Source organism: Spinacia oleracea, chromosome 3, assembly GCF_020520425.1.
Source record: "Spinacia oleracea cultivar Varoflay chromosome 3, BTI_SOV_V1, whole genome shotgun sequence".
Taxonomy (NCBI): Eukaryota; Viridiplantae; Streptophyta; class Magnoliopsida; order Caryophyllales; family Amaranthaceae; genus Spinacia; species Spinacia oleracea.
The window spans coordinates 22,707,727-22,779,815 of record NC_079489.1 but is presented as its reverse complement, the minus strand read 5'-3'; the positions used below and the strand labels follow the sequence as shown (position 1 = coordinate 22,779,815).

General features: G+C 35.3%; 2 protein-coding genes and 1 pseudogene across 2 annotated transcripts; 2 read left to right on the top strand and 1 right to left on the bottom strand.

Annotated features, from left to right (window-relative positions):
* Positions 1 to 8,223: 8,223 nt before the first annotated feature.
* Positions 8,224 to 11,082, bottom strand: LOC110775140 (transcription factor MYB108). Its single transcript, XM_056841241.1, has 3 exons — positions 10,777 to 11,082; positions 9,673 to 9,802; positions 8,224 to 9,173 (listed from the first exon to the last, which is right to left on the bottom strand). Exons 1-3 carry the CDS (start codon positions 10,937 to 10,939, stop codon positions 8,537 to 8,539), a joined length of 930 nt encoding a protein of 309 aa, XP_056697219.1. The 5' UTR covers positions 10,940 to 11,082; the 3' UTR covers positions 8,224 to 8,536.
* Positions 11,083 to 31,312: 20,230 nt separating this feature from the next.
* LOC110775143 (uncharacterized) lies at positions 31,313 to 32,011 on the top strand. The gene has a single exon (XM_021979746.2). The coding sequence runs from the start codon at positions 31,313 to 31,315 to the stop codon at positions 32,009 to 32,011; it is 699 nt and encodes a 232-aa protein (XP_021835438.2).
* Positions 32,012 to 32,335: 324 nt separating this feature from the next.
* Positions 32,336 to 41,611, top strand: LOC110775144 (pathogenesis-related 5 protein Cup a 3-like; annotated as a pseudogene).
* The last annotated feature ends 30,478 nt before the right edge of the window (positions 41,612 to 72,089 follow it).

Sequence of the window (72,089 nt, the reverse complement as noted above, 5' to 3'; positions counted from 1 at the left end):
TTGGAAGCCCAAACATATAGTATTAGATGTTTCACGTAGATCACTTGATCTTACATTAACTTACTATGTAATTAATCTGGACCACTTTTATTAAGCTAATGCATTATTCCTTCTTAGTAATGCTGATCTAAGAGCAATGAAAGTAATGGGCTTGGTTAATGCAGGTACGGTGCCGAAAGGCCCGAAATGGAGTATTTTTTTGTCATTTCACAAATAATTGGGCCAGAAACCATGCCAACCCCTGTTATGGCTCTATGGGGTGATTTGCTGCGAGCTCACGAATACACCATCAAATCATCAATCCATCTTCCTCCGTTCTTTTTCAGATGGCATAATTTGATTTTTAACACTATTTATATAAATTATAATAGTGAGGTCTTGCTATAATTGTCTCATTATATGAATTTATAATATCATTTTTTTATAATTTTTAATTAAAGATATTAATTATTGAAATATTACATTGACAAAAACTGTTAAAAAAAAAGTGTCATCTGAAAAAGAAAGAAAGGAGGAAGTGTAAGATTATTCTCGTTGAGAATAATTACACAATTAACCCCGTTGTGAAAAATTACACAATTATCCAAATAAAATTAGTCCAAACTGAATATGGTTTTACGTCTAGCATTTCCTTTGCTTAATGATAACAATTTCTCTATTATATAAGTTAACTTAATGATTATCATTTCTCTATTATATAAGTTAACTCTGAATAAATTTGATATCTATTTAAATATCAAAAAATGCTAAAAATGCTCTTGTTATTTTTATAATCCTCTAAAATAATTATTTTTATAAAATTATATAATCACATGATTTCTGCAATAACACGCATCGCATACACATGCATATAGATCCAGTAGTCTAGTACACATAAAAAGAAAGAGAAGTGCAACTAAGTTAAAATTCTAGCACATGTAAGATGTAAGGCAAGTCATTTTTGTAAATGAGTGACCTATCCCAAAGAATTTTGAATAGTGACGAAAAGGGTAAGTGTCACTAATTAAATATTTGGTGATTTGGACAAATATCAATTAAGATGATCGAACATGTGTAAATTTCCAAGATGGGAAAATGTAAGATGGAAAAATACCCAAAAATGTTGCGGAGGCGTAACATCAAATGAACATATTAAGTAACAACCTAAGATGGTTAGTAATTAAAGTAGATCATCTTATTAACAAAGTTGATCTTTTTAATTAACTTGTGGTGCTCAAGTTTTGAAAATATTGATGTGATTATATCATTCAACCATATGGTTTCTTTTTGCGTCCCTTTCAATACAAAGCTTCACGCAAGTGAAATTTTTGAGAGTGAAATAACATCCATGACATCAATATTAATTTCATTTAACACAAACTTTTTAAATAATTGTGTTTAGATTCAAAAATTCTTATTTATAAGTGGTGTACAATAAATATTGTATATTTTAGTAAAAGTTAACTTAAAATGTTTTTAAGTTATCATTATATATGTAAATTTTATCTATTTTTAGTGATACAATTTTTTATTTTAATAAAAAATATCTCTTCAAAATCACTAATAATTTATAAAATTAATCATTTAACCCTTTAAAATGTTTGTATATCAACTTTTTCTTAATTATAATATAAAAGTTAACCAAAACATATTAAAAGTTATAAAATAAAAAACTAAGTAAAAATTTTAAAAAACTGAATAAAAGTTAATCAAAACATATAAAGACTATGGTCAATGATAGAGGCGACTCTGATTAACTATAAAAATGATCATACTTATGGATAAATTAAAGTAATCCTGACCAATAACGATCGATAAAATTAAAGTAACCATACTGAAAGTCCTAACCGAGGATAAACGTCATTAAAGTGACCTTATTCAACAGAAAATATGACATGGCCCAAAGAAAAAAATGGCATTAAAAGGGAAAAAGTGACCAAATTACTAACTGGACAAACTCATTTAAGTGGTCATTAATAAGTTAATAATTAATCAAAAGGTCTTGCACACACAAGATGATGTACAATAAATTTATTATACAGCACGATAACTTTAAAGAAAATAAATATCAGACGTAAAATGCCTGATATACAATAACGGGTGATTAAACAGGTGAAATAGGAAAAATGAAAATGCATGATGTTATTTGATCTTATCATGTGGTCTACAAGGTTCTATATTCTTGGAATAATAGTGTCATAATAACTCATAAGTCTCGTTAAATGTCATCTCCAAGGGAAAAAAAGAAGTGTCATGACATGTGACGTGGGTATTCTTTCAATCATAGATTCATAGGTTCTTTAATTTTTGTTGGGTCTTTTATCGAAGTATTTTGATATGAATAGAATAATTTGGTATTCCATGGTTATTATTTTAGAAGTAAAATGTGAAATACTCCCTCCGTCCCTCAATATTCGCACCGATTTGATCGGTGCGGAGTTTAAGATATTTGAATTGACTTATTAACTTAATGGGTGTTAGTTGAAATACTCCCTCCGTCCCTTAATATTCCCACCCAAAGCGCCCACATGCTACCAATGAAGTAAAGTAACCCCTTTGTCCTGACTTACCATCTGAGCTCAAAAAAAGTCGGACATAGTAAAGAACCCAATCTTGAATAGATAAGTTCTCATTAAAAATTTGAGAGGATACCCAAAGTTCCTCCCATCCAAACATGTTGTGCAAGTGTGCACATACAGAACACGTGATGCATATCTTCATCTTCCACGTTACAAGTTTGACAAGTAGTATCCACTTGTAACCCTCGAGATCATAAATTTTCTTTTACTGCCAGACCTCCCGTCCTTATTTTTCATACAAAAAGCTTCCACTTTGGAAGAATAGCAAGAGACCAAAGTGTTTTAGAGAAACCTTCTAAAAGACACAAATTATTTATTGAGTCCAAATCTTGATCTAAATCTTGAAGATACGCATATCCAGACTTGACTGAAAAGTTACCTGTTCGATGATGAGGCCAAAATAGAAAGTCCTCTTGGGGGAAATCCGACAACTCAATGGACAAAACTCAACGTGCACCATTGATCTCAAAACACTCCCAAACCTTCGTTGCATCCCATTCTCTATCATTAAGCTACAAAAAAGCAGACACCTTCCAGGTTTGAGCATCCGAAAGACGCACACTTGAAGAGAAAACATGATTCCGACCATCAACCCATATATCCTTCCCTGCAGTTATTCTGGTCCCCGAACCTATCTTCGAAGAGCAAGCATCAAGAAGTGAGTATTCCTCTTTCTGAATACATCTAAACCCCCAAGAGATATTCCCAGTACTCCTAATATGTATTCCTACTTTCAACGAGGATTCTGCCTTTGCTCGATAAAGTTTGGAGAAGAGTAGATGAGAATTAGTATGAATTCTCTAAGCTTGCTTCATTAAGTATGCTTTCCTAAAATAAGACAAATTTCTTATCCCAAGACCTCCCATACCTCGAGGCTTGTGAACAACATCTTTCTTAACCCAATGCATACTTGAGACCCCCTGTTTAGCCCATAGAAAACTTGCAATTAATGAGTCAATTTATTTTCCACTCCTACTGGAATTTCCAAACAATTCAGGACATGTGACACCGTTGTGATTATCACAGTGTTGATAAGAACCAATTTCTGCTGCTGGCTCAAAAGAATACCATTCCAGGTAGAGCTGGCAATTTCAACCAAATCCGATGGATATCCATCCACCCGATCCAGATTATACGGATGAAAACCCGAAAATAAACGGATGATTGACGGACGATGGATGGATCGGATGACGGGTGGGTCGGATATGGATGAAGGTGCATCCAACCCACCACCCGATCCAACACCCGGTCCATCAACCTGTTACATTAGTTGTATTCTTTAATTTATCATAATTTACTTTCATAATATATTTATTATTGTAAATAAAACTATACTAGATATAAGTGTAACAAAAAATATTGCGTTCCCTTACTAGGATAACACAAAGATAAATCTAAAGCTTTGTAAAAGTTACGCAATGGTTTTTCAAAAAGAAAAATAGTCATGTGGACTATATGTGGACTAATTATTCCTAATTGTAATATGTGTCACTTTAAGTTGTTTTTATATATCTTCAAATTTATTTCACCCGATTCTCACCCGACCCACCCGAATCACCCGTGGATGATGGATGGGTCGGATGTGGATGAATAATTTTACGGATGATGGATGGGTTGGATGACGGATGAAATGTGATGGATGGATGCGGATTGAGATTCACCCGATCTAAACCCGATCCATTGCCACCCCTAATTCCAGGATGTAATCAAGTTTGAAACTTTATCAATCATAAATTGGATATGGGAGGATTTTTTTCCCATTATATCTATTGGAACCCCTAAACGAGGTTGGAACATTACCACTTGAGGCATATGGAGAATAGTTTTCATCCTTGCTTGATCACTTAACAAAGTGTTCGGGCTGAATTTGACAAAAGATTTATGCAAATTGAGCTACTGGCCTGAAATATTGCAAAAACGAGAGAGAATTGACACTAAATTTCCATATCATATGTCCGAAGCTTTGAAGAAAATCATGACATCATCTGCAAAAAAAATAGGTGTGAAATATTCGGTCCTCGCCGCACTGTTCTAATTCCATGGAACAGCTTAATTTCTCTCCCTAATGTCAACATTCTCCCCATAATGGCCATACAAAACAAAAATAAGTACGGAGAGAGGAGATCCTCTTGCCCCAGTCCACACCTGGGTTGGAACTTTGGACTTACTCTTCCATTCATAAGAACCTTGAAAGACGTAGTTGAAAGACATTGATGTGTTATACTAATCCAGTGTTGTGGAAAACCATGTGCATGGAGTATGTTAATGAAGAAAGTCCAGTGCACACGGTCACAGGCTTTACTCATGTCGATCTTGATTGCTGCTAGACTTGAGCCTTCGATATTTCTACCATTGATAAGTGTTAACAACTCATGACTTATAAGGACATTATCCGACATATATCTTCCTAGAATGAAAGCATGTTGCTCATCCTGAATAAGATCTGGAAGTAAAAGCTTAAGCCTATTTGTCAAACATTTCGAGGCACATTTGTACACCGTGTTGCAAAGACTTATTGGTCTCAACTAGGCCACCTCTTCTGGCATTGAAACTTTAGAAATCATGACCAGTAAAGTTTGATTTCACTCCTTAAGCATACAACCTGTCGGAAAAAAATGTTGAATGCTTTTAACAACTAAGTAGCCAACCGTCTCCCAATGTCTTTTAAAAAACTCTACAGACATGCTAACAGGGCCAGGAGACTTCAACCCTTTCATTGAAAACACTGTCGTTCGAATCTCAAAAGGAGAAAGAGGTAAAAGAATGTTTTGAGCTTGAGAGGACGTCAAACGGGGTAGTTTAGTTAAGTAAGACGTATTAATCAGACCTAATAAAAAGAATCTCTGTTATATAAGTGAAGAGGTGAGGTTAATTATTTTAGTAAATCCACTTTTGGTGTCTCCTTGGATTACTAAAATACCCTCCACACTTATAGAATAGATAATATAATGACAACCTACTCAATAGGAAAAATCCAAAGAAGTATTTTAATCAATATAGCCCCTTAAATAAATTCTTACCATTTTAATCAATCTGTTTATATGCTTCGGCTCTATCTAACTTATATGTTTCTTATATTCGCACACATCGCATTTATATTATATTTTTTACATGTTATGTCAGGTTTAAATGTAATAACACAAATCTGATTCTTATAGCACGCATCGCGTACATATAAGGCTAGTTAGATTAGAATAGAACATATCAAATAATACTCTGTTTCTTTTTGTTCTTTATGTTTGACCTTTTGCACGTTTATTAACGATTAATTAATGTGCATTGAGATTCCTCTATTTTTTTTTATTTAAATAAGGAAAATTATATTTAATTATAATGTTTACACTTTAATCAAAATTATGATATTGGAAAAATGAGAAAAATTTAATGTCCCTATAGAAAATTGGGAGAGATTAAATGACCCAATAAATTTAATTGGTTAAAATAATCATTTGACACAAATTTTGATAGAATATTAAAACATTTATGTAATAATATGAAAGGAAATGTAAAGAACATTTTGAAACAACAAAAAGAAAAACGTAAAGAACAAAAAGAAGCGGGAGTAAAATAACTAGGAGGATTAAGGTGTAACCATTTACGGATTTAGCCTCAAGGACCTTTGTCCGTACGGTAATAAACATGATCCAATAAAGGATTCATACGAGAGAATGTTTATTGCATTCCATTATTATCACATCCTTTTTAATGGAGTATTTTACTATTTTTATTTCTATGCTTTCATATACCAAAAATACCCTCCATTCCTACGCTCACGTGCATGTTTTGAACCCACATCCATCAACCTAAGATAAGACCAATATTTAAAGCCTTATTTGGAGTTCCCAAAGCTGACTTCCAAGTCTTCCCACTCAATAATCATATGCCAATTGTCAATAACAAAACAGACTTTTCTCCTTTTCTTTTTTCTTTTCTTTTTTTTTTCCCAAATTTTAACAATTTACAAAAGAAAATTAAAAGGGTCCCCTTTAGTCTTGGTTCATACCCCATAGACTATGTTCCAAAGAAATTCCATAAATCATTACAAATTAATAGTGTTCTTCTATTTAATAATGACATTACAAACATTGGTGGTGGAACCAATTATGCTTCTTAATCAAAGTTACTATTATAATATCACATTAATTAAACCCAAGCTAATTTAAGTATGGTTCTTCTTACATCAAATTAATGTATGTTTGTGTCTGTGTGTGAAAATGTTATCAAAAGTAACACACTATCTAGAAGCATGTTTTTGAAAATAATAAATAAACTAACTTTCCAAATTGATTTAAAATACTTCTTATATTAGAAAGAAAGGGAAAAAAAAAGCCAATATCTATATACTACTACGTATTACTCCCTCCATTCCATATTTTTTAAGTCATGTTTTTCTAAATGCGTATTATAGTCTTGTTTCTACTTTTGGCCATTTAATTCTTCACATTTATATAATTATATGATCTATATTAGTTAAAAATGCATTGAAAACACAACAAAATAAAAATATGTGTTGCATTTCATTTTCCATGTACTATATTACACCTTCTCATAAAAACCAATTACTAATTAATGCACTATATTCCACTTTCCACGTACTCCGTACTTTATTATAATTTTCTTAAAACTCATGTTATTGGTCAAATGAGACTATACATATGGCACGGGGGATTATCTATACTATATATTAAAAGGCGTCTAAAAGAAAGTATATATACATGCATGCCATGGACACTCTGTTTATGAGTTGTTCGTTCCATGCAATCTTCATATACTCCATCCATCCCTTAATACTCGGCCTGTTTTGACCGGACACGCTTGCCAATGCACAACTTTGACCACCAATTTCTTTAACAACATATTACAAAAACTTATAAAAATATTAATAATTTGAAAATATATATTAAGATGAAGCCAACAATATATTATATATTAACATTTGTTTTCATATACTAGGTCAAAGTGAATTATGTGAATAGTGCAAAAAGTCAAACTGGGTTGAGTATTAAGGGACAGATGAAGTACATTAAAAAAAATGTCAAACATGATTTGCGTAAGGTTTAAACCCCTAACCTTGAGTTTAAAGAATAAAGCTTTTACCATTAAGCTGTTACATGTGTCATGTTATCATTACAAAAAATTATGTATATATGTAAATGTGAATGTTATTAATGTGCGTAGTAACCTGGGACATCACCCAAGGCCTAAATACTAGTTAGTTATTATAGTTTGGATGGGTTGAGTTTGAGAAGGTCAAATTTAAAGTACTATCTATAATGCGGAGTACGTAGTATTTTGATTTCCTTAAAAGTTGCGCTATTTGACTTTTCACGGTTTCTAAAACATGACTTAAAACGTAAATATCTCTAATTTTACACATGTTAAAATTATAAAAAATTTATATGGAAAAAAAACATTGAAACGAATCTAACAAGACCCCACATGACTATAGTATTTCTTATAGGCTAATGAGAATTCATAGTCATAGTTTTTAAAGTTTGACCTAACAAATTGCAATGGGACAATCTTGTACGGACGGAGGGAGTATTATGTTCATTAATGAGCCCGTAAGCTTAAGATATGTATGGTATATGCTATGCAAGAATATCGAGAACATTATTTAATACTTCAATTCGTAAACATAAACGATAGACTAAAAATGATCAGATCATTATAAAGAATTAAGATCAAAGTTTTAAATCCCAGTTACAAATTTACCCCCAACCTAAAAATGCTGGAAAAAAATTACAAATTATCACGATCCACAAAATACAGTTGAAAGATTACCCCCTCATGGTCTTTTTTTTCCATAAATCCCATATGTATGATCCTAATTAAGATTACATGTATTGTAACTATCAAAACAAAAAAAAGAAAAAAAAGATTACATGTTGTGTATAGTTATGACACAAATATCAGGAGTTCCAATTGGGAGACTCTATATATTTGGCTCCTAAATAAGGAGCAAATTAATATTTCACTCACATATTGTTAAATTGTTGTTGTAAGACATAAATGTCCTCAACATTCCACAAATTGTCCGTTGTATCCTCAAGACCAAACGACCAATTTTGATGGCTATTTTGCTCCATGTAATTATCAACACCTTGGAAATCCATCCCTTGGTTATTTAGATAATTACAATTAGGACTTGTTAATGAGTTATCACCTCCATAATTCACTTGATTACCTTGGTAATATTCCTGACTAACACTTTGATTATTAACCGGGATCCCGTAATAATCCCCGAAATCTGAAACATGGGTCGTGCCAAAGGACTCGGAAGAATTACCCGAGTTTTCGGGGGTAAAATTAGAATTAACGGGTGCATGGATAAAGTTATCGGTGAAGCCCATGGTTGGCCCGCCGTTGACCGTGGTGGTGCTTGATCCCCCGGATGTAGTAGCGGTGGCGGTGGTGTGGGGCTCGGTTGTTGTGGCGGCTGCTTGGATTCTCTCAACTAGCCTAGGCATCCAAAGATAACGCATGGTGTCCTTAAATTGCTTGCTGTTCACGTCACATTTAAGTTGCTTAGCATGCTTTTGTACACGAGTTCTCCAATAATTCTTAATCTCATTGTCTGTTCTTCCCGGTAAATATTGAGCTATTTTCGACCACCTACAAAAATACATACCAAGTATAAATTCATTTATTATTAAGAGTTTCTATTTAAATTAGGAAATTACACTACAAGAATTTGTATTTTTAATGACAACTTATTAACGACGGGTTAAAATCCCGTCGTAAAAGTCTTTTTCGACAGAGCTAACAACCAAACAAAGACGGGAACAACCGTCGCAAATGTCTTTTATGACGGGTTTACGACGAGATTTTCCATTAATGACGACCCCTTTTATGACGGGTTCGCGATAGGACCCGTCGTTAATCAACGATTATTGGCCTTTAGCGCGGGATTTTCCGTCGTTAATGGTACAATTTCTTGTAGAGTAACCTCCAAAACAGCACTAGAAAACCTCATTTTCTAAATTGCTTAAACTATCTTAATTAGCATTATGGATAAATTTTTTGCATAATTAGTTGATAGCATGCGAAAGGGAATTATTAGTATCACTTATTTGTAATTAATTTGTTTATCAAATAGAATAGAGGTAATTACCGGTTGCCCCAACGAGAATGGAGTTCCAAGATCAATAGTTGTTCTTCAAGAGTGATGTTTCCTCGTCGAACATCTGGACGTAAATAGTTTAGCCATCTCAATCTACAACTCTTTCCGGTTCGCTTAAGGCCTGTTATGACATACATTCATGTAAGTTAGTTGATATGATGATGATTATCCGAAAGTGCGAAAAAATAAAGAGATTTGGGAAAAAGAAGAATGATATGATATACTCCGTACGAGTAGCTTGTTCAATTCATATTAGATTATAAAGATAGTGCATAATAACATAAGCACAAACGTAACATAAGCAAGAACCAATAATTAAGGGCAATATTATGATATCCTACGAAATGCCTTGCGCACTAAAGAGATGTGCATGAGTTCACATAATGACACAAAGGTGAACTATTCTTTTTCTTTTCTTTTTCTTAATTAAAATAAAAAGATTTGGAGAAGATGAAGTGTACCAAGGTATCACTAACTTGAAAAAGTTTTTTTTTTTTTTTTGTGATGACAAGTTGACAACTCAGCCAAATCTTCATGGAAACTCCTATTATATCATCATAAACCTATATGTTGCGTCATCCTTTTCTCGATATATATACGAATAAATAGTCTCTTATTAGACCGTGTAACACTTATTTAACTGTTAAATATAATGATACTTGTTTGTATACAAGTTGAGTTAAAAGGGGTTGACATGACATAGAACTTTATGAAAATGGAAATTTGAAAAAGATTACTTTCTATATATATAAATGTCGATAGAGATCATGCAAATACAATAACTAAGGTGTTGTAAAAAAAGAATAGTTAAGACAACCATATATTTGGCCTAACGCATAAGTTTTGGTATGTAGTTGCACAAAAACGGTGGTGAAAGAAATTGATGGTACACAAAAGTCGTTTTTGAACAATACCCATTTCGAAAAACCCAATCATGTTCAAATTATTCGATACGGACAAAACATGATTCCTACTCGCGGGGTTGGTTTTTTTTTTTTTTTTTTTTTTTTTTTTGCGCGAATGAGCCACAAGGGCAATATAAATGACACTTGCAGGGTTGTTAATTATGGTCGTACGTGGTGAATATATAGTTACCTGCACAACGAGCGAGGGAGTTCCAACGGCCTTCGCCGTGAGTAGCAATGTAATTGATGAGAGCAAGATCTTCCTCGACGGTCCATGGACCTCTTCGGAGGTCTAATTCATCTTCACTGCTTAGAGAACTCGTGGACTTACCAGTATTAATGTTAACGTCCATAACTTGATTGATTTCTTTCAAGATCGATGTTATTCTTATTTTGTTTTTGATAGAGAGAGAGAGAGAGGAGAAGAGAGAGAAATAGGATTAGAAGTTAAGGAAGATAGAGAAGGTGAGAAGGGGTTATATAGATGGAAAAAAAAGAAAGAGATTGGACTAAGGCTAAGGGGGTTTGAAATTGGTGATGAAAAAAGATGACCCATGTGGTACAAACTCGCCGCAATACGGACTTTATTAATATGGGGTTAGAATTTTATAATTGTGGTTAGTCTATTTTATTATTTTATTTATAATTGTAAGAGATTGAAAAACATCATCAAGTTGGTAGTAAACTATACTCAGTAGTGGTAGAAGTGAATTAATCGTACAAATTATATGATTAAAGTAAAGGGTTAAAAGTTGACTGTTTGACATTTTTAGCATAAATCTAAGATCTTGAAGCGCGTAGTTTTCTGGGGGTTAAAATTTGAAAAGTAGTATTTTGCTTCTTGTAGATGTTCGTTTGTTGGTTCTGACCAAAGTTTGTACTTTTAAATTGGTCCCTATGGTACAATTAAGTAAATAGTGATTTTGTGGTCGATAATTAGTCCGTTTATGTGTACTCAACTTCATTCTCTCGCTCTCGGATCCCTTCTTTTCTTGCTCCGATCCCGCCCTCCGACATGCTATATCGACCCATCAACTCGATCATGTGGCCTGATCAACACCGTTGTTAACATGGTTGGCTCAACGCTCGACCCATGAAGCAACCAGATAAGTGCCAAAAATATACTAGGGCGGATGAAAAACGGGATTTCAATAAAATTAGAAAGCTAATAAAAAAAGTTTTAGCTTTTATAATGCTATATTGTAATAAAAGAATGTATAATTTAAATGTTAGTTGGTGCCTAAGACAAAATGTCATATTCTAATAAAGTAACGTGTTTTATAGTGGTTGGTATCTGAATTTGCTGAGTATGTCATTTTAGTTTTGTTTTACTGTATTTATCTAGCTTAAAATACGCTTATAAGAATTATAATATTAAGGTACTTTATGATTTATGGTTAGTTGATCATATCTTTAATTATGTGTCATTTCCATCATCTATTTTATTGATTACGCGTGTAAGTTGAATATGAATAAGCTAGTTAGTTTATATCTTATTGTTAATTTAATTTCCATATTTCTTTGTTTATATGATGTTTTATATCGAGTTTTATATTGTTGACCATGTCTAAACAATAGAAATGTATTTTTCATCTAATGTACTCCGTAGTCATTTTATACATGCTTTTGTTCTCTCAATTTTTTTTTTGCCTCCTACAAATTTTTGCTTTTTCCTTGAAACTAAACGTGAAAGTAGATTCTTCTTCTTCTTAAAGTTGGAGCAAAAAAAATGGTAATTAGTGATTTTTATGTGAATCATGTACTTACTCTGTTCCATAACATTACTCATGTTTCATACGGTCAAAGTATAAAAACTTGACCGCAATTAGTAGTATAAATAATAGAAAAAATATTAACTTGTGGGATCTCATTACATTTCTTTCAATGTAAATTTTTTAAATATCCAATTTTTATAATTTTTACTAATGCAAAATTTAAATTATTAATGGTCAAAGTATTGTATTAGAGACCGTGTGTAATTGAGAACATTATGAAACAGATTGAGTAATATTAAAAGACGAAAGAGGCGTTTGTTTAAGGTTTTCGAAAAAGTAAGGGAATCCAGTAGGAACATTAAAGAAACAATCGAGTTGCGTATATTATAGAATGGAAATTTTAATGGTTACTTGTTACGCTTTGTTTTATTTTTTTTATTTTATTTTCCTTCTTTATTTGTATTATTATTCAAATTGACTAAAGTACTTTCATTTTTTATTAGTATTTTTCCCCTCATATTGATAAATTAAATTTATGTTTTGGTAGTTTCCTTATTGGTTCACCTCAATTTAAAGAAATTAAGGATGATGATGTGGAGTAGTTGTGTGTTGAGAATTGGAAGTTTGAAGGTCTCTCATTCCTCACCACTCCTCTTTAATAATATAGATAGATTACTCCGTAGTATAGATGTGAGAGTTTGACTCATTATTGTAGAAACGAATTCTAAAGGTAAGAAACATAAAAGTTTAGAATTGAGTATTTGAGTGGACAACAAGTTAAGGTCACTTAAGATAAACTCATTATGGGTCTGAATTAAGCTCCAACTAAGTTAGAATTAAGTGTGTATATATAACTTTAGACCAATTCAATTTTGGATTGTTGTTTGCCATTCTCTATTTGTTAGTCGTTAATACCGGCCTATATAGTTACCCATGAGGTAAACACCAATTTAGTAGTAATGTCGATGATTATGGTGATACAATTAAAACTTCAATTCTCTCCAAAAATATACATATCTTTTCTATTTTGTTTGATTAACAATAGTATAAGAAGACGAGTTATCAAATGATGACAATGGGTAGAGCCTGGGTAGGGTCTAGCTATATTCGGACCCGGACTTTAATTTTTGACCCATCCATTTTTTACTCTTACCCTATAAGGTCTAAAATTACAAGACCCTTTCCTGGACTTTATAGGTCCAGTAGGGTATGTCTATGATTTAGAGTCTGGAGCGGGTCCATGTTGCCTACTTCTTCTATAACTTTTATCGATTTTTTATATATCCAATCATACGTAAATGCGCAAAAAAAAAAAACAATACAAATCAAACTAAATATTTTAAAACAATAAATCCTAATACCCAAAATCATCCTTGTCTTTCGTTAAACACATTACAATTTAAAGTACTAAGGTCACAAATTAAAGAATCTCAAGTTCTCAATTACACAACGTCAATGTTAGTGGTTTCTTTAACTTAATGAGTGGTATTATTGGATAATTGTTACAGGAGTAGATGTGATTTTTAAGATTGCTTTAGATCAAGTTTTGTGTTAGTTTTATATTCTATATATTTTTTCAATAAAATTTGAGTGGGTTTAGTTTAGGGTCTTAGTAGGGTTCGGGCCTGAAAAAATTGGACCCTTATCCCACCTGATACATCATATACCCATACGTATCCTATCCGGCCTTACCCTATAGGGTCATAAAAGTTAAAACCCATACCTAATTTTAGAGTAGGGTCTTGGACCCGCTACCATCCCTAGTTATCACGCAAACCACAAAACAAGTTAATCCTTGAAAAAAGTTAGTTCGTTTAATTTTTTTAAAATGGTTTTTACCGGATTTCTCTAACTCACTAAGGTTTTAAACAATTCACCAAATATCTTCATGTTTAAAAGACTTGATTTTTATTGTTAACACGGTAAGCTCTTCTACTAAGCATCATGATGAATTGCAATCTAGCCAAATAGCCAAATTGGAACATTTATGTACCCGCTCTCTACGAGCTGCTAATTAGAATAGCTTATTAAACATTAATCAAACTTAACTCTTAATCCACCAAGAATTAAACCAATCTCATCAACAACTTTCATAATTAACCTAAGAATATTCACAAATAAAACTACTACAACCTTATTCAATTCATACAATCCAGCTAGCACATCTCTTTCCCCCGTTCACGATCCTTGATTTTACTTTGGCATTTACTAAACCTGCAAAATCATTACATAAGAAATTGCCCTCACCAGGACAGGTTCAAAGAACAAAGTCAGGGAAACTGAGTACACACTGTCCAACCTGAAACTCATTTTGGTGGCTTAAAACATGATATTGTGATTTATTTATTGGTAAGGTAAAATTGATTTGATACGATCAAAAATCATATTACAAATCAAGCTCAATGAACAAATTGCATGAACTTAAATAATTTCACATAAATTCTTTAAGTCATAACTGTAATATTCATAATTGATTAAATAAATTAAGCAAAGACTTCAGACTCAAACACCAGGTGTGCAAAAGATGTTCATATCATAAGAAGTCTTCAAATCCCCTATTCAACATGATCAAACTTTAACATACACTTTGAAAAGTATCCATCATGGATTCACAATTCGTCTCTCATGATTTTAGTTATATATGAACCTAAGCTAAGTACAAACACATCTCGAACCTTAATAGCCACTAATGATTCCTCATACTGAATCTCTCATACCAATACACATATGTATTCCTTCAAAAACATTGAAACTCCAATTCGTATCGATCTGGATTATTTTTGAAATAATATCATAAGACTAGTATAGCCTTATCAAAAGAGTAACTATAAGTTATTGATACTCCAAAACTATAATTTTTCCAAAAATACTTCTTACAAATGATAATTAACGTATCAAAATCACACTTCGAATTTTTCAAACAATATATGTTTGATATTTCAAAATAAACACACTAATTCTTTCACAATATTTGCTTATTCTAGCAAATTCGAACACATTTTGCCTTTAAAACTTATAAACTAACTAGGGGAAGAGAACACGAATAGAGACGGGTTAAATAACCACTGTCTCCAACTTTTAGGGGTCGTCACCCACCTTTTCACACATGCTTGCAAGACTTTTAGGACATGTCCCCACACAGATGTACAAATGTACATTTACACTGATGCACAAAAGTGCATTTACACAGATCACACGCAAATACACAAGTGTTGCTCATGGCCGTTGTTAATTAACGGCTTCTTCCCCACTAAAATCACAGTAAAAAAAACATATCTTAAAGATTAAAGAAATCCATAACACATAATTATTCACAGTCTCATTTCGCAAACAAATCTTATACAAATATCTTCAATACACACTGAAATGTTGTAACAAGATTATGATAATTATGTACGTCCAAAATATCGTTTTAAAAAAATAACAAAATATTCACATATTTTCATAAACTTTGTATACGTGAATCTTGAAAAACGTATTAAGTTTAGTGCACACATATATATAATTCAATTTTCTTGAAAGCCCTCAAGTACAAGTGTATCCCAAGACATATCTGAGGTTCATAACTTATCTCAAACTATATACTCACGACTCTAAGTATTGTAAAAACTCAATCTTAGTTCCCCAAAATCCTTAACTTTAAAACGCACAATTGTAATTCCATTCCAATTCGGTTTGTAACCCAAATATCACACTTTCCAGCCATTCCAACTCATAGTCACAAATCACAATAGTATAATGCTTAATATAGTAAGCTTAAAAAACTCAATTATAACATACAACCTCCATAGCTTCAAGTATTGATCATATGAATCTCACTTATGGATAATACCAGATGCATATGAGTTATACTAAATTAGCCCAATAGTTCAAATTAAACAAGTCAACTTGATTTAATTCCCTGTTCCATCGCATATAGTTATAAACTCAAGTTAAATAATATATTTCTCTTAAGTTTTTAATTATCAAAAAATCGAAAATTCTTATCAAGCATAAGATACATAGAACTATAAATATAACTCCCTCAATCGAATCTTCAAAGTATAAATAGCTTTTATTATATCATACTTACTCAAATAAGAATAATAATCCTTCAAATTCGAAAGTACCCTTTAAAAAATCACATTAAGATCTCAAATTGATATATCATCTTAATCAAATGTTTTAAAAAAATATTAAATATCATATCATAATTAGTTAAGCAAAGAATAATTTGGTAAATACATACTATAGTGTATAATTGGAAAATCGGTTAATTAATTAAAACAACATAATATGTTGGAATACTCAAAACATATTTTTAAAATATCACATATATTATTTCTATAGTTCCAAACCTATCAAATCGAATAAAAGAAGCTCATTTCGGGTATACTCGTATATACTACTAACACGAATTAAAAAATCATATAATAACTAGTAGTACTTCAAAAACTAAGTATCGTTTAACGATAATTCATAATTCTCTAGTCCATAATACCATAAGCAAAGAGAAGAATAATTAATCCATAGAGATAAATTATAAACTTTTCAAATACAAGATTAGATTCACGATTCCATGGTAAATAATTAAAAATATAATCAAAGTCCCTAACCTTGTAATATATCATATCGTAACTAGTAGTCCTTACCAAAAATAATTCAAATAGAACTAATTCAAAATTTTCATACTCATTCGTATGATCTGGCTAGAAAAAAAATGCATAGTTGTTAGAGATACATCTCATGATCTCTTATAAAGATAAAGTTTTGATATCGCTCCTACAAATGAGATCAATAGATTCTAACTCAAGTCCATAACACAATACGAACTTCCTTTTGACAGAAATCCTATATATATCTCACAACATAAACCCTATATATAACACACACACAGACCTTATATGTCTTACATATAATCAAGTCAAGCATAGCTCTTAGTGATAGAATATGGTAAATAATCATTATTTACAGGATATTACCATATTCTATCACTTAGTATTGGAGCACTCATTTTTAGGTTCAGTAAACTTTTATAACTTTCAACCAACTTATTTTGCAAAATCTCCAGAAATATATAATCATATTAGTTCATAAAACACAATTCGTAAGTACCAATTCTTTGATATAAAACACAATTTTAAAAGAAATGAAGTAAACACCAATCTTTGACTTAGAAGGTGGAAGGACAATGTGTACCTTCAATCGTCACACCTAACCTCCAAGAATCTCATTTCTCGATCACCATCGATCGCTTTGATCCGAATTCAATCTCCCAGAATACATCTCATACTTTAATCTCCATTGATAACTCATAATCTGGACCACCAATTTTATCTTGAATTTCATAAATTAATCACCGACAATTTACCTCACAACCAATAACACGAAATCAATAACTTGACTCACAAAAATAAAATTAAAAAAATCTCATAGTCAAATACTATTTTAATTCCTAACTAAATTTGAATTTCAAGGATTTTAAAACCCAACTAACGAAATAAAGTATAAGACAATAATGGTACCTTGTCTTTAGAAGCCAACAACACAACTAAGAAGTTGGGGAAGTGAGAAGTAACAAGAAAGAGGGGCAACAATAACAACACGTTGGTAGCAGCAACTATCAGCTTCGGAATACCGTATCTCCTAGCTCAGTGTTCCTATTTTAGTAATTCTTGAGCCTAAGTTCATCAGGTCGAATAGATATACAATTCTTCTCCAGAGAATAGAATCTCAAAATGATCATAAGATTGTTGAAATAAGAGAAGAAAAATCTGGTGCAGACATCACCACAACAGCAGCAACACTTAGATTCGGAAGGGATTATCTCCTAGAATACAGCTCCGAATTGAGTGATTCTTTAGCCTAAACTGATTAAATTTTTAAGGGCTACAACTTTTATGAAGGAACTATGATTAAATCCGTAACGTATGTTAAAGATATATGAGCAAGAAGAACGGCATGAACATAGAGAAGATATAAATTGGGGTTTTTGTTATTTTGTGATATTGGCTAGATTGGATAAAATTAAATCCTTCATTGATAAAAAATTCTTACAGGAGGAGGACAAAAGGAAGCTTGAATAAGTGACAAAAAATCTAGAAAATATTGTGTGGCTTTCACCTCCAATTGACACTAGGAGAGAGAAATTAAAAATGGGATACTACCCTTTGAGGAGAAAATAAGAGCAATATGGTTATTTCCGATCATGCTCAAAAAAAAATATACGGAGTAAAAAGGCAAAAACCAAATTTTGTTTAATACACCTAACTCATTTTATTAACAGAAAATTAAAATAGTACAGAGTAATTAAGCTAATAAAATATAATTACCGTTTAATTAAAAGGGCCATAAAACATGGCTATTACAATTTAATTGCATGAGATCGAGGAGGTTGAAACGGGGAAATGATTGAATTAAATTGGTACACTCCAACGTTTGGGGTTACTAGGTGGAGCTCTCATTTTAATTTAATTTGTAGTTTGTTAAGAATGTTCAACGTAACTTGCTCAGTCCTTGAGAAAATAGCCATTGATCAATAGCCAACAATCATATGCTCAACGCGGAGATTCTAAATCTGCTCTTATAAAGTTGTTCTCATTTAATTTTGTGTTTATTTTACATTTGATGAAAGATATTATGGGGTTTACCGATGGACTTTGTCGGGATTTGCAACATAAATCACAAGACATTTTAAATGTTATGTATTTAGTTGTTGGTACAAAGTCCCTGATTCAAAAGCTTAGAGATGATGGTTGTAAATTTCTATTACAAAAAGTTCATTCTTTTTGCAATAAACATGGCACTGCAATCATAGATATGCAGGTTTCTTATGCTGAAATTGTAATACCCCGAATTTTTAGAACTCGATTAATTATGCTTAATTATTTTTGTTTAGCTTAAAATCGTTTTAAATCCTAATTTTTGAACTTTATTTTGATTAACGAAGTTTTATTTTACTTGAACTTTTAATATTGTTACACGATTTATTATTTTTCATATTTTTATAATTTAATTCATATTTACGAGATTAACTATATTTTAAATCTTATTTCGCCATTTATACAATAATTTAACGTTTTTATTAAACGACATATTTTATCCGAAAACTAAAATTTATTTACAATGATGATATTTTATAAAGAAGTATTTCAAAACTTTGTTTTAATTAAACATTTCTATTCCAATTAATTTCCTAAAAATAGCACCAATTTTCAGAAATTTGCCTAACTAGGTAAATGACCAAAATGCCCCTAAGAGCAAAATTGGCATATTCCTTCCTCTTCCTTTGTCCCTCGCGTAAATCCTTCCTCCCTCTCTTCCCTTAAATCAGTCAATGATCATGCCTTGTTCTCCAAGGACTTCATCCTTCATCTTCACTCCACTTAACACTATAAACAAGCCACAAATTGTCTCAAAATTTCCAACCAAATCAGTTATCAAAACTAAACACCATCATCACTATCAAACCACCAATAACCACCACCATTGCCGCCCTCTTTCTCCCCTTCTCTGCACCACCGTCCCACGCCCCCATTCCCAGCCACCCTCACCACCATCTCCGACGACAAAACCCGACCCAACACCCCCCTTATTTCCTTCTCCTCCCCTCAACCACTTACTCCCTTGTTCCTCCTTTCTTTTCTTCCCTTGCGGCACCACCAGAGCCGCACCACCATTCCCAGCCACCCTCACCACCTCGTAAATACCCATCATCGCCTCCATCTTCGGCAAGAACCGACCCGAAACACTCCCCCCAAACTCCCCTGCTTCCCGATTTCCCCCCCTCCCCTGCCTTTATTCTCCTCCGCGCCAAGCCGCCGGCACCGCCGTGCCACCGCGCTCCACCCTTCCTCTCCTCTGCGCAACCACCGCACCTCCTCGAACCGCCCAAGCTACCCCCCAAAAAATCCCCTGCTCCCTCTCTTCTTTTCGCATACTCCCTCCCTCCTTTCGGTTTTTGTGACGCCATTCAACCACCATCACCGTTGCCTTACCAGTGCGGTTCCGCGTCTCTACGCCGCCTAAGCCCAAGCCCAAGCCCAGGCTCCGACCACTTCCTTCCCCTCTCCTCTCTCTCCTCCTCTTAACTGCTTCCCCTGTTCCTTCGTGCCCTGCTTGCTGCTTTGCTTCCCCACGTTCCAAGAACAAAGTTCCACTTGGGAACTTTTATTCTCTTTTTCAAGTCAGCCCAACACCAAAAGTCCATCCCAATATTTATTTTAGAAATCGGACTCGAAGCTCAAGAAACCGAACCAAGGAAAAGGCCTAGAAAATCGTGAAATTGAGATAACGACTATTGCTAGCACCCACAATCCCTTCAAAATGAATTTATGCACAAATGATGTTATGATTGATGTTTTATTATGTTGTTTTATGATTTGGGGGGATTACAAGTGTGATTTGATTGAATTGTTTTATGCTATTTATTTTTATGGAAAAATATTGATTTAAGGAAATATTATTCCTAAAAGAAATGATCTAATGAAATAATGAAATATTATTGTTTTACTGAAGTACCCTGAACGAATGTGATTTTCCTGATTAATGTTTTATTAAAAGAAATGTAAACATGATAAATGAAAGTGTAACAACTAGTCAATCTTCCTGATATGGAGCCCAAGGTCCCCCTGATATGAATCACTGGCTTCGCCTGATATGCAACCCAGGTTCCCCCTGATATGGAGCACTGGCTCCCTCTGATATGAAGCAATAGCTTTTCCTGTTTTGGAGCACTGACTCCCCCTGATACGAAGCACTGGCTTCCCTGTTATGGAGCAATGGCTCCTCCTGTTATGTAGCACTGGCTTCCCCTGTTAAGTCCTGACGACCAAAATAATACTGTTAAAAGGAAAAAGGTTAAAGTAAATGATGTTTCTGAAATTATGCTTCTAAAGTGATGTTTTATCAAATACTCCCTCCGTATTTATTTAAGAGATACACTTGGCCGGGCACGTGTATTAAGAAAAAGAATTGAATGAAATAAATTAATAAAACAAGTGGGGTTGAGTAGATATTTTAATAAGAAAAACAAGTGGGGACAATGTCATTTTAGGTAGTGGAGGTGGGGTTGAGGTGTAGATAAATTATTTAATTAGATGGTGGGGTAGATAAGTTACTAAAAATGGCAAGTGTATCTCTTAAATAAATACGGCCGGAAAAGGCAAGTGCATCCCTTAAATAAATACAGAGGGAGTATTTTACTATATTTTATTCTCCCTATTTATTAAATAAAATGAATTGAAATGATGTTACGATGCTAGAGTAGCCCGTTACTGAGTTTTCAGCTCACCGTTTTGTTTTCTGTTTAGGTACCGCTGGAGACAACGGAAACGAGTAGGGGCGAGGATTGCACTTTAGCAATGTTAACCTAAGTTAATTTTAAGTTTTAATAGTCTAAGTAAAGGCTTTTTAGTAAGTTACGTACTTTTGTTATGGAAATAAAAAGGATTATTATGTTAATTTGGGGATTTAATAGATTATATTATGATGTTTTCCTTGTAATTCCCAAGAGGGAGTTACGGCAGTAATATCCCGTCCGAATTAGGTAAATTTCGCTGCTTAATTACTTGAATTAGAGGTCGGGGTGTTACAGAAATAATTTGATCATGTTGCAACAAAGACACTATGACAGTGGAGCATCATTACCGGGTCAACGTCTTTTCTGCTACCATACATCAACAGTTGCGAGAGCTAAATAGCCGTTCCAGTGAGCAAACAACAGAGTTACTTACTTTAAGTACATCTTTGAGTCCTATAGATGGATACAAGCACTTTGATGTGGAAAATATTTGTCGCCTTGTAGAGAAGTACTATCCGCGGGACTTTTCAGAATATGAGATATCACATTTGATGTATCAACTTGAACTCTTTTATTGTGATGTTCCTAAGCAGCCAGATATGAAGAACTTGGCCATAACTTCTTTTTGTAGAAGTTTGGTGGATAATAGGAAATCAGATGTCTATCCTTTAGTAGATAGATTGATTCGACTTATTTTGACCCTTCCTGTTTGTTGAGTAGTGAGGTTTTGATTATTATAAACAAATGATGATTATCTAATTACATGTGTGCTAAGATGTGCATAGGAAGAACAAGCTATGATTAAACCAAGAGACAAGGGACATGAGCAATGATAAGCTATTGTTGACGAGAGCGGAGATGGCTACGTTATACATGTTGTTTATATGTAAATTAACATTTACATTGGTAAACTTCATGTGGTAAATAAAGTGACAAAGGAGGAACGAAATGATACTTTATATGGTCCAGCAGGAACAACAAGAAAGAGATCAGAAACAGTTTAACAGAGTTCCTAGTTGTCTGACTGTTCCTGTTCCCAGTCACCTGTACGAGATACGCATGCGTGCATCAATAGAGTTTAGGAGTGCATATAGTTCTTTCATATTTGCATCCTAATATGTTCGTTATATGCATGTGTAATTAAGAGTCCATATTGGGATAAGTTGTTTATTAGACTTAGGACTTTGCATTAGTTTAGGTCTCTTATAATATCCTATCATAGTACATATAGTTGTGTGTGATTAGGATTCTTCATATAGTTATATATGCATTAGGAGTCTTCTAGGAATGCATATCATAGCTGGTCTCATTTATCATATATTATGGTGCATTGTAGACGATGTAGGAGTCTAAGAGTTTTAGTTTGCATAAGCATGTTAGGAAAGATTAAATGTTTAGAGTTTAAGCTTTTATAATTAATATTATGCAAAATATAGGACTGTCTAGATTCAATATTTTTAGGTGTTTGAGTCACATAATACTTGCCGTAAATATTAAGTTCATATTAGGAAAGGAATAGTATTTATCCACTAGTATATTATATTCCATATTATCCTATGTGTATTTTAGTTAAGCAAATATTATAATATATGATTTATGCATATTTATCATACTTGACTCAATATCTAACGTGGTTTATTATGCATGCAAATAAATGATAAATGACGTGTGTAGGTAAGACTTTGAAGAAGACCCAAAGACTTACAGGAAGAACGAGGATTCAAGAGTTAGAGAATCCAAGAGACGAGGAACTTGGACTCGAGGAGAATTAAGAGTACAAGTACAGAGAAAGAGAAGAGAAGAAAATCTAGTAGCATTAGTGTGCTTAATAGATTTGTTTTAGAAACTGAAAGTTCGGAGCTGGTGGAACAACGTACGTGGAACAGTGTCAATGACGAGGGTACTGGTCCTAGTCTGCACGTAGTATATAGGATTGCATGAGTATAGTATTTAGATCACGTTACCTTAGAGTTTGTGTCCTAATAGAAGTCTAAACATAATAATACTAAGTCATGTACTAAGGAGTTTTAGTATAGTTAGGATTATGTGTTTGATAGTAATTAGGATTGCATTAGTTAATGGTTAAATAATGTTTATCTTATTTAAGAGTCATGATAGGAAAGGAGTGTCGTTTAGATAGAGTTTTCATTAATATATCTACTGCATAAAGAGTTCTTATTCGATCATATGTTTGTTAGAGTCTTAGGATAAAAGTCTATCATGATAGAGTTCTATTAGGTCTAGGATTCCTAAATAAAAGATAAACATAAAATATATCTTCTAGGGTTAATAGGTAACATGCATCACTATATATACTGCATTCATAAGTCTAGGAAAATTGTCTGACTTAGTGGTGTTACGTGCTTAAGTTAAATCTACATTATAACCCACGTCAGTACCGTCAGTTCCTGTTCCACATACGTAGTTCCTGCTCCAGCAGAATTTCAGATTCTATTTGTTATTCTATCTTTTATACTTGAGAGTTGGGAAGGGTTTGAGTGAACCTTGTAATTGAGAGAATCAGCTTGAGTCGAGCTGAAGAGTTGAGAGAGAAGATCTCTAGAGAGATCATTGAGAAGGAACGGTTGAGGGACTGTTCCTAAGGGAGTTGAGTTTAGGGAACTGTGATTTTCCTAATTAGTAAAAGGGTTTAAGTCCCTACGGGGCCGTGGTTTTTCCTCTCTATTAGGGTAGAGAGGTTTCCACGCTAAAATCTCTCTTGCAATCTCTTAATGTTTTTAATTCCGCGAAAAAGTAGATCCAACATCTACAAACACTAATTCACCCCCCCTCTTGTGTTGTTCATCTAAACTAACACTGTTAACACAACAACTTCGGAGAGAGCTTTCTCGACAATGAAAATTGTGAAGACTAGTCCTCGCAACAAGATGGAAGATGATTTTCTTTTGGATTACTTGCTAGTATATATAGAGAAAGAGATTGTTGGAAAGTTCGAAATTAAGTCAATCATAAATTACTTTTATTCTATGAAACCCAGGAGAACTCGAGTTAAATGATTGTGATAAATTATTTGTATTAATAATTTTATTAGGCATATTTATTTAGTGTTGATCTTTATTACTACTTGGAAACTACGTATACATGGTGGCTGATGCTATGAGTAATGAGAATTGATGCCTTTAGGCTTTATTCAAAAAAAAAAGAAACTACGTATACATAAATGATTTGTCATAGGTACTATTTTTCTAAGTAGTTCAGGCCCTCCCAAGAAAATTTTCTGGTTACTACCCCGTGGTATGTTCATTCGTGGCTTTGCAGCTAACTTTGGGATAAGTACAACTTACAAGGAAGAAGTGGAAACAACTAAAATTGGCCTCCCTATGGATAAAAACATGGGCATATAGAGGTTAATTTTACAGATGGACAACAAAGCTTGTATTGAGGTTTTAAACAATAAAGACTATTAAGGAGGAGTATGCTATCACATGTTTCAGAAAGACTATTAAGGAGTATACTATCTCATTATTAGGATCTAATATTCGTATTTTGCATTGTTATCATGAAGGAAATAAAGTAGCCAATAGACTTGCTAATATAGAGATCGTCCAAGAAGAGAGAGTAGTATATTTTGATGTGCCACCGCACGAAATTACTAGCCTCATCCATGACAATATTTGTAGTTTAATTTATATTTGTATGGGGTTGTCCCCTGTTTCGCATAAAAAAAAAGCACAATCTTGAATTTCTAATAGCTTAGTATCCACACATGCGATACCTTAACTATATACTATTTGATACATCGTTTTCAATATATCAAGAGAATGTGTATCTCTAATATACTATACCATATCTAATTATTCCAAATTCCCCTAAATGATTACATAAAATTATAAAATATACAGTGCCTCCAATTATGTGATGGATTTGATAATTAGATCATACTTTATTATGATAAATAAATAATCCACATACGTGTACACCTCAATAGCATCTAATTTAAGGCGCATCTTGCGGTGTATAGCCTAGGACCTAATCAAAATTAACCTACCAAACACTTGTTTGGTAGTATAATAAAAACAAAAAAAATAAAAAGTGGCAATAGCTCTTGCGTCTCCTGATTTACAATAATATTACTACTGTATGTCGCAGTTAAGGCATAGAGTTAAAAAAATTCATTATGTTCACAAAAAATACTTTTATTCTCTATAAAAATTACCCTAAAATTATAAATGTTTCCCTTATAAAAATATAAATTTTATTATTCTCTACGATTCCTACAAAGTTCGAGTTTGATTTTCCTCATTATGTTACCGTCGCTACTACAGTAGAAATTCAGGTCCTGATTGATATAGCAGGGTTGGAATGAAGGGGTGGGAGCAGGCCCGGCCCTAAGGGGTAGGCGAGGGGTGCGACCGCCTAGGGCCCAAGGCGGAAAGGGGCCCAAAATAATTGTCTATCCAGTAATTTAGTACTAGTAATAAACAACGCATTAAATACATATGTTATTTCCTTGTCTCATTGGTAGAAAGTACGTCCTAAAGTTTTGATATCTACTAGAGGTCTAGGGTTCGACTCCCCTTACTAACTCTTTTCTTTTTTAAACTTTGTCAATATTTTTATTTTTGTGTTTTACGTTGAGTTTTTGTACGTAGTATTTGACTTTTAGTACTCAGTTCTAATTGATATAACTATATGTGAGCAAAAAAATGCTTATTTGATGGACTATGGGTTTATAAGTTTTGAAATAGATAAGCATTTTAATGAATACAAAATTAACTGATATTTTTATATGCTCAAAATGAACCTTTATTTTCAAAAAATATCTCTTTACGCATATTAATTATCTTGTAATTAAGTAAGTATTTATTTTATTGAAATATTTCAAGAAATCGACTAGAGCCGGATTTTGAAATTCTAGGATCCTGCAAAGGAGATATAGTAAGTTTTTATTGATTTGAATTCAACAATATAATGGTTTTCACACAAAAAAAAAATTATTTCAGTTAAAGACGTATTATTTTGAAAGGGGCCCAAATCCCTTATTTCGCCTAGGGCCCTCAAAATGTCAGGACCGGCCTTGGGTGGGAGGTGGGAGTTATAATAGAGGCAGGGGCGGTTTTGGGATGGCACGAGGTGAGCGACGAAACAAGGCCCCAAATTTAAGATATAGTATTATTAGTTTCCCAAACATAAACAAAAACAAAGTTGAAATAGTACGTGACCGTTTCAGGTGTTAGTTGTGTATTACCCAGAGTTTTAGGTTCAATTCCTAACAAGTCCTAATTTTTGCACTAATTCAATAAATTAATGTTGAAACGTTTGTGAAAAAATGGGAAAATATTGTTTTTTTATAACAAATACTACATTCGTTTCATAAAGATCTTCACAGTTACTATTTGTACACATATTAAGACAAAAATACAAAAGTAGGTTGAATATAATAAAATATGGATAAAGTAAGAGAAAAATGTAAAAAATTGGGCCCTGTGTAAGAAAAAAATGAATAAAGTAAAATTAAATGGGTGGGAAATTGTAATTATTGTAGGGGTAAGAAGCATAAAGTAGTAACTTTACATGTTCAAAAATAGAATAAAACAAAAACATTATGAAACAAAATGAAACAGAAATTGTAAAGATAATTTTAAAACGGAGGTAGTAGCAACATATTTTACATCTTTACGCTTCGTCATGGCATATGTACTGTGGGTATGTATATGATACAGTAATATACTTTTGTATATTTTGGACTTTTGGTAATTACAAGAGTTTATTAATTTAGATTTGGATAGCTCCAAGCAATTAGGTGTTTATTATATACACATACACTTAATTTGTACTTAGGTCGTTACTATGGGAGGATAATCACGTGTTTTTAATCTTATTATACTATTTTTTAGTAGCATTGTGGTGACAACACGTATGTTCTCATTCTAATTATGTATTAAATATTAATTAATTACATAACTTATTATTTTGCTTTACTCTCATTTCATTTTGTTTTTGAAACAAAGCTCTACTTGATAGGGTCTTTCGGTTGTGCTTTGGTGATACCATATTCGATTCCACCATCACAAGAATAACCACAGGAGTTCATAATTAATAGGTACTCCACACTCTACTGATGCGAGAATCCGAACATTGTTGCGATTGTCTTTGAGGATAAAGCTTTAGTAGAATAAGACCCATCTAATCTTTCCCGTTAAAAAAGAAAAAAAGAAGCGAGAATCTCTATTCTATAAGGAAATATTTGAGGTTATTTTAATAAATACATTTTTATTGTTCCCTACAGAAAAGACTAATATGCCACTACTAACTATAAATTATATACTTCGTATTAACTATAAGTATTAAATACAGTAAAAGCGAAAAAAAATCATTCAATAGCCACAATAAATAGCGTCATAAAGGGAAAAACTCAAAAATAAATAAGGAAAACTACAACAAATAACTTAATCACAATAAAGATAACGTAGGCTCACCACAAGAATTTGTATCTTTAATGACAACCTAATTACGACGGGTCAAAAATTCCGTCGCAAAAGCCTTTTGCGATGGGGCTAACAACCTAACAAAGACGGGAATAACCGTTGTAAATGTCTTTTACGACGGGATTTTCTATTAACGACGGCCCCCTTTTATGACGGGTCCGCGACAGGAAATCCCGTCGTTAATCAACAATTATTGGCCTTTTGCGACGGAATTTCCCGTCGTTAATAGTATAATTTCTTATAGTGGCTCAACCATAAATTACGCCACTAATGAAACAACAAATAACAACTGACAAAAAAGTAAAAATTGAAAAATGCATTTTTTTTTCCAAATACTAAATTGCAGCTAACTTAACCCACCAAAATCATGGCTAGAACTAAAAAAAGATTTTTTTTATCAAATACTTAATTACAGCAAATTAACTCACCGTAATGACACGAAAATAATAAAAGAAATTAAAAAAGTCAAAAATTTAATCAATTAACCCTTAATTTTCTCCTCCATAATGTATGTTTGTTAATGTTAAATTGCTAATAACTTGGGAAAAGATGACAAAATCCCTTATTTTTCTCTGTTTTAATTCATAACCCCTTAATTCTCTCCATTTTTAATTTATAAATCCTTAATTTTCTCCATTTTAATTCATAAAAAAATGCTGCAATTCAAATGGTGGTGGAACGTCGCTCAATGCTGCAGTCTAAATAATCCACTCAACGACATTATTTCTCTATTCGCTATCAAAACCTAATTTCCGAAATACTCTTTTCCAATTTCTCTAAGAAAAAGTCAATCAATTTTCGAAATTATTTTTTCCAATTTCTCTAAGAAACACACTATTTATATGTTAATTTTCTTTACTTTAATACTATAATTTAGATTTTTCGTCATATAATATTTTCTCAATTTTTTTTTTAATTGCACCATCTGAGATTTCACCTTTGCCAATGCACTATTTTAACCAATAATATCTCTCATTATATAAAATTTTGATAATTTGAAAGTATATTTCGAGACGAATCTAACAAGATCCCACATGGATATATTTTTCATCACATATAAATCACAAAAACTAACTATATAAGAGAATGAGAATAGTCCTACAATCCAAAATCCTAGATGGTGCAATTATTAAAAAATAGAGGAAATATGTGTATTACATTGTTTAACTATGTAAATACTTTCAACTAGAGATTATATCTAATATTTTCTTCATATGAACTTTTGAATAATTTTTCTAGCATATTATTTATTGTGATTAGTTGTTATAACGCATTTTTTAGTTTTTATATAATCTTACACGCGTAGCGTACATATAAAACTACTATATGTACAGGGCCGGTCCTGACATTTTAGGGGCCCAGGGCGAATCACGATAAGGGGGTCTCAAGGGGGCCCTTATATATGGTGCAAGGTCTTAAAATATCCACCGTATGTACATATTACATATGGCATTTCGAGTATATTTATTTCTCCTTTAAATATTTGAACCATATTTAACAACACACATGAATATACAATGCCATATTTTACGTATTTCTTAATGACACAATGTTTAAAAATTTACACGTACTACGTATTTCTTAATGACACAATGTTTTATAAAATTTGCACATAAATATTTTGTTTATAGAACCCATAAAAATAAGTCCATTTAAAGAAGAAGAGGATTAATATCAAAATAAACAGAGAAAATCAAAACGTCCAAAAAATGTTAACAAAATTTCAGCTATTGGGTTTCGTATCCCTGTTGTTTGGAAGACTTTAATATGATTCAACCAACTAGCCACTATCATTCTATGATTAATATTTGTGTTTATAATCTATTCAACATATAACACATTTGTATATTTTGGGGCCCTTTGTCCTCGGGGGCCCTGAGCGGCCGCCCCTCAATTCAACCCCCAGGGCCGGGCCTGTATATGTACAACATTGCGGAACCACGATCATAAGCCAAGTTAGTCTAGTGATAACTGGTAAGGTTGGACATTCCAATTTCAAGGTTGGGGTTTAACAAAAGGGTGGACATTTCTTGTCGTTCCCTACTCTTTTAAATGGTCTAATTCACTAATTAATATAGTACTGATGGATCGGGTTGTGCAGAGTTCGATCTGGTTCCCCTAGGCCAGTTCTTTTAATAAACTCACCTAACCTAAAACATTACAATATGTATGAATAATTCAATGCAACGAAAGTAAATTATACAAGAGTCATATTCATAAATAGTGAGAATCAACAAGCCTACGGTTCTAGCTCTTGTAGAAACTCACGTTAGTGGAGACACGACGCAACGTGTTTGTGACCGTATTGGCTTTTCTGGCTAATTTCGAGTAGATGCACAAGGTTTTAGGGGAGGTGTTAATTGGCTTTTTTGGAGAAAAGAATTAATCACAGTGAATATGTTAGATTCTCACTCCCTACATATCACTGTGGAAATCTCAAAACAAGGGGAAACGCCTTGGGCCTTCTCTGCTATCTACGCTAGTCCGGATTCGACCATGAGAAACGGCCTGTGGGAAGCTCTTGAGGAAGCAAAAAATAGGTTTTCTGGTACTTGGCTCCTTGGAGGAGACTTCAATGATACGACATCTATGGGGGAACGAGTTGGTGTTGGAGGCTCGGAGATGCAACGTCGATGTAGAAACTTTGCAAATTGGATAGAGTCAAATAACCTGATCGACCTAATGTTTGCAGGGCCCAAATTCACTTGGGCTAGAGGGGATACAGAAGCTACATACAAAGCTGCTTAGTTAGACCGGTTTGTGTGCAATGAATAGTGGCGACTTAAGTTTGAACATGAAGCAGTTCGACACCTCCCAAAGAGAAACTCAGACCATTGCCCAATTGTAGTGAGTTATGGGGGGTTTGCACCTATACCAACCTTGATTAACCCGTTTAGATTCCAGGATGCTTGGTTGAATCATGCTAAATTCAATAACTTCATTGAGTCAAATTGGGATACATCAGCCCCCATAATACCTTTCCAAGTTGAGTTTGCTTTTAAACTTAAGAAATGGAACTGAGAAGTATTTCACAATATTTTTGGGAAGAAATCGGAGTTATGGACAAGAATAGAGGGAGTTCAAAACAGATTGGCGATCCAGTGGGATAGAAAATAGATAAAACTGGAAGCAAAGTTGAGGAGAGAGCTGGATGAGACATTACAGAAAGAAGAGCTGATGTGGTTTCAAAAATGAAGACTAAAAGCTATAAAAGATGGGGATCGAAATATACGATTTTTCCACCTTGCTACGGTCATTTGAAGGCACATAAATAGAGTGGACATGATGCGATCCGATGATGGAAGTTGGGCGTCAAATCCCGATGAAATCAAATCTATGGTGGTACAATATTGGTACACATTGTTCACAGAAGAGCATCCCAACTATAGTGTGAGTAATTTCTCGGTGGGGGACTTCCCAATGATGTCTGCAAGGGAGCATGAATCTTTATGTCACCCTTATGCTCAATGTGAAGTAGTGAGGGATATCAAGAGTATGCAAGCTTTCAAATCACCTAGACCAGACGACTTTCAACTATTAATTTACCTACGATACTGGGATATAATGCAACCTAATGTCACGAAACTAGTCCTGGATGTGGTGAGTGGTAGGGAATTTCCTGATGATTTTAATCGTGCGTTCCTAGTGTTAAATCCAAAAGTGGAAAGTCCTGAAATGGTTACACAATTCCGTCCTATCGGATTATGCAACATAGTGTACAAGATAGCCACTAAGATAATTGTGAATAGACTCAAACAGGTCCTCCCTTCTTTGATATCCCCAACACAATGTAGTTTTGTCCCACATCGTCAAATCATAGATAATGAGATTATAGTTCATGAAATGCTCCACACCATGAGGAAAAAACAAGGCTCGATGGGTTACATGGCACTCAAGATCGATTTTGAAAAAGCCTATGATAGGCTAAGATGGAGCTTTTTAGGAATTCACTCATGGAACTTCGATTACCTCAGAGTATGATAGAGGTCATTATGCAATGTGTTGGCTCAACTAGTCTCCAAATTTTGTGGAATGGGGAACCAACAGATAGCTTTGTACCAACAAGAGGCATTCGACAAGGCGATCCGCTATTTTCATATATTTATGTTATTTGTATGGAGTGTTTGGCACATTTGATTAACAAGGATGTTTTTGCATTTGACTTGTACATAACTATCAGTTATTCATTTATGACTTTTCTTCACCTATTTTGCCTATATAAACCCAAACTAACCTCAACTCTTAAAACACACAACTCAACAATTAATCCAAAACCCAAACACTTTATTCAACCCTTAATTCCAAGATGAGCTCCTTGAAATCCCACACCATTTTCTACTTGTTAATCCTAGCTTCCCTAATCTCCACACCTATCCATGCAACCACCTTTACAGTTAAAAACAACTGCCAACAAACTGTTTGGGGTGCTGCTATACCTAGTGGTGGCAATGCAATGAGCCCCGGTGCCACATGGACTTTCGATGTTCCATCCAACACCAACGCGACTCGCATTTGGGGTCGTACGGGTTGCACATCCAACGGGCCCAATGGGCTGACATGCACCACAGGAGACTATGGTGGGGTACTCAACTGCGTTAACTCAGGTGCAACACCAACCACCTTAGCTGAGTACACCTTAACAGGGTCAAATAACATGGACACCATTGACATCTCATTGGTTGATGGGTTCAATTTACCCATGAGTTACAAGCCCGCCGGTGGGTGCAGCAACGACCCGTCTTGTGCTGCCAACATCAACGACCCGTCTTGTGCTGCCAACATCAACGACTCGTGCCTGTCTGACCTTAAGGTTAATCAAGTGTGTCTGAGTGCCTGTGAAAAGTTCAATACTGATCAGTACTGCTGTAGGAATCAATTTGTAGAGAACTGCCACCATCAACATACTCCATGTTTTTTAAGAGTCAGATATTAAAAGGTCTAGGGAATAGGTTCACCAATGAACAACAATCCATGATGATAAACATTCGATAATAATCAATAAAGCAGTTAATTAGACTAGCATGCTCTTTCGAATCGATACTAATCATACACTTAGAATTAACAGGCTCTCGCTACGTATTAATCCCAATTCTACCTATTGAAACAAGCCTAAACATCAAATTGCATCTCTCGAATCTTAATTTGATATTTCTAGACTAATACAATTAGACCTGCGCAAATCCAATCGCAAAGTAAATAGAATCAATCAATAGGAATTAACAGCTAATGCCAATAATCGACAATCATCCCTTCATATTCGTTCATGGATTTCCAAAACCCTAGAATGGAACTACTCACACATGATTGAAATAACTAAGACAATATTAATTAATGAAAACATAATTAGAACAAAATAATAAAGCAAACTAAGAAATAATACATAAGAAATTGAACAATGAATAATGAAAGTTTGAATTTTTGATTGAAAATAAAACTAAGTCTTTTGCAACAATTGAGAGAATAAACTAAGTAGTGAGAATAAACTAAGTGTTTAAAACAAGAAATTAAGATGTCAACTAAAACATATGGGCTTAGTATTTATAGTTTTCCCAAAATACAAACCAAAAACGGAAATAAAAACAAGCGAAATAAATCGCAGGATTGTCGTCGCCCGGTCGGGCAGACATCCGCCCGCCGGGCGAGAAGCTCGAAACCTGCCCGTCGGGCCCAGGTCTGCCTGCCAAGCCAAATTAGACGTTCCTCTTCAACTTCTGCCCGCCAGGCCGATGTTCGCCCGTCGGGCGAGCAAAGGTACTTGTTTTTTCAGCTGGTTGTTTGCCCGGTGGTCACCGGGCGAAGGGCGCCCGGTCGGGCGCGTGTAGAAAGCTTAAATCAGCTTCTTGCTCGCCTGGTTGGTCTCCTTTCGCCCACCCTTCAACGGGCGATTATCTAAAAGCACCATTCTTCGCCCATAACACCGAGTCTAACTCTCGGGGCTCAACCATAAACATCCAAGGCTTCCAAAAGTCGACGATAGTCGTCCCGAACTTCCTCGGGAACATGTAGTGGCTCATATCACCATGAAACGAGCCTGAAAAGGCCAATTTCTCTCTAAGTAATCCTGAAACTCAAGGTACACTCAATAACACAAATTAGTACTCAAAATGGCTGCTAAGAGCTCATTTAACGTATAAAATTACTAAGGGACGGGGGTAAAAATTCTATATAAAACATACATATCAACTTCACCGGCCGAGGAAAGTAGATAATTTTTTCGAGCAAGGATGGACTTCACCGGTGGTTTTCGAGCAGGGGTGGTAGTTTTTCGAGCAGGGGACCACCAGTGAGGAGGCTAGGAGGCGAGGAAATAGACTGAAGAAGGAGTACCACCGGCGACGGCGACGGGCGAGACCGAGCGGCGCGGCGACGACGACTGGCAAGGAAAGCTGGGGGTAGAAGAAGGAGTGAATTCGGGATTTTGGATTTCGAATTTGCTTGAGGTTTGAAACGAAATGTTGGTCTGAATATTGAATTACCTATCTTTGCAGCGAAAAAAATTTACAAAAAGCTATTGCATGGGGCTTTTACCATGTACGCTGCAAAATGAAAGGTCTATTGCAGGGGCTTTTACTATGTACGCTGCAACAAACTCTTTTGCAGGGGGAAATTAATTTGTACGATGCAACAAGCGTTTAAAGGGTTTGACCCGCGTTGACCTACATGTTGTTGAAGCGTATTAATACATGTACGCTGCAACAAGGGGCTGCAACAGGGTTTTTTTTTTTTCTACTAGTGTCCTTAGATTTCGTCCATCAAATATAATCTTCGTTATTTGAATTAATGGATAAAGGAGTGGCTAGAATATCCGTAATCACATTATGTGGAATGAAGTGTTTAACTCGATCCACATTCCATTTACCATGACGAATAATATCACTAACAAATCAATGAGCAACAGAATCTGGAACTTCCCGGTTCATAAGTTTATAAATAGGAGCATTACTAATCCAATGATGATACCATAACGAAGTGGACTTATCGTCTCTGGTTCCCACAATTAAACCTTTTTCAAAAAGGGAACGACCCTTTAAAATGTCTCTCCATGTAGGGGATTGAGTAGGACGAGAATAACAATGAAAGAAAGATGAATTTTTTAAATATTTTCGCTGAAAATACGGACCCATAACTTACCCGGACTCGTTAACATTTTTCATCCACTCCCGTAGTTTTCTAATCCCCAACCCCCCTTTCCCCATAGGACTAGTAACCTTTTTCCAAGAAATTCTAGCTAGGTACCTAGTTCTGTCAACCCTATTCCACAAAAACTTCCTGCAAGCCTTATCAATTCTATCACTGACTGCCGCCAGCAATAAAGTTGCTTGCAATAAAGAGGATATGTGTTTAAGACAGATTTAATATATAAGAGTACAACGTTCTGCCATATTTAAAAGTTTTGCTTGCCAACCCTTTATTCAATCCATAGTTTTACCCAGCAGGCCTAAATAATTACCAACTTTCAATTTGTTAGGCCTAATATCCACCTCTAAATACTTACCAAAACAAGAAGAGGTACGCAGATCATAAGAAGAAGCTATTGTCTTGTGGACCGAATGACTCATTTTGTTGGGAAAAATAATGGAAGATTTTTTTAATATTTACTTTCAATCCTGACATTAAACTGAACTGAGATATAGTGTTCATACTCACTTTCATATTTAAACTAGAAGCGTTACCAAATTAGAAAACATCATCTGCATAAAAAACAGGCTTGAACCTTAGCAAATACAAAAGCCCACAAGAGCAAATGAGATGTCGGCAAATTTTTTATTTGTAATATTTCCTCAATCTCAAAATAATATGGTATTGGATATTTGAAGTAGTCTCACAACAATAATCCACTTTCTATAAATAGTAACCACTTCCTATAAATAGTAGACATTTTCGTTACCACATCCAATAGTACAGTACGGAGTATAAAGCAAGGTAATGGATTCTCAGTTCTGACAATTGAGAGAGGAGAATGTAGGGCACTCGGGCACCTTGATTTATTGCATTATTCGATCATATACCTTATTCATCAGTAAATACTAAATTTGCTCGAAATTAAATTCAGATCACACGATTATTAATATCAGTTTGCTGAAAATGATGTATCAATAACATTATAAATTTATATTAATATTTAACAGAAAGTTCAGCTTCAGACTATTCAAGATTTTGATATTCAATATTAGTTTCCAAAGTGTACATCTACCCACGTTATTGGAATATAATCCGTCCGCCCTAATTAAAGGGCCATTCTCTTCACCTTAATAAATTAGAAATTTAGTGTGTGGTCCAGGCATTGCCACGGGTTTTACTTTTAGTGGAGTTTACTTTTTGTAAACATGTGTCCATAGAAGTGGTGTCGTTAACGGATTGTCGTGGTGACGCAAACAACCTTCAAATCTAAGCCCCATATCCGGGAAAAAAAAAAGGTGTTTCCTCTTCTTCGTGATTATTATACCTACGTCAATGTTTCTCTCTTCTGTATTCATAATTACACTCCATTTTCCCAAGTTTTTTTTTAAGCTTAAGATGGAAAGGGGAAAATCGAACATTTATAAGTTCAGTAAATTATTCCCTTTTATTTTTATGCATTCATTTTTATTTAATTAACACTATTTATTAAAAAGATTATATTTTGTATTTACATGTAAATATATAACATATATTGTATCTAGCTAAGTTGGTTAAAAGTGTAACTTTTATTTCATGAGGTTCAGTGTTCGATCCTTGCATACATGGCACATATACATTCTTATAAACGTGTTTTAATATATTAACTACTCAGTCCGTCTCTTTTTGTTCTTTACGTTTTTCTTTTTGGATATTTCAAAATGTTCTTTATATTTCCTTTTATATTATCACATAAATGACTTAGTAGTCTATCAAATTTGTGTCCAATGATTATTTTAATCAATTAAGTTCATTGGGTCATTTAATCTCTCACACTTTTTCATTGGGACATTAAATTTTTCCCATTTCCCAATATCAGAATTTTGATAAAAGTGAAAACATTATAAATAAACGTAAGTTATCTTGTTTAAATAAAAAAATTGAGGAATCTCGATGCAAATTAGTTAATCGTTAAAACGCGTGAAAAATACTAAACGTAAAGCACAAAAAGAGACGGAGGGAGTAGTTTTTAGGCTCGGGTGATGTTTCAATTTACTACATTATATTAATAACATTTACTTATATATATTTTTTTACAATAACAACATGAAACATGTAATAACTTAATAGTAAAAGCTTTATTGTTTAATTTCAAGGTCAGAGGTTCAAACATTATGCAAAACATGTTTGACATTTTTTTTCTAATGTATATGAAGATTACATGGAGCAAACGATCCATAAGCAGCGCACCACGTGTCATGTATACTTTCTTATAGACGTCTTTTAATATATAGTATAGATTAATATAGATATGTTTCAAATCAAATAAGTTCAGATAAATTTCAATTAGGTTTAATGAGTTTCCTCTTTTGTAATTAGATTTTATCAGGCCCACCATGTCAATCAAACCTAATCTGTTCATATGTCATTTGATGGACATTGCTACATCTACTAATTGGGTGAATAACTCACCACTAATAGAACATCAAATAATTAATAAAGTCCATATAGATTTCACTATCACTACTCTCTATTAGTGGTGGCTTCGGTAGTTCGGCGGACATTTTTTTAATTTCTTCTAAACTGCAATATCTTGTAAAAGTGAACTTTCCAAACTAAACATAAATATGTTGTCCATGGAAATAAGATAAAAGTCAAAACTAAACCGTTATTTACATTCCACAAATGTCCTAACTTAAAATCATTAATATTAATGAGGAACGTACCTTAGTGAGTACCATTCTTTCCTTAGTGATCGACTAGTACAAGAGATAGGAAGAAAATTTTATTAATTTTGTTTTTTGAAAAAATAGGACGAAATTATTGCATTGGAAAGTAAGAATTAGAATAAATAAGCAATGTTCTAGAAGTATTCCAAGAATAAAAATTATTATATAATTAATAATAATGAGAGAGAACAAGTTTCCTACTACCCGAAAGGGAACTAGAAGTGGAAAAGTCGAAGAAATAGAATTTGAAAATTGCTAAATTGACACATGTGCTTGACCAATCACAATATTTTCTTCCTAAACCCAAACACCATCACCTTAATTATATGTTGTCATTTCCTTTCCTTTCATTAGTCACCCCCACAGCCCCACTACAAGCCACACCAAAATCTTTGATTTATTTTTTTTCATGGTCCAACTTTCTACAATTTCCTTTGATATTCAATATAGTTCTATTGCTTTCCAATCATGTTTAGAGTTGGACAATTCATATGCAAATCCATTTTCGACTAAGAGACAAACTAACTATGGGAAATTTTACCATTAACGACGGGAAGTTCCGTAGTTAAAGGCTAACAATCGTTGATTAACGACGTGATCTCCTGTCGTGAACGCGTCATAAAAGGAGACACCGTTAATAGAAAATCCCGTCGTAAAAGACATTTGCGACAGTTGTTCCCGTCTTTGTTTGGTTGTTAGCCCCGTGGCAAAAGGCTTTTACGACGGAATTTTTGACCCGTCGTTATTAGGTTGTCGTTAAAGATACAAATTCTTGTAATATATCGATGGACTGTTTTGAGTATTAGGTTTTAGACTAGAGGTGTCAAAAGAATTGTCCTATCAGTCTGGATTCATGTACATGTCAATTCATCCAAGGTTAGCCACTTAGCGGGCACACCCTATTAGGAATTGATCAAACTCCAACCTTCGGATTAATTAGAAGTTATAATTCTTACCACTTGGTTGAGTTTAACTTGGTACATTTTTATGTTATTACTAATGAATAGTACGTACTACGTATATGACAATAGCCTTATTTTTAAGTTTAGAAATAGCCTTATTTTTAAGTTTAGAAACTCAAAAGTATTTTCGTCTTTTTACACAGGATTAGGATGACAATGTATAGGAAGATATTTCAAATTTGTATTATGTATCCCAACAAAAAAATGATGATACACCTTATTGTAGAAGTTAAAACACAAATCGCAGACATTTGTGATAGCAACAAGACTGAATAGGGTTAGTGTAAAATGAAAATAAGTGGATAGGATTAGTGTAGCAGACTATAGGAAAATGACACTAAAAAAACAGTTAAGAACAGTAGTTTAATTATGCGTATTTTAATTAGAAAGCACAAAAATGTCAAAAGTTAAGGCCGGGAATTCTGGGTTGCACTGCACTCCCACTGACCTTTTCAACTCTAACACCCTCAGCTTTCACTTGTAATCTTGTACTTCCTCCATTTTTTTTTAATTGCACCATCTTAGATTTCACGCTTGTCAATGCACTATTTTAACCATTAATATCTCTCATTATACAATTGAAAAAATTATAAAAATTTGATAATTTGAAAAGTATATCTCGAGACGAATCTAACAAGATCCCACATGAATATATTTTTCTTTACATATAAATCACAAAAAATAACTATATAAGAATATGTGAATAGTGTCAAAACCTAAGATGGTGCAATTATAAAAAAATGGAGGAAGTATACAATTAAACATGTCTTTGTACGCTGTTTTTTGTATACAAACCGGCCTTCTTTTATTTCTATGACCATCAGTTGTATCTATATATATTACGTGTTTGACCTGATTTTCTACCCAGTCGTCTCATAATTCTTCACTGTTACATAATTACATTAAGTTATAGAAATTTTAGTACGTAGTATATATGAGACTCTGTAATGACTTATGTGAAAGGATCACGGAATTTGTTTCTCATTTTTTGCTGTAAATTGATCGCAAACAGTCTTGCCTACAACTTAATTCATTAGATTTGTGAAATACGCGATGGTACATTGAAGAAGAATGATCGAGATGATCAAAATAAATTAAGTCATAACTAGCTATTACATTAGATAAGTTCTACAAATTGTTAGAGTAATTTTGTATATGGTGAGTTTTGTTGTTGAGAATTATCCCACATTGATAGAATGGAGATGGAATGAGTTGTTTAAATTAGTAGACCCACCTTTTATGTTTAAATTGTGCTTGTGGTAATCAAGATGGGTTATTGCTTTGTTACAATTAATCTCAGTTTAGGGAAATCTTGGAAGTATCTTAGCCGGTATTAGTATTAGGGATGTCAAGACCCGCCCCAAGTAGGCGGTGATGGAGGTAGGTTTGGAGGTATAAATCCCTGTCAGCCCCGCCCCATCCCCACTTCACACCCGTCATGGGTGATATATGGGGTGAGTTTGGATTTATTTGCATGTTTAGGTGAGATTTTTAAGTTTTTTGTTTGAATTTTTTTTGCTATGACGGGTATTTTTCTGATTATATATATATGTTACTTTAGTCATAAGGTTTTTTTTCTAAAGTTAACTTTCATTACTCTGTATATACGGAAAATGTTTGCTAAATAAGAAAAATGAGGTGGGTATTGGCGCGGGTATGGGACGGGGATGGATACCCAGTTGGGTGGTGGGACGGAGATACATTCTAGTTTATACCCGTTGGGGCTGGGATGAGAATGAATTTTGTACCCGCCATGGGTGATGGAGCGGGAATGGGGATGAAATTTTTAGGTGGGGATGGGGATAGAGGGACCTACATCCGCATCCGCCCCGCCCCATTGACATCCCTAGCCCGATAACCCATAGCAAGAAATAGTAGGGGCTAATATTACTTTAATACAAACTTTTATATAAGGCGGTCTTATACGAAAGACCACCTTAGTGTCATATAAGTTGAGCAATGAAACCAATTAGTTAAACATTGAAATCAATTAGTTAAGCACTGAAACTAATTAGTTAAACACTAGAACTAATTAGTTAAACACTGAAACTAACATAGTTAAGTATTGAAACTAATTAGTTAAACAATGGAACCAATTAGTTAAGCAATTAAAGTGGTCTTTTTGGTAAGGCGGTCTTACACAAAAATTGCCGTTACTTTAAGGACAGTGATAACCACGGCCCTGACTCTCTCCTCATTAGGTAGTACAATATACGTAATAAGACTTAAATCCACCCTTTCAATATCCAATATATTTCCTAATACAAGACCCCCTTTGTATATTGTACGTACAGGGTACGACTAAAACATACTCCCTAATTGTTACTACGTACGTAGTATGTCAAGAGAAAAAAAAAAAATCAATAGAAAGGCCTTTTGTAAAAATATCCACAGATAGGATCCTACTACGTATAATGTAACTGTGTAGGAACATGTTTAACAATTAATAAGAGCACAAGTAGCAATTTGGCAACCATATATCTATCTCGGGGACAAAACTAAAAATCTACATCAATTTGTTGTATCGTGTTGCAAACACAAACACGATAATGGCGGAGTTCGTATAAAGTCAGAGACTCAGAGGTACGTCGACGAAGAAAACAACCAAGCTAATTATAAGATGAGCCAAAAGCAGCTTTAGCCTTTAGAACACAATTGTAAACCACATGACAACTTGATTTATATATTCAGTATTCAGCTTCAGTGGAGTGGAGTGGAGTGGAGTGGAGAGGAGGATCGGACTTAGACACAGTGATGAGGTCCTTATAACAAGTGTAGAGAATGCACGATAGATTATATATGCATAATGCATGCGGTTTAATTTTCTACTCTAAACGACCCATAACTACATTTTCATTTTACTGTGGTCTGGCACCAACCTATATACAACTACCCTTAAGCTTATCCACTGGAAAACACTTCTCTCTCGTATATACATACTCCTCCAATATAATCATATACGTACTACTCACGTTGTGAATTAGAAGTGTTTAAACTAATTAATGATAAAAACCATTAACAGTTACGAAAAAAAGCAAATCAAGCATGAAAATGGGGACAACGAAATTTACCGTGGGAAACCCGGGCATCGGGAGAAAAACCTACAGATCCTCTAGAAATGATGAAGAATACCAAGAGATTATCAAGCTAAGCAAGCTTCACCTCACAACTCTTCCTCACTTAAACCTTAAGTGTATGAGGTTACAATGACGACTTCCTCTCTCTTAAATCAACCACCCTTTTTTTTCTAAAACAAGCGGCCCCGTTGGATTTTCCTACGTAACCTTTCTTCCACCTTCCAAGGCTCTCCTTATGCCTCCTTAGTTTATTGCCCAACAAACTCATCTCCACACAACATCGAACTCAAAAATTCTCCCACCTAGAGAACCGATTTAAGTGCGAGACTACACACTTCATACACCTCATAATGACCTCCATTGATACAACAACGGAGAACCTGTTTTCTTTCCAACAAGGAAACACACAACTAGTTCTTTCCTCAAAGAAGAAAACAACATCACACCTCCTAAACACCAAGGAGGAAAACAACACCAACACTTCCTCTCAACTGAGGAAGCAACCACCATACCTCCTCCCAACCGAGGAGGCATGCACTTCCTAATCAACAAGTAAGTAAAATCGAGGCCTCAACCAACCTCGTAACATCAACATCACATAAACTAAGGGCCTTTACCTTTGTTCTCCGAGCACTCGTACCATGCTCCCACCCGACTTGACACCCTTTTTGATACACCACGAGCCTTTGGCTTTTTCACTTGTTTTCTGAGAACCCTTACAATGCTCCCAACCAAACAAGTCACCACTTTCTTTTCTTTCACACACAACATTCTTGTGTGCCTTCTCTTCATCACTCACAACCTCCATGTGAGTCTTCTCTTCCTCCACTTGGCTCGTTTTCGCGAACGAGACCTTCTTTGAAGAACCATATCCCTTTCCGGCAACCCTACTTGCATTTCTCATGGTGTACAACGTTTCACTCATTGCCCCATGAACTATTGAAGGAAATAATGCCCTTGGTCCAAGTATGCATTTAATGGTAAGTCTAATAAATGCGGTTCAATATTAATTATACAAGTTAATAATTCAGTGAGATCAAGTGAACTGTATGCCTAGTTAGAAACCGCTTCAGTTCAAGTGGATTAATGATATTAATCCACAGCTTACTCTTGACTGAACCCGTAGGGTCACACAAATAGTACGTAAACGGATCAAGTATTTAATGGCATTAAATACTCTATCTATGAATATTCCGAATCGACGGATCTTGGTTTCAGTGGGAGCTGAGATCGTCCAAGGCAAATAAATGAATACTCCGGAAACGATGATATTGCCGGAAACGGAAATATGGATCGTATCGGAAATATAAATATTATCCAAGTCGTAGATGTTACCGGAAACGGAAACATAGTACGTATCATCGGAAATGGAAATATTGCGGGAATCTGAAATATTGCCGGAAACGGAAATATCATCGGAATCGGAAATATTATCGGAATCGGAAAATAATTCCGGAAACGGAAATATTAAATATTTGTTCGAAACGGAAATTAATTCAGGAATCGAAAATGTTGAATATTGTTCGTATCGGAAATGAATTCCAGAATCGGGAAATTAATCGGAAACGCATCGTACGAATTAGCATCGGACGAGCTTGCTAGACGAAGGCCCAGCACGAAGCCAGGCCCGCGTCCAGCAAGCCAGCGCACCACACGAAAAACCAAGGCCACGCCAGGCCCAGCAGGCCGTGGCTTCGCGCGTAGCTGCGAGCATAGCTGCGGAGCTCGCGTGGGCTTGTAGCTCGCGTGGGCCGAGCGGCCGTGTGGGCTGTGCCCGGGCATGGCCTGCACGCTTGCGGGTCATGCTTGTGTAGTGTTTGTGCTTCCATACGAAACCTAAAACGTATAGGATTCGTTTAATGATTAAATTCCTAATCCTAAAGGATAAATTAATTAATAAGAGTTCTGATAGGAATCTACTTAATTAATTCGTATCCTATTAGGATTCAATTACTTTTTCCATAGCCTATAAATATGAGATCAATGCTAATAAATTATAACGAGTTTTTAAGTATTCAAAAGGTAAGAATTTTGAGCTAAAAATTCAGTCACATTTATTGCCCATATTTCTGAAAATATTAGTACCTTAAGGGCGATTCTAGTTAGTCAATCTTAAGGCGGATCCGGACGTGCTTTGGACTTTCTACGGAGGGACGACACTTGGAGTCCTAAAGACTTGTTTATGTTCGGTTCGGGCGCAGCAAGTGAGGGCACGCTACAAAGAGTATGCATCCTAATTATGCTAATTGTTATGTGGCAATTAATTTGGAATCCTGGCTTTTATGGTTTTTCTGCATGATTTATATTCGTTTATATGTATCATAACCTAACATGTATGATTTATATGATAATCGGAAATTAATTGATTAATATATTTTCTATTTTTCTCCCTAAAATTATGAAATTAATATGTTTTATTAATTTGTCATTAATTTTGAATTAAAAGTTTTAATTTTTATGAAATTCGCTCGTGAATGTTGCACGCACAAAGAAAAGGAAGCTACGTGTTACCCGTAAGGGGTGTTGTATAGTGCGGGCATGCGACGACGAGCAAGGGAGCTCGTCGCCCATGCGGTACGAATGCAGCGAGGAACAAGCAATGGCGCGCGCGCGAAGCAATGGTGCTAGGCGTGTGTGCTGCGCATGGGCGATGAGCGATGGGCAATGGCGTGAGCCAGGCGAGCAGTCGTGTGTGGGCAGTGAGTGTGATGTGCCACAGCGCGCGCTGCCTCACCCAGCAAAGCGACCAGACGCGTCGAGTGAGGCAGGCTGCGTGCAGCGTGGCCTGGGCTGGCTGCGTTGCGTGTGGCCTGCTCGTGTAATGTCGTGCGATTAGGCGATGGGGAGTGCATGCCTCATGAACCTATGGGGCTTGTGCGCAAGCCCAAGTGCCTCGTCGTGTTACGATTGATGCGTTTTGATTTTAATTTTGAATTTTCAGTTTGGAATCGATTTTAATTAATTTTAAAATTCGTAATTTAAATTGTTTTCTCGGAATTTAATTTTGAATAATCTAATTATTATAAATTTTATTTATACTAATTATTTTACTAAAATTAAAACCTTGAATTAATTTAAATTCATTTAATTCAACTGAAAATAAATTAAATGGATTCAACTATAAATTTGTATGAGCTTTAACTTTTAATTAAATTTGTATGTTTCCGGTTAGACTAGGAAATACATTTTTATGTTTAAAATTAGTAAAGCATGTGAATTTATCGGTTTAAGTGGGAGCATTAGTCATAAACTCTTGATTATGTCTACATTCCTTTAAGGTTAAAAAACTTGATTAGAATTAATAAGGACTGAATAATTGGTAGATTATTGGTGCCCTTGATTAATTGCTGCAAATATTTATGTGATGCATAACATGTTCTACTAACCATCTATGTGGGCCATTCATGATAATGAATGGGTGAATGGTATATATTGTATATGTACTGTTTTGCAGGTTATTGAAAAGTAACTAGTATGGCCCAAATAGGATAGAAAATATGGTCTGCGTACCATTAATTTGAATGTAATATTGGTCTAAAGTACCAAATTTTATTGCTTTTAAATATGGTCTGCGTACCATCAAATAGTTGTAATTAGTTTAATTATAGCTCATCCTATTTGAAGAAAATGGCGCCTCCCATGGTGAAATTCAAGACGGGGTTTCCAATCCATTTTCAAGACGGACTTTGAAGTTGAAGCTTCAAGATGAAGTCAGGCCATACTAGATCACATTTATATCTTATGCATGTTTTACGTTATTTATTGCTTTAAATATGTCTTAATTATGCATGAGATTGTGGCTTGATTATGTTGCATGATTAAGGATTTTAGTTTACTTAAAGTCTAACCAACATAGTAAGAGCCTTAAGTTCCAAACTTAAAAATTGAGTTCAAAGGTGCCATGCCAAAATAACACTTACTTAGTTAACCTTTACATCAATCACAGTAATAGTTTTCCGCCATAGCGAGGTGTTACTTATTGATTCTAAAGGGGTAAGGTACATAAATAATTGTGAGTACATGTTAGTTTTGGTGAAACTCAACGATATAAGTAAGGAATCCTTTTATGTCGTGGCAAATGGGATAGGTTTACCTAATAAGTTCTTAGACGTACCTATCAACCAAGAGTAGTTTCTAGACTATTAGCAAAGGCTTTGTTTACCTAAAATATTTTAGAATTGAGTCTAAATACATAATGTGCTTAATTCTTCAATGATTTAAGGATCTTGGAATCATTTTATTCACACCTGCCGGAACAATAAATTCGAATAAAATGCCAATGACTTGTTTAAATTGCATGAGTGCTTTAATTTTCAAGTTATTACTCATGATAAATGTTTAGACTTTGCATGCTTCAATGTATGTTTTAATTATTGTTTATAATTAAATATCTTGCACTGCAGTAAATCCTTTTAGAAAGGTAACAGTAAATTTCCTCGATTGGTAGTGAATCCAAGAACGATTCACGGAAATGAGAGATGTGAGCAATTTAAAATGTACGTTTCTTTTAGCGACTGTTATGGTTGTTTTCGAGTATCAAAGTCGAATGGAAAACCGATGGGTGCTTGTGAATTCAAAATACAATGTAGTTTTGAGATCATAAAGCATTGAGTTTAAACGCTCAGCTTTACCAATGGTTAACAACCTAATATCTTTGTAATACCCCGAATTTTTAAAACTCGATTAATTGTGCTTAATTATTTTTATTTAGCTTAAATCGTTTTAAATCCTAATTTCAAACTTTTTTTTATTTTATTTAACGAAGCTTTATTTCGTTTGGAATTTTAATATTGTCACACGATTTATTTATTTTCAGATTATATAATTTAATCTTATATGTACGAGCTTAACGACATTTTTTTTAAATCTTAATTATTTTCGGATTTCTAATAATTTCGAAACGTTCTTATTTTATTTGAAAATTTAATTTAATTTATCGTTAAGCGATATTTTTTATAAAGAATTATTTTAAAACTTGATTTCAATTAAACATTTCTATTTTTATAAATTTCTGAAAATTACAACAATTTCTGATTTTTTTCCTAATATTGTGAAATTACGAAAATGCCCTCAAGGAACCAAAAATTCACTTTTTCCCTCTTCCCTTGCTCTCCACGTATAAACCAGGAAGGAAATTTCCTTCCCTCCTTCCCTCAATTCTGTCCAAATTCAACCCCTTGGACCCCAAGTAAACTTTTCAATATTGATATACAAATTGCATTTCCATTTCAGGAAATTCAACATCCGAAAATCAAAAACAAATTCTGATTTTCAATTCTCCTCATTCTCTCTGCTTCGAACCATCACCACCATTAACCACCACAACAGCCACCGACCACCACCACTACCACCATTGTTCGACCACCACCCCAACCACCTTCGAGTACCACCACACCTCCCTCATTCTCTCCCTTCCCCGCACGCATCCCTGCCCCCTCCCTTGTTTCATTCCCCTTCACCGCCTCGCCGCACCACCTGGCCACTCAACCGCTGCAATCCGGCCACCCTCACTTCTTCCCTAACCCATCCGCCTCCACCTTCGCCGTGAACCACCCCTCCCATCGCCCTAGAAATTGCTATCTCCCTCAACTCCCCTGTTCGCGCATACCCTGCCCCTTTCCCCTGACTCTCTCCTTTCTCGGCCCTGCCTACACCACCACCATCTCGCACCACCACCCCATCACTCTATCAACCAACCTCCGCCTCGAAAACCCCGGCGAGCTCCCCACCCTCCGCCCAGAACCGCCGCACAACAAGCCCCTCAACCCCCTGTTTTCTCGCCTTGTTCGTGCCCTACTCCCTCTTTCCCGTCGTTCTTCCGTCACAAAACAACCACCACCATCGTCGCCTCAGGTGCGGGTTCGCGTGTCTGCGCCGCCCAGCTCAGCCGCCCTCCCTCCTCTCCTCTCCTCCTCCCCTTCGTGCTCCTCTACTTCCTTCCTCAATTCGCACCTCATTCTCTCTTCTTTTGACCACCGTGCCGCCGCCCAGCCTCCACCCTCACCGTCGCCTTAACCCACGCAACTCAGCCCAACCGCCAGCTCCCCCCTCCCTTCTTCTCGTGCCCTGTTCTTCGTGCCCTCCTCCCTCCCATGTCGTGTCTTCCTTCCAGAAACCAAAACCAAATTGTGGTTTTAAAACTTGGTTTTATTTTCTTCCAAAACCCATATTAGAATTGGGCTATTTGAATTTGGGCCTTGGTAAGTTAAAACTAAATTGTAATTTCAGATTTTCAAACTATGAATTTGCATGTTTTAATAATTATTATTATATAATTAGTTACTAATAAATCGTTATTATTTTTCAGGTTAATTTTACGAAAATAAGTTACTAGTTTTGTTGTAAAAATGGAATTTAAATAATATTTTCATGAAAACCGATTTTATGAAATATAAATATATATATATATATATATATATATATATATATATATATATATATATTTCGATTAAAAATTTGATTAATAATAATATTTTCGTTAGATTTCGAAATTATACTTTTTATTAAAATTTGTTATTTATAAATTCATTACTTATAAAATATATGATTTATAAAATATTGATTTCAAATTATTTATCGATTTAGTACTAATTCAATAATTTGATACTTTGAAAGAAATCGAACTCGGAGCTCAGGACGAACGAACCAAGGAAAAAGGCCTAGCAATCATGGAATTGAGGTAACGGCTATTGCTAGTACCCGCAATCCCCTTATAAATGTATTATGAAATTATAACGTTATGATTGAATTTATGAATTAAATGTTTTGATGTGTTTTATGGATTGTGGGATGAAATATGATTTGATTGAGTTTTCTCATAAAATTATGTTTATGCAATGCTTTGAAAGAAATAATATGTTTATTGATCCCAGGATCAGAAAATAATGTTTTATGATATTAAATGAGTTATGTTATTTCAACTGAAATACAAGCCAAGGCTTGGTAAAATTACATACAACATGATAAATGAAAGTGAAAGACCTGGTTTGTCTGGCGGTATATAAACTACCATCTTCCTATCTACCGGTCATGCATGCACCACGGACACCTGTCCACCCATGGATTACGAGCCCAGACTCCCATGGTTTATGAGCCCAGGCTCAGGGCCCAGGCCCCATGTTACGATGAGCCCAGGCTCTTATGGGCCCAGGCCCAGTGGAGAATTCCTTCACGGTTTGTACTTGCCGAAAACTAGCATGTTAATTAAGAGTTTATGAATGACGTTTTCATTAAAAGTTTATGAATGAATTAAATATGCTGTTTTATTAAATGTTTTACCCATTCTATTCTCCCTGTGTTATTAAATAAAATGAATTGAAATGAATTTACGTTGCTAGGGTAGTCATTACTGAGTCTTCGGCTCACCGTTTTGTTTTCCATTTTAGGTACTGCGGGGATCGATGGAAACGAGTAGAGGCGAGGAATTTCACTTTAATAATATTCACCTAGTTTATGCTTAAAGTTATAATAGTTTAATTAAAGACTTTTAGTAGTTTATGTACTTGTATTTTGGGAATATAAAGGATTATTATAATAATTTGGGTTTTGATAACTTATGATATGATAGTTGCCTTGTAATTTCCAAGAGGGAATTACGGCAGGTAATGTCCCGACCAAGTTAGGTTAATTCCGCTGCTAATTATGCTTTAATAATTGAATTAGAGGTCGGGGCGTTACAGTTTGGTATCAGAGCCAAGGTTCTGCGACCATAAGTGCTAAACCTTACGGGTTTTGCACGTAATAGAATTCAATAGGCTTTAAGCAAAGAGTTTTAAGGAATAAGTTAAAAAGAATATGTTAAAATCATGTTAAGTTAAAACGAAATGAGTGAGAGCGTAGGAACGCACGGGATAAAAGGGATTTATTTCTCCTGTTATTTATGTTTTCTTGATTGAATATGTTATGCGAAATATCGACTATCAAGGTTACTAGCGATTCCACGAACGAAGCTCACAACAAAGCGCAACATTCACGATAACGTCGCTCACAATGATGTTCCCTATGATGATTTCTATGACGAGCAATCTATAGTAGACCCCAAGGAGATGATGGAACGATTAAGAACTGCAAGTACGTTGTCAACTGAAGTGGTCAAAGATTCTCGAAAACGAAAGTCACTAATGCAAACGAAATTGCGTCACTATTCACCCTCGAATCCACCAATCTATGATCGCAAGCCAATTCGATGGAATTTGAAGACTAGGTCAATCATATGGATTAACTACGCGAGACTTTCGAAATGCTCTAATGAATGGAAGGGAATATCGTGCTAAAACGAAAACTTGATATCGATGTCGATGAAAAGATCATTTCGTTAAAGATTGTCCTAAACCACCCCCAACGAATACTGGAACATCAACATCGACCAATCATGAACGAAACCACAACAATGCTAAATCCATCATGCCCGTCAACATACGTAAGAGATTACATGATAAAGGACAAAGATGACGCCAATGCTGATATTATTTTGATTTAGCTCTCTCTCGCTTTAGAATCGAACTTCCCTTGATTTTATGTTTATCGTCACATGTCATGTTATGAGTTTTCTACACTAGATAGACTGAGCAAAGTTTAAGAATTACTGTGTCCTTGAAGAAGTTAAGTTAAGCACGGTTCGAACTCAAAGATTTTGTGGATATGAATTGTTTTGAGGAATTTTTATGGTTATGAAATCTTTAAGGATAGAATAAATATTATAGTACCAAACGAGACCAAGGATGTATTTCGTGAGTGATGGACCACTAATTAAGTTGAGGTTATTTTAGATTTAAAGTGTTCAAGTTATGAATGATATTGATTCTAAGGTTACCTCCCCGTGCTATTCATGGTGAATATATTAATGTTTATAAGTACTAAAGTCTATTATCTACAAGATGATTGGTATGCCTTATGCCTCTATTGAGGAAGCTAAGAAGTTATACATAAATGTTATGAACCCAAAATGAGTTATGATAAAAGACCCATTTGAGTTGACACATGAATAAGATCTTGAGGATTATGCCAAAAGAAGTTATCAAAAATTAGTCTGTCAATAAGGTTGAATGATAGAGTACCGAAAGAGCATGAGTTGTATTTTTGTAAGTGGTGAACCATCGATTAAATCAAGGTTATTCCAGGTTTAAAGCGTTCAAGTATGATTGAATTTTTGAGTTACTATTCCGCACCCTTTATACTGATTGTTCTATGGTTGTAAGTGAAGGAAATAATGCCCTTGGTCCAAGTATGCATTCTATGTTAAGTCTAATAAATGCGGTTCAGTATTAATTAACAAGTTAATAATTCAGTGAGATCAAGTGAGCTGAATGCCTAGCTAGAGGCCGCTTCAGTTCAAGTGGAATTAGTGATATTAATCCACAGCTTACTCTTGACTGAACCCGTAGGATCACACAAATAGTACGTAAACGGATCAAGTATTTAATGGCATTAAATACTCTATCTATGGATATTCGGAATCGACGGATCTTGGTTTCAGTGGGAGCTGAGATCGTCACAAGCAAGAAATGAATACTCCGGAAACGATGATATTGCCGGAAACGGAAATATGGATCGTATCGGAAATATAAATATTATCCAAATCATAGATGTTGCCGGAAACGGAAACATGGTACGTATCGGAAAATATTATCGGAAATGGAAATATTGCCGGAATCGGAAATATTGCCGGAAACGGAAATATTGTCAGAATCGGAAATATTATCGGAATCGGAAAATAATTCCGGAAACGGAAATATTAAATATTTGTTCGAAACGGAAATTAATTCCGGAATCGGAAATATTAAATATTGTTCGTATCGGAAATGAATTCCGGAACCGGGAATTTAATCGGAAGCGTATCGTACGAATAAGCATCGGACGAGGCCTGCCGGACGAGGGCCCAGCACGAAGCCAGGCCATCGCCCAGCAAGCCAAGCGCGCCATACGAACAGCCAAGGCCACGCCAGGCCCAGCGCAAGGCCAGGCCATGGCAGCGCGCGCAGCGCGCGCAGCAATGGGCTGCGAGCTATGCTGCTGCTCGCGTGGGCTTGCGGCTCGCGTGGGCCTAGCGGCCGTGTGGGCTGTGCGCGGGCATGGCCTGCACGCTCGTGGGTCATGCTCGTGTAGAGTTTGTGTTCACATACGAAACCTAAATTGTGTAGGATTTGTTTGATGATTAAATTCCTAATCCTAAAAGGATAAAATTAATTAGTTAGAGTCCTACTAGGATTCTAGTTTAACTAATTAGTATCCTAATAGGATTTCAGTTCCTTTTCCATACCTCTATAAATAAGGGCCTAGGGTCATTATTTGCAGGCACGATTGAAGTATTCAAAGGGTAAGTTTTTGAAATATAAATCAGCCATACACTTGCAACAAGAGCCGAAATTCCTAGTAACCTTAAGGGCGATTCTAGTTGGTCTAACTTGAGGCGGATCCGGACGTACTGTGGACTATCTACGGAGGGGCGACATTTGGAGTCCTAAAGACTTGTTCTTGTTCGGTTCGGGCGCAGCTAGGGAAGGCACGCTGCAACTTGTATGCATCTATTCTATGCTAAATGATTATGTGAAAATAATATGCTTTCCTGGCTTTATGGTTTTCCGCATGATTTATGAATTGTCATATGTATCATAACCTAACAGTGGTATCACGAGCCTCTTATTATTTTCATAATCTAAATTGCATGAACATGGTTAAATATTACAAATTTGCAAGAATTAAAAGGGGTGATTAATTTTCGTAATTGTTAATTAATTGCAAATTGCGTTTATTTAATTATACGTACGCAGTTTTTCGGCAGTTTCTTCGTTACTCATCCAAATCGAGTGATTTTTGTGTCAATTCCGCATGTAAAAGGCATTCTAAAATTTTGACAAAAACAGTGTTTTTCGGCCGAACCCAGAATTCTCAAATTCGAAGCCTAACTATGACTTTACGGAGGTTTTAGTTTTTCGAATGCAAAATTTCGTAAATATAAGATGTTAAATTAAATATTTGCGATTCTTGTTGATAAATCTTGAATTTTTTATTGACCTACTCTATATGTTTAACAAGTTTGAATGCCTAGCCTTGTTAATTATGCAATCTAATTTGTAATTATGATTAATTTGTTGAAAATTGGAATAATTTAGAATTAATTTGATTTTCATAATTAGTTATAATTTAATTAGATACCTATGATTAAAAACCACCATAAAAATTGTAAATTTATGTTAAATTTTAAATTTTTATGACCTAAACTTGAATCCATGTTAATCGGAAATCAAATAAGTAATAAATTTTCGATTTTTCGCCCTAAAATTATGAAATTAATATTATTTATTAATTTGTCATTAATTTTGAATATAAATTTTTAATTTTTAATGCGATTCGTTCATATAACTTGCACGCACAAAGCAATGGACGCTACGTGTTACCCTTAAGGGGTGTTGTATAGTGCGGGCATGCGACGACGAGCAAGGGAGCTCGTCGCCCATGCGGTACGAATGCAGCGAGCAAGGGCATGGTGCACGAGCACAAGGCAGCAGCCCTGCCTTGTGTCGTGGGCTGTGAGCAATGGGCGCATGGGCAAGGGCGAGAGCAAGGCACGAGCAGTCGCGTGTGGGCAGCAAGCGTGCTGCGCCACAGCGCGCACTGCCTCGCGCAACCGCATGTGTGCGTGCGACGAGCGTTGCGCCCAGCGATGGCGTGCAGCGTGCTTGTTGCAACGTGCGACGAGCGCTGCGTCCAGCGACGGTCAGCAGCATGCTTGTTGCGACGAGCGCTGGCGCGCGCCTTGCGATGGGGAGCAGCAGCGATGCGACGCAGCGCAGGGCTGCGCGCACATGGCCAGCGACGGCTGTGTGCGTGTGGCCCATGGGCGTGCGTTGCGTGGTATTTTTGCGTTGCGATTAGATCGTTTTAAAAAAATTTAATTTTGAAATTTTCAGTTTACGTAATTTTAATTAATTTTAAAATTAATAATTTAAATTAATTTCTTGGATTTTAATTTTGAATATTGTAATTATAATAAATTTTATTTATTCTAATTATTTTACTAAAATTAAAATCAAGAATTAATTTAAATACAACTGAAATTAAATTAAATTTATGGATTCAATTATAAATTTATATGAGCTTTAAATTTTAATTGAATTTGTATGTTTCCGGTTAGACTAGAAATACATTTTTATGTTTAAATTAGTAAAGCATATGAATTTATTGGTTTAAGTGGGAGCCCTTTTTAGTCATATACTCTTGATTAGGTCTACAAATCCTTAAGGTTAAAACAACTTGCTTAGAATTAATAAGGACTGAATAATTTGTAGATTATTGGTGCCCTTGATTAATTTCTGCAAATGTTTATGTGATGCATAATGTGTTTTACTAACCAGCTATGTGGGCCATTCATGATAATGAATGGGTGAATGGTATATATTGTATATGTACTGTTTTGCAGGTTATGAAGTGACTAGTATGGCCCAAATAGGATAGAAAATATGGTCTGCGTACCATTAATTTGAATGTAATTGGTCTAAAGTACCAAAGTTGTTTTTCAATTCAAATATGGTATGCGTACCATCAAATAGTTGTAATTAGTTTTAATTATAGCTTATTCTATTAGAAGAAATTGGTGCCTCCCACGGAGATTTTCAAGACGGACTTTGAAGTTAAAGCTTCAAGATGAAGTCGGGCCATACTAGATCATATTTATCTTATGCATGTTTTAAGTTATTTATTGCTTTTAAATATGTCTTAAAATGCATGAGATCAAAGCTTGATTATGTTGCATGATTAAGGATTTTAGTTCACTTAAAATCTAACCAACATAGTAAGAGCCTTAAGTTCCAAACTTAAAAATTGAGTTAAAAGGTGCCATGCCAAAATATACACTTGCTTGGATATCCTTTACATCAATCTAGTAATAGTTTTCGCTCAACGAGGTGTTACTTATTGGTCCTAAAGTGGCAAGGTACACAAATAATTGTGAGTACATGTTAGTTTTGGTGAAACTCAACGATATAAGTAAGGAGTCCTTTTATGTCGTGGCAAAATCGATAGGTTTACCTAATAAGTTCTTAGACGTACCTATCAACCAAGAATAGTTTCTAGACTATTAGCAAAAGGCTTTTGCTTACCTAAGATGTTTTAGGATTAAGTCGACAAACTGTGCTTAGTTCTTCAATGATTTTAGGATCTTGGAATCATTTTATTCACACCTGCCGGAACACATAACTTGAATAAAATGCTTAATGAACATTGAATTATGCATGTATGCTCAAATTTAAAGTTTATTAAGAGAAACTGTGAATGGTTATTTATTTGTTTATTCTTTTCAATTGTAGTTTTAACTATGGCAAACAACAATCAAAACATCATCATGGGTTCTAAGCTTATGGTCAAGCTGAACCTGGCAAATTTTCTTGAATGGGAAGCTAAGCTAGTTGAAATAGTCAGACTCAATGGACTTGAGTATGTACTATCACATCCCATGCCAAGCTACTATGCCAGGGACATGACCCCTGAGAGATTTTACGCCTGGGATGCGGATCTCAAAAAGGTTATGAGTCTCATGCTGAACAATATCCCTGATGATTGGGCTAGAAGGTTTGTAGCCTATGAACCTTTTACGCTCATCAAGAATCTGAGGGAATCTGTCGTGGAAGCACGGAGGACAGGGACCTGAACGTCCATGAGTTGATTGAATCAATGTCTGGTCTAAAGGGTAGTTCTCCCAACAGGTGTTATAGGATGGAAGTCCAAGAAACACATGTTCAGCTCCTTCGCACTAAACAGAGGGTAGGCGTACCACTGAGGTTCCATGTGGATCTTATGCGTTCATACTTTAATCGCCTAAGTCTACTAGGAACACCAATAAGCGAAAGGATGGCAGTCTCTATCTTGCTCAATTCACTACACAGTGGGTTTGGTCGCTTCAAGCAACTATACCTAAGTGAACCAAGAGAAGAAACAGTTGCAGAATTTGTTCACCTTGTCAGAAAGGCTGAGATAATACTGGACTGTGAAGCCAAATATTTACTCAAGGCTAGAAGGAGACCGTTCAAGAAAAGTGGAAAGTCCAAGGGCAATGCTAAATCAAAGCAGGACAAGTCCACATCAAGCTGTCTTTATTGTGATGGAATAGGACATTACAAAAGAGAATGTCCAAAGCTAAAGGAAGATCAGAAGAACGGAACAGTCGTTCCATCTTCAGGTATTTTTGTTATAGACTGTATACTTGCTAATTCAACTTCTTGGGTATTAGATACAGGTTGTGGCTCACACTTATGTTCCAATCCACAGGGACTAAGAAGAAGTAGAAAGTTAAGCAAGGGAGAAGTCGACCTACGAGTGGGAAATGGAGCACGGATTGCTGCAGTAGCTGTAGGAACTTATTATTTGTCGTTGCCCTCCGGGCTAGTTTTGGAACTGGAAGAATGTTTCCATGTTCCAAGTCTTACTAAAAACATCATTTCAGTTTCTTGCTTAGATGCTAAGGGATTTTCCTTTTTAATAAAAGACAATAGTTGTTCGTTTTATTTTAAAGAGATGTTTTATGGATCTGCTAGATTAGTCAATGGACTTTATTTATTAGATCACGACAAACAAGTTTATAACATAAATACCAAAAAGGCCAAAAAGGATGATTCAGATCTCACCTATCTGTGGCATTGTCGATTAGGCCATATAAACTTGAAACGCTTAGAAAGACTTCAAAAGGAAGGAATTCTAGAACCATTTGACTTAGAGGATTATGGTAAATGCGAATCATGTTTACTTGGCAAATTGACAAAGCAACCTTTCTCTAAAGTTGGAGAAAGAGAAAATGAACTATTGGGTTTAATCCATACAGATGTATGTGGACCAATGAGTACAAATGCTAGAGGTGGTTTCAGCTACTTTATCACTTTAACTGATGACTTCAGTAGATATGGTTATGTCTACCTAATGAAGCATAAGTCTGAATCCTTTGACAAATTCAAGGAATTTCAGAGTGAAGTAGAGAATCAATTAGGTAAGAAGATTAAGGCACTGCGGTCTGATAGAGGCGGTGAATATCTGAGCTATGAATTTGATGACCATCTGAAAGAATGTGGAATTCTATCAGAATTGACTCCTCCTGGAACACCACAATGGAACGGTGTGTCGGAACGGAGGAACAGAACCTTGCTAGACATGGTCAGGTCAATGATGGGTCAGGCCGAACTTCCATTAGAATTTTGGGGACATGCACTAAATACAGCTGCAGTCACTATAAATAGAGCTCCGTCTAAAGCTGTCGAAAAGACTCCATATGAGTTATGGTTTGGAAAGCCTCCAAAAGTGTCTTTTCTTAAGATTTGGGGATGTGAAGTATACGTCAAACGATTAATTTCAGACAAACTTCATCCAAAATCTGACAAATGTATCCTTGTGGGCTATCCAAAGGAAACAAAGGGGTATTACTTCTACAATACATCTGAGAATAAGGTGTTTGTTGCTCGAGATGGTGTCTTTTTGGAGAAAGATCACATTTCCAAAATGACAAGTGGGAGAAAAGTAGACCTCGAAGAAATTCGAGTCGAACAACAAACTCTAGAGAATGCTCAAGATGACATTCAGGATGAAACTCAGAGATCTTTAGAAGAATCTGGTGAGAATCATGGTCAATCTAGAAATGTTACCCCGCGTAGATCGCAAAGATATAGATCTCAACCGGAAAGGTACTTAGGTATTTTGACGAACGAGAGCTATGACGTTCTATTACTTGAAAGTGATGAACCTGCGACTTACAAACAAGCTATGACGAGCCCTAGCTCCAAGCAATGGCAAGAAGCCATGCAATCTGAATTAGACTCCATGTCTGAAAACCAAGTATGGGATTTGGTCGATTTGCCGGATGGCTACCAAGCCATTGAAAGCAAATGGGTTTTCAAACTGAAAAAGGACAAGGATGGGAAACTTGAAGTTTTCAAAGCTAGATTGGTTGCAAAAGGTTACAGGCAAGTCCACGACGTGGATTACGATGAAACCTTTTCACCAGTTGCAATGCTAAAGTCTATTCGGATAATGTTAGCAATCGCTGCATATGATTACGAAATATGGCAGATGGATGTCAAAACTGCTTTCTTAAACGGCGTTTTAACAGAAACTGTGTTTATGACACAGCCTGAAGGTTTTGAGGATCCAAAGAATGCTAAAAAGGTATGCAAGCTAAAGAAATCAATCTACGGATTGAAGCAGGCATCCAGGAGCTGGAATATACGTTTTGATGAAGCAGTCAGTGATTTTGGTTTCATCAAGAACGCAGACGAATCTTGTGTATACAAGAAGGTCAGTGGGAGCAAAATTTCTTTCCTAGTATTATATGTCGACGACATATTACTTATCGGAAATGACATTCCTATGTTGAACTCTGTCAAGATTTGGCTTGGGAAATGTTTTTCGATGAAGGATCTAGGAGAAGCACAGTACATATTGGGCATCAAGATTTACAGAGATAGATCTAAAAAGATGATTGGACTTAGTCAAAGCACTTATATCAATAAGGTGCTTGATAGGTTCAAGATGGCAGACTCCAAGCGAGGCTACCTACCCATGTCTCATGGAATAACTCTAAGCAAGACTCAGTGCCCAAAAACACTTGATGAGCGTAGACGAATGAGTGGGATTCCATATGCATCATTGATTGGTTCAATAATGTATGCTATGATATGTACACGCCCGGATGTTGCGTACGCACTCAGTGCTACGAGCAGATACCAGTCAGATCCAGGAGAAGCGCATTGGACTGCTGCCAAGAATATTCTGAAGTACCTGAAAAGGCACAAAGATGACTTCCTGGTCTATGGTGGAGATGATGAATTAATTGTTAAAGGCTATACGGATGCAAGTTTCCAAACCGACAAAGATGATTTCAGATCACAGTCTGGGTTTGTCTTCTGCCTCAACGGAGGTGCAGTAAGCTGGAAAAGTGCTAAGCAAAGCACCATTGCGGATTCTACAACTGAAGCGGAGTACATTGCTGCACATGAAGCAGTAAAGGAAGATATATGGCTAAGGAAGTTCATAGGTGAACTTGGTGTAGTCCCCTCCATTAAAGGACCAATAGCCCTGTATTGTGATAATAACGGAGCTATTGCACAGGCAAAGGAGCCTAGACACCACCAGAGAGTCAAGCATGTACTTCGTAGATTGTACCTTCTACGAGAGTTCGTTGAAAGAAAAGAAGTCGAGATAAGCAAGATTGGAACTGATGACAACATATCAAATCAATTGACTAAACCTCTGCCGCAGGCGAAGCACAACTCGCACACTGCAGCTATGGGAATCAACCATATTGGAGAATGGCTTTGATATCCTTGTTTAATGTTTTAAAGTTTTAGAGTTTAAATCTTTGTAAAACATTATTGGTTAATCATTCACAATAAATGAAGAGAATTCATTTTTCCATTTAATTTGTGGTTTATTAAATGATGAGTCCCTTCAATTTGACGATATATTCAAGATAGACTGTCAGGACCAGTCCTGTGACTAAGAAATGTCTATCAAGTGAACTTGAATGTCAAAGGTTGAAAATGGTCCCTAGTCGGAGTTTACTATAAAATTGGACGCATAGAAAACGTTAGACGATTAGAATGCAAGATGACTAGTAGTTCTGTTTCTTGAACTATGTGGACATGGCAATGTCATAATCATTTGCATAGATACTTACTTTGGGAAGACTAGTATCGGACAAGACCTATGAAACTTTACTGTAAGAGATGAAAATCTGTCATAAGTAAATTTCATTAAAATTATTAGACACTAAATCCTCAATACCTGAGTGATTTGAGATTACTTGTTTGAGAACTGGTTGCTTTGACGTTGACCAACCGTCGCACCGTAAAAGGAGGCTATAAAGGCAACGCTCAGGTAATCACCAATCAAACGAAGTCTAATCTCAAGATCGCAAGATTGGGATTGTCAACCCATAAATCGGGATGAGATGCTTAAAAGTTGTACAAGGCCACTCGGAGAGCTAGAAACTGTGAAATGCATGGCCGTGCTCGGATGACTCATAGGCTATGATTATCTGTTTATTTGATCAGTTGAACTCTGAAACCAAGAAACACCTCTGGACATAATAAGGATGACAACTCTTACCTTATGTTCAAGAGCAAGCATCGAGCGACAAAAGAATTAGGAAATGCACACTTGTCCCTAAGGACAAGTGGGAGACTGAAGGAAATAATGCCCTTGGTCCAAGTATGCATTCTATGTTAAGTCTAATAAATGCGGTTCAGTATTAATTAACAAGTTAATAATTCAGTGAGATCAAGTGAGCTGAATGCCTAGCTAGAGGCCGCTTCAGTTCAAGTGGAATTAGTGATATTAATCCACAGCTTACTCTTGACTGAACCCGTAGGGTCACACAAATAGTACGTAAACGGATCAAGTATTTAATGGCATTAAATACTCTATCTATGGATATTCGGAATTGACGGATCTTGGTTTCAGTGGGAGCTGAGATCGTCACAAGCAAGAAATGAATACTCCGGAAACGATGATATTGCCGAAAACGGAAATATGGATCGTATCGGAAATATAAATATTATCCAAATCATAGATGTTGCTGGAAACGGAAACATGGTACGTATCGGAAAATATTATTGGAAATGGAAATATTGCCGGAATCGGAAATATTGCCGGAAACGGAAATATTGTCAGAATCGGAAATATTATCGGAATCGGAAAATAATTCCGGAAACGGAAATATTAAATATTTGTTCGAAACGGAAATTAATTCCGGAATCGGAAATATTAAATATTGTTCGTATCGGAAATGAATTCCGGAACCGGGAATTTAATCGGAAGCGTATCGTACGAATAAGCATCGGACGAGGCCTGCCGGACGAGGGCCCAGCACGAAACCAGGCCATCGCCCAGCAAGCCAAGCGCGCCACACAAACAGCCAAGGCCACGCCAGGCCCAGTGCAAGGCCAGGCCATGGCAGCGCGCGCAGCGCGCGCACCAATGGGCTGCGAGCTGTGCTGCTGCCCGCGTGGGCTTGCGGCTCGCGTGGGCCGAGCGGCCGTGTGGGCTGTGCGCGGGCATGGCCCTGCACTCTCGTGGGTCATGCTCGTGTAGAGTTTGTGTTCACATACGAAACCTAAATTGTGTAGGATTTGTTTGATGATTAAATTCCTAATCCTAAAAGGATAAAATTAATTAGTTAGAGTCCTACTAGGATTCTAGTTTAACTAATTAGTATCCTAATAGGATTCCAGTTCCTTTTCCATACCTCTATAAATAAGGGCCTAGGGTCATTATTTGCAGGCACGATTGAAGTATTCAAAGGGTAAGTTTTTGAAATATAAATCAGCCATACACTTGCAATAAGTGCCGAAATTCCTAGTAACCTTAAGGGCGATTCTAGTTGGTCTAACTTGAGGCGGATCCGGACGTACAGTGGACTATCTACGGAGGGACGACATTTGGAGTCCTAAAGACTTGTTCTTGTTCGGTTCGGGCGCAGCTAGGGAAGGCACGCTGCAACTTGTATGCATCTATTCTATGCTAAATGATTATGTGAAAATAATATGCTTTCCTGGCTTTATGGTTTTTCCGCATGATTTATGAATTGTCATATGTATCATAACCTAACAGTAAGTACCTAAGTGTATTTTTTTAGATATGTTAAGGAAGCTAAGCTAGAATTTTAAAGTTATGTAAGAATATTATGCGAAACCAAACATGATTGAGGTTACACATGAAGTTCTGAGAATTATAAAAGAAGATATCAAGAATTAGTCTTTCAGTAAGGTTGATGGTATTCTTGGTTTACCCTTCCACATATTTGATAGGGATTATTTTTGGTATTTATGAAAAAGGATGTTTGATAGTCCCCATAAGGAAAGTTGAACTAAGAGAAAGTAATGTTTGCAAAATGTTATGTGGAAAAATTTTTTAATGTGAAATTGAGTTTGCATATAAAGCTTTGAGGACCTTACCAAAATAAGTTGTCGAGAATTAGTCTGTCTATTAGGTTGATGATATCAATGGATGTTATCGAAAAGAATTATGAATGATTGAGGAATGCAATGGAGTTGGGAATAGAGAATCGACAAAATGACATGTCTATAGGACCAGGTAGTCTAAACTGAGTTTTCTAGGAGCTAGATTGTTTCTGATAAAGGCACACTTGGTGGCTTAATGTTATCCGCAAAATACGAGATTCACTAACTTAAAATATTAAGGATAAGTAACGAAGTTCTATGTCTGACGATGTATTCCTAGTCACGTGATTGGACTCGAACCCCTGCAACGAACGCAGTTAACGAAGTTACTCAACGCAGAAGAAAGATCGGAGATCGAAATCAAAACGTATCGAATAAAGAAAGACAACGACAAGATTCCTGCAGCAAAGAGGCTCAAGAGCAAAACGAAAACGCAATATGTCCAAATAATCGCCTAAGAATGATATAATGAACGAATCACGATATTTTATGTAAACGTGTTATGAATCAACCATACCCGTGTGTTAAATCAAATGATTATGATATGAATGTTATGCTTATGTTGAATGTGAGATTTTCAATTAAAGAATTATGTCTCTATGATATGCTTTATGAATTATGTGTATGCTGACATGATTGTATTGGTAATACCTAATCGTTATACATGGAAGCCGTCTCCAATGGAAGTTCTCCTGAGCTCAGAGTACGAGATTATTATTATAATAAATAACTTTTACAACTATTTGAGTCTTGCAATTGATAGATAAATATTTATTTTCATTATATATACATATATTTTCAGAATTATAATTTTGCATTAAAAACTACTATTTTTGGTGGAAAATATTTTCAAACAGGATCTCCTAAAGTAAAAGAGGAGCCTAGTCTATGCTAACAAGTTTTCCCCTTTTATGTTCTTTGCTCCTCGATCCTATTATATGAAATCAAGTGGAGATACGAAAGACGATGGCGAGATGTAATTGACCTTAATGACGATTAAGGATTAATATATAATTTTGCCCCTTTTGCATTCTTTACTCTTCGATTCTAGGTCTCGAGTTGAAGCAGAGTCCTAAAAAGATGATGGCGGAATGAAGGCTAGACATTGGCGAAATTGAAATAAAATTGTGAGATCTTGGTTTTAAAATAAAACATCGTGCCTTTATTCAAGCGTTTTCAATTTTCAACAATCATTTTATAAATCTAATTTTCAAGTTTCGAGGACGAAACTTTTTCTAAGGGGGTAAGAATGTAATACCCCGAATTTTTAAAACTCGATTAATTGTGCTTAATTATTTTTATTTAGCTTAAATCGTTTTAAATCCTAATTTCAAACCTTTATTTTATTTTATTTAACGAAGCTTTATTTCGTTTGGAATTTTAATATTGTCACACGATTTATTTATTTTCAGATTATATAATTTAATCTTATATGTACGAGCTTAACGACATTTTTTTAAAATCTTAATTATTTTCGGATTTCTAATAATTTCGAAACGTTCTTATTTTATTTGAAAATTTAATTTAATTTATCGTTAAGCGATATTTTTTATAAAGATTTATTTTAAAACTTGATTTTAATTAAACATTTCTATTTTTATAAATTTCTGAAAATTACAACAATTTCTAAATTTTTGCCTAATATTGTGAAATTACGAAAATGCCCTCAAGGAACCAAAAATTCACTTTTTCCCTCTTCCCTTGCTCTCCACGTATAAACCAGGAAGGAAATTTCCTTCCCTCCTTCCCTCAATTCTGTCCAAATTCAACCCCTTGGACCCCAAGTAAACTTTTCAATATTGATATACAAATTGCATTTCCATTTCAGGAAATTCAACATCAGACAATCAAAAACAAATTCTGATTTTCAATTCTCCTCCTTCTCTCTGCTTCGAACCATCACCACCATTAACCACCACAACAGCCACCGACCACCACCACTACCACCATTGTTCGACCACCACCCCAACCACCTTCGAGTACCACCACACCTCCCTCATTCTCTCCCTTCCCCGCATGCATCCCTGCCCCCTCCCCTGTTTCATTCCCCTTCACCGCCTCGCCCCACCACCTGGCCACTCAACCGCTGCAATCCGGCCACCCTCACTTCTTCCCTAACCCATCCGCCTCCACCTCCGCCGTGAACCACCCCTCCCACCGCCCAAGAAACCGCTATCTCCCTCAACTCCCCTGTTCGCGCATACCCTGCCCCTTTCCCCTGACTCTCTCCTTTCTCGGCCCTGCCTGCACCACCACCGTCTCGCACCACCACCCCATCACTCTATCAACCGACCTCCGCCTCGAAAACCCCGGCGAGCTCCCCACCCTCCGCCCAGAACCGCCGCACAACAAGCCCCTCAACCCCCTGTTTTCTCGCCTTGTTCGTGCCCTACTCCCTCTTTCATGTCCTTCTTCCATCACAAAACAACCACCACCACCGTCGCCTCAGGTGCGGGTTCGCGTGTCTGCGCCGCCCAGCTCAGCCGCCCTCCCTCCTCTCCTCTCCTCCTCCCCTTCGTGCTCCTCTACTTCCTTCCTCAATTCGCACCTCATTCTCTCTTCTTTTGACCACCGTGCCGCCGCCCAGCCTCCACCCTCACCGTCGCCTTAACCCACGCAACTCAGCCCAACCGCCAGCTCCCTCCTCCCTTCTTCTCGTGCCCTGTTCTTCGTGCCCTCCTCCCTCCCATGTCGTGTCTTCCTTCCAGAAACCAAAACCAAATTGTGGTTTTAAAACTTGGTTTTATTTCCTTCCAAAACCCATATTAGAATTGGGCTATTTGAATTTGGGCCTTGGTAAGTTAAAACTAAATTGTAATTTCAGATTTTCAAACTATGAATTTGCATGTTTTAATAATTATTATTATATAATTAGTTACTAATAAATCGTTATTATTTTTCAGGTTAATTTTACGAAAATAAGTTACTAGTTTTGTTGTAAAAATGGAATTTAAATAATATTTTCATGAAAACCGATTTTATGAAATATAAATATATATATATATATATATATATATATATATATATATATATATATATATATATATATATATATATATATATATATATATATATATATATATATATATATCGATTAAAAATTAGATTAATAATAATATTTTCGTTAGATTTCAAAATTATACTTTTTATTAAAATTTGTTATTTATAAATTCATTACTTATAAAATTTATGATTTATAAAATATTGATTTCAAATTATTTATCGATTTAGTACTAATTCAATAATTTGATACTTTGAAAGAAATCGAACTCGGAGCTCAGGACGAACGAACCAAGGAAAAAGGCCTAGCAATCATGGAATTGAGGTAACGGCTATTGCTAGTACCCGCAATCCCCTTATAAATGTATTATGAAATTATGACGTTATGATTGAATTTATGAATTAAATGTTTTGATGTGTTTTATGGATTGTGGGATGAAATATGATTTGATTGAGTTTTCTCATAAAATTATGTTTATGCAATGCTTTGAAAGAAATAATATGTTTATTGATCCCAGGATCAGAAAATAATGTTTTATGATATTAAATGAGTTATGTTATTTCAACTGAAATACAAGCCAAGGCTTGGTAAAATTACATACAACATGATAAATGAAAGTGAAAGACTTGGTTTGTCTGGCGGTATATAAACTACCATCTTCCTATCTACCGGTCATGCATGCACCACGGACACCTGTCCACCCATGGATTACGAGCCCAGGCTCCCATGGTTTATGAGCTCAGGCTCAGGGCCCAGGCCCCATGTTACGATGAGCCCATGCTCTTATGGGCCCAGGCCCAGTGGAGAATTCCTTCACGATTCGTACTTGCCGAAAACTAGCATGTTAATTAAGAGTTTATGAATGACGTTTTCATTAAAAGTTTATGAATGAATTAAATATGATGTTTTATTAAATGTTTTACCCATTCTATTCTCCCTGTGTTATTAAATAAAATGAATTGAAATGAATTTACGTTGCTAGGGTAGTCATTACTGAGTCTTTGGCTCACCGTTTTGTTTTCCATTTTAGGTACTGCGGGGATCGATGGAAACGAGTAGAGGCGAGGAATTTCACTTTAATAATATTCACCTAGTTTATGCTTAAAGTTATAATAGTTTAATTAAAGACTTTTAGTAATTTATGTACTTGTATTTTGGGAATATAAAGGATTATTATAATAATGGGTTTTGATAACTTATGATACGATAGTTGCCTTGTAATTTCCAAGAGGGAATTACGGCAGGTAATGTCCCGACCAAGTTAGGTTAATTCCGCTGCTAATTATGCTTTAATAATTGAATTAGAGGTCGGGGCGTTACAATCTTTGTCCATTTAATTCTCGAATGAGTCTAGTCCTTAGACATTCGAATAGATCGATGCTTAGAGAACTTTAGAAGCTTATGGTAAGATCATCTAGTTGAAGCAAATATTCAACATAAATAAAATGGTAAGAGCTTTGTTGGAGTGGCATTGGACATGTCTAACAAAGTATAACAGTCAACACTAGAGAATTCAATTCTTAAGGCTATTAGAAAGGGTACAAGAAAGAGGAAAATAAGGAACAAAGGAAAGGAATTTGCGATTCCGTTTCTACCTATAAGTTTATGTTTAAAGAAAAAGTGACCTAGCAATCAAACATCCTTGGTATCATATACCGCTTGAGGTTCTTACTTCGGTAATAACTCAAACAATGGAAGCTAGGATACACTAATGACCTACAAGTGGGAAATGAAGCATGGCAATGCTACATTAGTTGTAGGGTCATCTGGCTTGTTTTAAGTCCTTTCAAAGGCTGGAACTTAATGGCTATTTTGTTCCATAATCAGCATACCTAAATTTCTGCTTCAAACACAGAAAGACTCACATTCAAGAAAAACAAAAACAATGTTTGTTTGTTTATTTGAATGAAATGGTTATTTACGGGTTGAGTCAATATGCTTGATTAAAACAAACAAATCTTTAACAATAAAAACTTTACTAGGTTATAATCAACCCCTTGATTTGAGTTCCACTAATCTTTGGCATTGTTGCTTAGACCATATCAACAAGTTAACATTCTAAAGCTCTATTTTGATGGACTTTTGAAAGTTGATTGATTTCTAGATCATTCAAGATGAGTTAGTCTTACATGTTGAAAGTAACAAAAGATATGAACTATTGTTAGAACTCCTAGACAATAGAGTTCAAAGCTAAAGAAATATTTTATGACTTTATTATATCACCTGGATTTGAATGAATATTGGATTATTTACTCAATGTGATATAATTTTAAATCTGTTTGGCTAATTCAAAGATTCAGAAGTATAAAACTCACTTGGCAAGAAATCATAAAGATCTAGGTTAGATCATGTTTATGATTACTTCAGTCAAGAATGATCATCAATGATTGTGTGTATCCATAAGATATGGCATATCTAAGTTGGAATGATCGAAGTCAATTAGTACTTGATTTGATCAATGATGAATCATAAAGAGTTTTCCTATAATTTCTAAAACAAAATGCTCAACTACCACCAAACTAAACCAAATTCGTCAAAGCTATTGAAAAGTAATTTCAGAATATCTTTTCATAGTATATATCTAAAGAGTTCCTAAACTCAGTGGGAGCTTAGTGTTTGTTATTCAACAAACTAAGGCCCAAGTATAGATATATGTTTCATTGTGATTTATTCAAATGAGACACAAGGGTATTGTTTCTACCACGAATTTTTTAGAACATAATGTTTTTTTGCGCGAAATAATGTCCTTTTGGAGATTCGTTTCCAAAATGACAAGTGGGAGAAAATAGACCTCGAAAGTCTTCGAGGCGAACAACAAACATAAACGGACATTCCGGAGGCTTTTCGAAGTTCTTCAGAAAATCCGAACACTTAGTCTTTAAGGTCTTTAGAAGTGGCTTTAAAGAATAGACATCTCTTAGAAGACTTTACAAGTGCTTCAAGGAGAAATATTCAAAGGACTTGCAAGTGGCTATTGATATTCTATTGTTTGATGTTCTATACCAAAGTAGGCATAGAGTTCAAGTCACTGAAACTATGAGATTCTTCTATTGGATAGTGAAGAAACATATAGTTCAGGTGAATGAAACTATGAGATTCTTCTATTAGACAGTAAAGAAACCTACAACTTGCAATAAAACTATTATGTTGATTAATGACTTTGTGACTTGCAAGAAAGCTATGACGAAACCCAGATTCCCTAAAATGGTTAGAGGCCATATATAGACTCAAATTTTTAGATGGCTAAAGGCCATAAAACATAATCAATGTTTTGATGACAAAATTGAAATTTTTGTTGATTTGCAAGAATAGTTTCACACCCATTGGTTGCAAGTTTGTTTTAAGGATAAAAACCATCAAACATGGAATTGTGTTCACACACAAAGCTAGATTAGTTACTAAAGGTTACAAGCAAATTCATGACGTGGATTGTGTTGAAACCTCATGCATAGTCGTAATGCTCAAGTCTATAATTCAAGCAATGATTGCATAGTGGTACATATGGCAATTGGATGACAAAACGTATTCCTCAATCAAATGTTGGAATAAACTATGTACATGGCATGTCATAGGATTTGTGGATCCAAATAGATGCTTGAAATGAATGCTAGCTTATGAAATCTAAGTACAGATTTAAGCAAGCAATTGGGAATTGGAATTGTATTTTAGTGAAGCTAATAAGTATATTTTAGTTTCATAAAAATGTACATGATTCTTATAGATATATAAGAATTTTAGTGGGAGTACGTAAAACTTAATAAGTATATTTTAGTTTCATAAAATGTACATGATTCTTATAGATATATAAGAAGTTTAGTGGGAGTACGTAAAACTTTATTGGTCCTATGTGTATCACACACATATCTCTCTATTGTGAAATAACATTCAAATGCTAATAACTTAGATTTGAAATTATTCATCAATGATGGACCGGCCATGGCAAAACTTAGTACATACTGGGTATTAAGATCTATTTACAAAGATCTTATAATATTATTTTGGATTAAGTAATGGCATTTACTAAATCAAACACGAAAGACTCCATTGGAGATATTCGACCCATGTGAATAAATCTAAGTAATGAATGTTTGAACTATGTATAAGCATTTACTAAGTTAAACATCAAAGAGTCTAAATGAGATTCTTAACCTATATTATATGTCAAAGAATTTAGCTGGATTTAGTATTTACTGAAACTAGATGAGCTAAAGTTACATGAATAGAATTCAATTGGGAATTATTCTGCTAAAGAATTTATCATGTATAATATAATATGAGGATCGCTAAAAACGTATCGTATGACTTTGGGCATGACGAACATATACCAATCTCTATTGATCTAAGTAAAGATTAACTAGATTGAGATCAAGAAAAACTTATGGTACTTGAAAAGGTACATAGGAATAGTTCATGATTCAAGGAAATAAAGATATGTTAAATATTGATGCTACACGCATAAACACTGGCAAAGGATCAAGCAAGATCCCTTTGGAGTTAACCATTGGCAAGAGCGAGCTATATGCATCGTGGTTTGAAATGGCAACATGGATTGGAGACCATTAGTTGTTGCGTGGGAAATTAAATATTAATTTCTATGTTCTAAGATACAGCTGGAAAGTCTTCCACCTATCTGTGAACTGCTTGGATAAGTAAATCCAAACAAAGCATCACAAGCAACCTATACAGTTGAAGTAAAAGTACTTATTGCCTAAGAAGCAATAAAACAGGGTTGTATAAAGTTCTTCACTGAACTTGGGTAGATCACCTGTCTGTTGGCTTGATGGTTCTTCATTGCAAAATGCGTAGAACCACTCTTGAAGCAAGAAAGACGTCTGCTGACTTGATGGTTCTTCATTGACAAATGAGTAGAACCACTATTGTAGCAAGAAAGACTAGATCACAAAATAAACATACTCAAAAGATCTTATCATCTATCTCGAAGAACATTCGATGAAAAAGATATTAAGATTGGCAAAGCATGATAACTAAACCTATGCAACAAGTGAGAAGCAACACTCACGTTGTAGCACTGGAAATCAAGCATAGCTTTGAATTCCATGAACTGTTTTAAAGATGGATTTGAGGCCCATGGTTGTAAAACATTGGGGTTGAACATTTATCATATATGAAATGTATTTTCATATTCCATTTAATCTTGGTTTAGTATTAAAATGATGAGTCCCTTCAATTTGACGATATTATCAAGATAGACTGTCAGGACCAGTCCTGTGACTAAGAAATGTCTATCAAGTGAACTTGAATGTCAAAAGTTGAAAATGGTCCCTGGTCGGAGTTTTCTATAAAGATGGACGCATAGAAAACGTTAGACAACTAGAATGCAAGATGACTAGTAGTTCGGTTTCTTGAACTATGTGGACATGGCAATGTCGCAATCATTTGCATAGATACTTACTTTGGGAAGACTAGTATCGAACAGACCTATGAAACTTTACTGTAAGAGATGAAAGTCTGTCATAAGTAAATTTCATTAAAATTCTTAGACACTAATCCTCAATACCTGAGTGATTTGAGATTACTTGTTTGAGAGCTGCTTACTTTGACGTTGTCAACCGTCGCACCGTAAAAGGAGGCTATAAAGGCAACGCTCGGGTAATCACCTATCAAACGAAGTCTAATCTCAAGATCGCAAGATTGGGATTGTCCTCCCATAAATCGGGATGAGATGCTGAAAGTTGTACAAGGCCACTCGGGGAGCTAGAAACTGTAAAATGCATGGCCGTGCTCAGATGAATCATAGGCTATGATTATCTGTTTATTTGATCAGTTGAACTCTGAAACCGAGAAACACCTCTGGACATAATAAGGATGACAACTCTTACCTTATGTTCAAGAGAAAGCATCGAGTGACAAAGGAATTAGGAAATGCACACTTGTCCCTAAGGACAAGTGGGAGACTGAAGGAAATAATGCCCTTGGTCCAAGTATGAATTTAATGGTAAGTCTAATAAATGCGGTTCAGTATTAATTATACAAGTTAATAATTCAGTGAGATCAAGTGAACTGTATGCCTAGCTAGGGCCGCTACAGTTCAAGTGGATTAATGATATTAATCCACAGTTTACTGTTGAATGAACCCGTAGGGTCATACAAATAATACGTAAACGGATCAAGTATTTAATGGCATTAAATACTCTATCTATGAATATTCGGAATCGACGGATCTTGGTTTCAGTGGGAGCTGAGATCGTCCAAGGTAAATAAATGAATACTCCGGAAACGATGATATTGCCGGAAACGGAAATATGGATCGTATCAGAAATATAAATATTATCCAAGTCGTAGATGTTGCCGGAAACGGAAACATGGTACGTATCGGAAAATATTATCGGAAATGGAAATATTGCCGGAATCTGAAATATTGCCGGAAACGGAAATATTGTCGGAATTGGAAATATTATCGAAATAGGAAAATAATTCCGGAAACGGAAATATTAAATATTTGTTCGAAACGGAAATTAATTCCGGAATCGGAAATGTTGAATATTGTTCGTATCGAAAATAAATTCCGGAATCGGGAAATTAATCGGAAGCGCGTCGTACGAATTAGCATCGGACGAGCTTGCTAGACGAAGGCCCAGCACGAAGCCAGGCCCGCGTCCAGCAAGCCAGTGCGCCACACGAACAGCCAAGGCCACGCCAGGCCCAGCGCAAGGCCAGGCCCAACAGGCCGTGGCTGCGCGCGTAGCTGCGAGCAGTGGGCTGTGAGCATAGCTGCGGAGCTCGCGTGGGCTTGTAGCTCGCGTGGGCTGAGCGGCTGTGTGGGCTGTGCGCGGGCATGGCCTGCACGCTTGCGGGTCATGCTCGTGTAGTGTTTGTGCTTCCATACGAAACCTAAAACGTATAGGATTCGTTTAATGATGAAATTCCTAATCCTAAAGGATAAATTAATTAATAAGAGTTTTGATAGGAATCTACTTAATTAATTTGTATCCTAGTAGGATTCGATTACTTTTTCCATAGCCTATAAATATGAGAGCAATGCTCATAAATTATAATGAGTTTTTAAGTATTCAAAAGGTGAGAATTTTAAGCGAAAAATTCAGTCACATTTATTCCCATATTGCCGAAAATATTAATACCTTAAGGGCGATTCTAGTTAGTCAATCTTAAGGCGGATCCGGACGTGCTATGGACTTTCTACGGAGGGACGATACTTGGAGTCCTAAAGACTTGTTCTTGTTCGGTTCGGGCGCATCAAGGGAGGACACGCTACAAAGAGTATGCATCCTAATTA

Bases quoted from the DNA above. Each gene is read 5' to 3' on its own strand.
- LOC110775140 (XM_056841241.1), bottom strand. From the start codon at position 10,939: ATGGACGTTAACATTAATACTGGTAAGTCCACGAGTTCTCTAAGCAGT. The intron at 9,803-10,776 runs GTAACTATATAT...ATGTCATAACAG, and splicing joins CTCCCTCGCTCGTTGTGCAG to GCCTTAAGCGAACCGGAAAG. The intron at 9,174-9,672 runs GTAATTACCTCT...GTATTTTTGTAG, and splicing joins CATTCTCGTTGGGGCAACCG to GTGGTCGAAAATAGCTCAAT.
- LOC110775143 (XM_021979746.2), top strand. From the start codon at position 31,313: ATGATGCGATCCGATGATGGAAGTTGGGCGTCAAATCCCGATGAAATC.